Here is a 72,089-nt window from a genome sequence, read left to right as displayed (position 1 = left end):
CAACAACACAGTGGTCACAGCCCCCGGCTCAGCACCACTGTCCCGCCATGTGCAGCCCACGGCGGCAACGACGGCATCGTTTGCCAACGGCAGCCACACACTCCCGCCACCCAAGACTCTGGTGGTCACGACAAACTCGGCCCCGTCCCCTCCCGCCATGGTGCGCAGCAACGGCTCAGTGAGCCTCAAACCGGTGGTGGCGTCCACGCACGGGCAGCACACACACTCCTACGCCGTGAGTCAGGCCACGCTGGAGCGGATGGGGGCGGTGCCGGTCATGGTGCCCGCCCAGAGCAGAGCGGGATCGCTGGTGTAAAATCTGATTTTGCAAAAACAAAACGGAACAAGTTTTTGGTTTTTTTGATGTTTTGAAATCCACTGATGAAAAACAGACTGAATACGGGCTGAAGCAGCCCACTGCCCTTTACAACTGTGTCTTTCTGTATGTCCTCACCTTTTTATCTCAAATCAAACTGGGATTTTAAAGCACAGAGTTCATTTGATGCCAATTCCTTCATGTACAGGAACCTCCATTTTGTGGACAAGCACTACATGGAATTTATTCATCCCTTTATTGGATGGATTGTTCTGTTGGCTGCAGTGGGAACTACTTTTTAACCACATGGATGATTTCACAAAGCTGGAGTGAATTTTCCTGCAGAGCCTGAATTCCCAGATCTTATTCAGGGCTGGATCATTGTGATGATTGTGGGGGGGTTCTTTCTTTTTTAGGACTCAAACACAAGGCATTTTCATCTCAGTGTGTCCACACAGCATGGTCAGAGTGAAGAGAGCTCCGATTCTCACATAAATGCATGTGTCCCTTTGATTTAGGATGACAAAATTAATCATTAATTACTTCTAATCATTTCTTCTCAGTTGTTATTTTGATTGACAAAAATGATAGTGAATGAAAGTGAATGTTCAAATGTGTGTCAGGAGAAACGAACAGGATGAAAGTATACAAATGAAACGATGGTTATTAAAATGGCCTTAGAAGCTTGGAGAGGGGGGGTTTATTGGGTGCAATACATCACATGCTATACTTTACTTCGGTGAATGCAAACATTTTCATTTTTGCACTTTTCAGAGTAATTTAATATCAAAACTGCTGTCTTATGAGTTTCAAGCAATTAGTCTTACTCAAGTAACGCTTACACAACACTGAACGCTACTGCCCCCTGGTTTCAACTTGAACCTGCGGATGGATTTTGCATTCGTCCTCGCTGTCGTCCCGATCTGGTTCATGTCACATCAGGGCTGCTTTGAGAAGACGTGGATAAGAGGGTGAGTTCTTTCATAATGGCTTTATAAAGAGATCAGATATATATTTAAAAGGTTCCCCCCCCCCCTTTGAAAGAGGCTAACATCTACTGTTTTATACTGTACATATGTAACTACAATGTAACTACAACAGTAGGCTAGATTGTGAATCAAAGGAAATACATTACATGTCTGACTGATACATATTTTACAAATCATGTGTCTTAATTTTAACGGTTCTTTGTTCGGTTCGGGGGTTTGTTAGAGAAGTGTTGTTGGTTTCAGTGAAGGGATTTTCTTTTTCATTTTTCTAATGAGTTTTGCCATTTCATTTCCAGTTCTGGGATAAATAATACATTACGGTTTAACACTGATGATCAGATGTTTAACTATTGATAATAGATACCAATGCTGTACATGGTAGAAAGTGTCATTGTGTTTCTGACCTACTGTTTTTATCTTTTAACCAAATTTCCCAACTGGAAAAAAAACTACTATGAGCTGTAAAAGTGTTATTATGATTAGAAAGAGAGTAATAAAAACGTTATTCCTCTATAGTTTCTTTTTGGCATTTTAAATGGTCAAACATTAACAAATACAATGTGATGATTTAGGAATAGTGAAAATGTTTTTCATTATTGCTATTATTTCATCCACACTTTAGTTTTTAAGTTGGAATAACATTCATGCCATTTAAGCAATTTCCTAGTTGGTGTATCATACAATCATGTGTTAACTTAATTGAATTTGAAATAAAGAAAAAACAAGCTGTTAAATTAGAGTGAGATGAGTTACACTTCTAGATGGTCCAAACATCATTAAACCCAACAAATATTTGGATCGCAATAAATACCAGCCAAGGCTAAATTAAAAAATGGTTGAATTTTTATTTCCACATCAATGGAGGCAAAGATATTGAACTGAGAACCAGTCACCTCTGATCTTCAATAACAGACTGTTGTCAGATGTGAAGGCCTGTAAATCTGCATTATGTATTCACTATTACATTAGTTACAGCAATATGTACCAGTTAAGATCAACTTCAAACATACATCTTCATGACCCAGGTCGGACCGTAGCAGCGAACCCACACTTTTACAGATATATTTATCTATATTTTAACTTTCACTTTTTTCCCCTCAAGGCTGACTCCAAATCATACATACAAACACACATTGATTCATAAACACAGGCTGATAGAGATCAAAAGATCAAATATCAAAAATTCTCTACTGGTGTTTTCAGAATAAAGTTGTCTGTCCGTGTCGATTTCTCTCAATGTTTCACCCAGTGACCCTGCGCTGAGTACTGGATGATGAAGTGGAGGAATAACTATTCTTAAATTAATTCTTTCTTCCTAGAGAGAATGATTCTCTGGAAAAAAGATGAACAGAGATTATATTACACCAAGTCTTTACCCCCCATTTGCGACGGAGAACAGACAGCACAATCAGTAGAAAGGTCTGCTGAGATTTTAAACCCAGATTTAGTTAACATCTCATCTTCTACCCCGGCCATAGGTTGGCATGTGGTACACAAGGTGGTATATTGGTTGTATATATAGATACACAATGACCTGTGGTATATTGCCAATAGTAAAAAAAAGATAACAATATGTAAATATGTATATAAACACATCTTGTTCTTACTGTTGGGTTGAAAAGAAATAGGAACAATAACACTGGAACTTGTAGTGAATAAATATTGTTAATACATTCTAGTTGGCATCCAGCGTATTTATTTATTTGTGTGTGTGTGTTTTTTGTGTACTACTGGTGATATGGGGACTTATCTTCGTTATGGGGAAAAACACCCACACCCTCACAACATTCATTTAATTTAAAGGTCAAGACCACAAACTGTATAAAGATGGATGATGCGTCACCACTTCCTCCCATTATGAAGACATGAAGCCAAAATATACCGGACACAAAGGGAGCCATCCAACACGCTTGACCAATCATGATTCACTCTGCTTCCATCGCATCAAATAACTAATCAAAGCCAAAGTTACCAGAAACAAGGAGCAGCACAGGAAAAACTTGAACTTCAGAGTGATAGGAACTACCCGAAATCACACAAATCATCTTTGAGATAAATGTATTTGATGTGTACTTTGTAGGGCTGTCAAACAATTAACATTTAATCAGATTAATCCCAGGGTAGCTGTGATTAATTATGATTAATCACCATTTGTAAATACCTAAAAAATTCCCATTTTCTCAGATTATTGTTGTGGGAACGGAAACATAAACCACAGAAGGTGTATATAAACATTTATCATTTGTTTTTTATATTGATGACAAGTCCAAATGATAGAGTTATTAAGACTGAACAAAATAATAAAATCAAACTCAAACATACCACACCATAATTAAATGTGTCTCTTTGCTATGCATCTGAGCAAACATAGTATGTTATTTAGAAGAAAAATAAATCTATCAAACTCAAAGAAACCTTCATCCTAAACAATTGGGGCATATCAGCCTTTGCTCTTTTTTTTTTTTTTTTTTTTGTTTAGCATATATAGGATGGTCGAATAAAACTTTTTTCATTTCTTTTTTAAATCAAACAAACAACCAAACCTTTACACAATTACATGTGAATGTGAAATCTAAATCTGAGCCCATCTGTAGCCTACAAGCAGATTGAGCTGGTTCATGCTTAAAAAGAACGAGTTCCAAGTTCAGTTCATGCAGATGGGGATGATTTAAGTGACAAACGTTCAGTCATGTGTTTGGTTCTGAATCGATGGTGTCGGATCATGTCTGCGTGTCGTTCCACTCATTTTAACACTGAGTCCTGACTGTGAGCGTCACGTCTCGTGTTGTACTGAACACATGTTGACGAGTCATTTTCATGATGTTTAAATGCAGCCTCATAAACTCTGGAGCGAATCAAACAAACACCTTCATGTACTGATCAGGTCCTGATAACTAATGATGAGTGTTTATTAGTTCCAGGGAAAGCAACAGGAGGAGGACACAGAAACTCCAGCTTGGTACAAACCAGATGCAGCTGATCACTGAGCAGCTGAGACCAGAGAAACACTGGGTTTCACTGTTGTTCTACTGAGTCACTGACCGGCTGCTTCAAGTGAACGAGCTCTGATCTCACTGCCTGTGTCTCTGAGCAAGTGAGTGGGGGCGGGTATGGGTGCATGGAGCGGCTCATTCTTCGCATGCGTTAAACAATAAATGCGTTAATTCCAAAACTTAATCATCCCACGTGAACGGGTTAATTTTGACAGCCCCAGTACTTTGATGTCTATGTCAATGGTTTTTTTACCTGTACTGCAGTGAGCCACCAGGTGGTATTCGATATGCTTTGGCGAGCAGTCATATATCCATATCTAAATCCTCCATGGTCAAGGTTAAGTTTAAGTTACATCTTAGGGTAGGGTTAGGTTAATTTACCATGCCCTGAAGATAGGGAGGCACAAGTATGTATGCGTGTGTGTACGTGTGTGTACGTGTGTGCGCGTGTGTACTTGTGTTTGCGTGCACATTTGTCATTTGTTGGGGGGAAAACTAAAAGTACCAAAGAGCTTAAACTCAAACAACATGTAATGTTAATTGAGCTCCATTTAAAAATAACTGCTTGTGAATTGCTTAATGTGTGTTGTGCCCAGAAGGAGCTGCTGGGTCCCGCTGTGCAGTTATGATATGAATAACCAACTTCAGGCTCTGTTCAGTGAGCTCTCTATGAAACTCATCTATTGTGCCTGTGGTGCTGCTGCAGGCTCTAAAGGCAGCTTTAAAGAAAAGGGGCCGTGCAGAATAATAACAGAAAAATATGCAAGTGTGCTAGTTTCTTCATGGACTTGTGGTTTCTATTCCCAAGGCAAACTGTGTAATACTGCACAAAGGAAATGCCCTCAAAGTAAAGTACAGAATCTGATGTGGGCGATGATACATGAACAGAGGTGTTATTTCAGTTTAAGGTAGAAAATGTTTTTCCCCGATTTTTACCTCCACACGCGAGGTAAAGTTTTCATCGCAGTTTGTTTGCTTGTCTGTTGATTTGTAGGGTTGCCAAAAACTTCTGAAGATACCTCGAAATATGGAGAAAGGATGTTAAATGCGGGTCGGGGGAGAACACATTACTTTTGGTGTGGAGCTGGATCAGGAGAGCAGATCTAGGAATTTAACTTCTCAACTTTCTTAAACATTGTGTGAATATATTTAGTTGATTTCTCTGACAATATTTCATGATTCCTGTTTTGAAAAACTGATATTTATGAGTCAGGATAGAGTGAATTTAAACTTGATTTCATAACAGGTGGATGCATGCATTCTCCTGAGGGCCATTCTAGTTCTATTTAGGTCAGTTTTATATGTTTTTTAATGCGGCCTGGTCTGTGAGCCCTCGCAGACCTAAACCGAGAACATGCCTCAAAGTCTATGAGACATTGGCAGCAGGTCAGTTTGTCTGTTCCTGCTTCAGTTAGGTTGATCTTTTTGTTTCCCCACATGTTTGTTTCCTGCTCTGTTTTGATACTCTTGTCTCATCTCGTTTCAGGTGTCTTCACGTCCTGCTCCTCCTGTGTCTCCTTCTTACCTGCACATGCTCCAAAGTGCCACACACGTGTCCAGCTGTCTCCTTTCCTCTGAGTATTTTAGTCTGTGTTACTCTCTAGCTGGGTCTAAATTCAAGACATATCCCTGAGAAACAAAGCTTCCAACGGGTGGATGCTTTCTCAGCCCAACCTATCCCAGCATTCATTGACGAATTGTTTTCGAGGGGTAATGTTTCAACTCAAACAAACAGTTAAGGCTAAAAATATATATTTTTTTTAACACGGGGCATTAAAACTTTCTTTTTGTGTCAAACTTTACCTCTGTTGCTGGGCAACAGCAAACAGGGCGGGGTGAGCCGCTGAACACAGATAGCATTGATAGAGCAGACAATCTCATTTCGGTTTGGATCGCATCCTCCAAGAATGCAGCCTTCCTAGTTTATTCTTAGTTTCTCTCGGTATGACCAGTTTAGACTGACAGCTATGCTGATTAGACTGAATGCCAGTGTATCAAACCTTATTACCTTTATTGACTGTGTTTGGAGTCTTATCCTGCCCTGGAGTCCTTTTGTCCCTTGCAGTATATGTCATTAACTCTGCCTCCTCCATGTTGGCAAATAGGACATGGACAAATCATTTTTCTCAAAGATGGTGTCTGTCATTTTAAGAAGTTATTTTCACACTGATTGTTGTCCCGAACTTTCACAGTGTAGTTGATTTATTTCACAACAAATGACTGAGGGCGTGTTAGTGTGCATAAATATCAAGATGCTTGGCTCATTACCAGCAGCACTACTGGATACAGCTCCTTATTATTTTCTCTTGCATTCCGGGGCCATAGTGTCGCATGGTTGTGTATGTATGATTGCTCACGTTGGCTGATTTATACAGCAATTATCATTTCAACCAGCTCAGCAACTTCCTGTAAGCGTGGGGACTGGGACTACTCAGAAACTGCAGTTCTCGAATCCACCACTGGGGGGCAGTATGTACACAGTCATGCAGCCTGGAACAGCTGTAACACGTTGTTCAATACAATCACACATCCCATTTCAAGCGTTAAGTTCGGTAGAGTCTGCAATTGTCATTATAAAAGTCAAAGGGGCCGTTAATGCACTTATTTAAATTCAGTAGAATAGGAGGGAAAGGGCTGCCGACAGAAGACTTGTCTTAATGCGATCTTAATTGATGCATTTAATCCTCATGATTTAATTTCTATCGTCAATCAGCATCAGTATTCATTTGTTCTTCCACTCTGACCCATTAAAGCTTTAGGAATCAACAGGAGTGACCTCTGATAAGGCAGCAGTAAAAGGACCAGCGGGTCAGAGCTCTGAGGATTTTTCACATTATTGAGACCAGAAGTCTGGTATACAGGTGTCTGTTGAAGCATGAATATTATGCATATGTGCTGGAACTCCTAAAAAGAGCCTTGATTACAGTGTTTGATTAATCAAATGACTCTTTCTTCTAATAGGTCTCCTTTTCTCTCTTGCACCATAACTGAGTTTCATTTGTCATTCCATTATCATCCTCTACTTCTCCTCAGCACTTAATCTGAGCTTTATTGCAGATGACGCCCAACTTCAATGTTTTGCAGCTCCTTGTGTTTAAAAAGTGCTACCTCAGTATTAGTGCAATTATTTTCTATTTTGGTCTAATACATTTCTTTACACGTGACCGTGGCCGTCTAGACAACAGCGTTTGCCTCCTTTCACGGCTGACTGCAGCAGAAAGCTTTGAACTTCACTGAGCTGTCGGGATGATACTGTGTGCATAATGGTGGCTGTAAAACATCTGTGAATCATTAGTTAGAGTACAGAGAGCCTCAGACTTTATGAGACTATTTTCTTTTATGAGTCCAACGCTCTCTGTGTTTTTATCTCTCTCTAGCTCATTAATTTAGATAGTTTGATATGTAAAGTGGGTGGGACGGTGTGCCAGTGGTTAGCACTGTTTGTGCTTCACAGCAGGAGGATTTGAATCCCAATTCAATTGGGTAAAGGTTAATTGGAGACTTTAAATTTGCTCTAGGTGTAAATGTGTGTGTGCATGTTTGCTGTGATAGGTTAGGTAACCAGCCTCTCACAGGGCCAACATACAGAGGGTCTTTCACCCTGACATTTCATCCATTTTGTTTGTTTGCTCATTCATTTCTGCATCTGTCGTCCGTCCCCCCCCCCCCCCCCCCACACACACACACACACACACTCGTTCCCAGTGAATCCTGTGTAGAATCTCCTGTGTACACATCTGCTCCTTTGGACTCTCTAATGACTTTTTACCTGGGCGCTGCAGGAGAAACTCTGCAGAAAGTCCAGAGGCTCGGTGCTTTTCTAAAAGCTGCTTTGGTCTCTTTCTCTTTTTCTTTGCCTTGATTCCCTATGTTCAGCACCTCTGGTTTTGCCTTTGCCTGCTGATTATTGTAGACCTAATGATAGGACTGACTGCCAGACCACTGAACCTTTTTACCTCAAAGAAACTGTTTGATTTGATTGATTGGACATGGAGCAAACTAAAAAGTCAAAGTCAAATGTTCTCGCAAGTTTCTGTCATTTTGGCTCATTTTGTATTTCCCCGTAAAGTTGGTTTAGATTGTTATTTGATGCTATAAAAATGGGCTGAAATATTAGCTTTCAATAGCTGAGACCACTCCAGATTTGTTCTCGATCTGCATCTCTACATGTATGGCAACCATGTTGAATTTGGGAGAAATGTTGTCTGTAGTTTAAAGAATAGAACAAAAAATGTGTTTTATTTCAGCACAAACCTATTAATAGTAGCACTGATAGTTTTCTAGTGGTATCAGCAGGACCTAGCCACTCTGGCTCCAAATGTACTATGGCAACATTGGTATCCAGGATAGTTTTTGGATGTGGGAGGAAGTGGTGGCACGTCATCCATCTTTATAGACAGTCTGGTTTTCACAGTGTTTCTGCTTCCAGCATGTGTTTCTTGCCCAACTGTGTTCACACCCATCATTCTCACTTATAAGACCCAACGTGCATAAACCTCAACAACTAAACATTAAAAACATATCAAATCACCACTAATTCTAGCACAGAAGATAAAAAATAGCAAATGCGTTATGGCTTTTAAAATCAGTGCAAATTATTTCATAGTTTAATTTGATTCAAGCCCAACCTAGACATAATGATCAGGAATTGATGTTTGTCTGCTGTGCATGTGAAGCAGGAACAAGATGAAGTAAGACTGGCATGTGCAAGTGCACATTAATCTTTGTGATGGTTCATTCATTCAATGATCTGTGATTCACCAACTGAAGCTAAAGTGAATACATAGATCGATGAGATGCAGAACAAATGAGACAGAGAGAGAGAGAGAGAGAGAGAGAGAGAGAGAGAGAGAGAGAGAGAGAGAGAGAGAGAGAGAGAGAGAGAGAGAGAGAGAGAGAGAGAGAGAGAGAGAGGGAAAAAAAGCAGAAAGCCATTTCCCAGCAGGGCAGACAGGTGGCCAACTACAGAGCTGAATAGAGCCGATTGGGCCCCCGTGGTTTCCAAGCTGAATGCACAATGCTGCTTCTGAGAAATCACTTCGGACATCCATTACTCCGAAATGTTCTCTCCTCCCTTGTGTTGGCTGTGGAGCAGCAATCTTATAATGGCATTGATCTGCCTCTATCCAGTTCTTCCTGTGCCGGGCCTCGGTTTATTGCTCAGGGCAGAAGAAGTCGTGCACCTCTTCCTGTCATTAAACCAGCAAAACAAGCAATCAAGTGGAGACCAAAAATGTCCTGATCTGATAGGACCCAAGCAGTGCAAGGAGGGGAGATATGTGATATCTCCCTCTCAGTTTTAATCATTTCCTCAACAAGAATGATAAGATTTTGTGATGTGTATACCGTTCCATATTATATAGGCTGTGATGAAAAGTATGTGTTGAGTTAGAGTAAAAAAGAATAATATCTTATATGGTTGAAACGAAGAAAGTAGAAGTCTATGTTCAAACTCTTTAACCTTAAAGGGATAGTTCACCCAAAAACCCAAATTCACTCATTATCTACCCACAAGTTTCAGAGGTAAGCAGCATTGCAGCCAAATCAATACAATTAAATTAAATTAAACTAAATCAAATGACCGATTCTTTAAACGTAAGGCTAAAAACATGGTGTTCATGATGCATGATAGTCAAATTTGAATGTTGGGGCTTACGGACACTTGGATGACACCACAGAAGCAGTATGGAGACATTTTATGTTTAAATTGTTACGGCCTTGTCAAGTCAAGTCAAAATGTGAATGGCTGTTGATACCTGTAAGTCATAGATCCACCCTACCTGTAGGTGCGTTACATTTAATATGGCTCCTCACAGCGCTGCAGAACATCATCAAGTCAAGTGAACTTGTCTTCTGACAGTTAGTGAAAGTACATGATGTATGTACACATATGGCTAAATCATTTGGCAGAGATTAGAGATCATTAGGACCAAAGGCTTTGAAGACATAAACCATAACAGTAGGAAAAGAGAAATATAGTTTCTATATTGTTGTGCATATGACACTTTAAGCATGACAACATGTAATGGTGTGCCTTTGGGCATTCAATTAATACCAGAAAAAACATATTGAATATTCATATACAATATATGAATATTAAATAATAACTTTAATTAGAGTAAAGTTAGCTCGGGGCACCACCGTTCAATTGAAAGGAAACGATAGACAATTTATTGATTAAGTCTCATGAAAGTACTAACTACAAATTTTGAACTCTGATCAATAATTAAATTAATAACTATAACCAAAATTACCATATAGATAGTTAGAAAAGTTGAGGGATATGGAGTTCTTCACCAAATTCACACTCATGCAACATAACATTGAAAAACATTTACAATGAAGATAATAAAAGTATAAAAACACAATCTACTAAAGGTGAACTTACTAAATACAGATATGCCTCCTCTTCACATCTTTCCTTGACCCTGTGACTTTTTCCATTAGGGTGAAGGAATAGTGGTTATGAAAGGAGATTATATTGACTCTTCGGCCGCAACCAGGGACCAAACAATGTGTTGTAGAAGTCTACATTTGTCTTGTCACTGAAACAGTTCTTTATGACTCTGGCCATATGCTTGGGATCATTATTATGCAGAATCCATTTGGGATGAATCGGATGCCGCTCTGATGGTACTGTGTGATGGATGAGACAAAATGTTTGCATAGTGCTGTAAAATAGTTGCTAAATGAACCATAGAAGCGTCCTTGTATGTTTGTTTGGCTATGATATGCAGGCCTTCCACGAATACAATACATTGAATACATATTAAAGCAATCTATCACTGTGAACATTACTTTCCCATTTTTGCCACAGATGACAACTGAGGGAGGAAAGGAAGCAGCAGCTGTTTGACAACTGTGTTGTTCTCTGGTCTGATAGAGTTGCAGGACTTCTATAGATGTTGTTAACCCCCCCGAGAGGGAGGTCAGAGCATTTCATCTGGAAGAACATCTGTGGAGAATTGAGGGGGGGAGAAAGAAAGAAGAGAGAGAATCAGTTGAGGAAAACAGATTTAGTGCTGCGATGGTCGGGGCCAGAGATTAAATTGCTCAGAAAAACAATTTAAACTTGAAATCAAGATAAAGTTAAGATAAGTTCCCTCAGGAAGAGTTTTTGAAGTAAATACAATGTAGCACCTGTTTTTGTAAATAAAAAGGCCTTTGTTGTTCCTTCAGCTTCGATGTTTAGGTGATATAGCTTCAAACACACATTTATTTACCAATATGCTATCTAACAGTATCATATATATACTGTGTACATACATCTACTGATGCCTAATCTGGACACATCTTCAGTGATGTTCCTGGAATCATTGGACGTTTCGGGTCTTTCAACATCATACGCCCTCCTCCAGGTGACCCTGCCGGGGCTGATCAGACCCCAGCTTGTGTCCAGATGGCTAGCTAGCTACCATGACTCCATGGCTCCCCTCTTTTGAGCCACAGCCATCTTGAGGCTCTCTCTGCCGCATCGGTGGTACTGCGGATGGCTCTCCTCTTTCTCTCACCCTCGATGCCTAAACTACTGAAGGCTCTGGCCAAGGAACAGGCTGCAAATCCTCTGCATCCAACCTCCACAGGGAAACACCTTGTTCTGCAGCCAGCCTGCTGGCAGTCACTGACCAGTCCTGCGTATTTGGAGAGCTTCCTCTCAAAGGCTTCTTCCAAGTTTCCAATCTTCCCACGGGACTGTCAGCTCCAGCAGCACTGCTTGCTTGGTGGATTCAGACACAAGGACAATGTCTGGTCGCAGGGTGGTGACTGCAATATGGCTGGGGAACTTCAGCTGATGTTCAAGGTCCACCAACAACTGCCAGTCTCTTGCAGACGTCAGGATGCCTGCAGATGATGTTCTTCTGGCAGGAGTTGGCTTGTCCCCAGCTCTGACAAAGGCGATGGTTATCTTGGAGGGTCGGAATTGCTTTGCCCACGCCAGTCCTGCGCTGATGGCTTCAGCAATGGTCTTGAGGACTTGGTCATGCCTCCACCTGTACCGACCATCTCCAAGTGCCCTTGTACAGCAACTGAGGATGTGTTCCAGGGTTCCTCGCTTGGAACACAGTGGGCATGCTGGTGTCTCTGCTATGCCCCATATGTGCAGATTTGACGGGCTTGGAAGCACGTCATACACTGCCTGGATGAGGAATTTCTTGCGGTGAGGCTCGGCTTTCCAAAGCTCAGCCCAGGTCACTTTCCTTTCAACCGCATTCTCCCACCTCGTCCAAGCTCCCTGTTGCTTCATTCCCACTGCCTTGCAGGTTCTCGTCTCCTCCATTGCTGCTCTCACCTCCTCCTGAACAAGTTGTCGCCTTTCCTTCCCCCTGGTGTTCATTTGGGGAGTTGGAAAGGATCCTAGCCCTGCTCGACTTCGTGTGACCACTCCCACCAGGCTCCTGTGACGCAGCCTTGCATCTGCCTCTTGAACCGCATCCTCTGCCCTCCATTTCCTGCCAGTCCTCACTTGGATCCCTGCTTTAGCCACCTTCGGATCACTTGAATCCCTGTACTGAACCACTTCTCTGGCTCTAGTTACCTTGAATTCCTCCTCCAAGGATTTAAAAGGCAGTCGCAGTTTGTTGGTGTTCCCGCAGAGTGCAATGCTGCTCAGGCTCCTTGGTAATCCAAGCCATCTCCGGAGGTGTTTGCTGACTTTCCTCTCCAAGGTCTCAACTGTTGAGATAGGGACCGCATAGACAAGGAGGGGCCACAGGATCCTGGGAAGAATGCCATGTTGGTAGACCCAGGCTTTAAACTTCCCAAGTAGGCCTGACTTGTCCACGGATTTCAGCCAGCCATCCAACTCAGTGCAGGTCGACTGGATAGATGTTGTGTCTCTCAGAGAGCAGTCAAAAACCTTGCCCAAGCTCTTGACTGGCTTCTCTGTGATAGTTGGAATGGCTGTGCCTGTGATGTTAAACCGGAACTTGTCCTCCACCTTCCCTTTCCTCAACACCATTGATCTGGATTTGGCGGGTTTGAAACGCATCCGGGCCCACTCCACCAGCTTTTCAAGTCCCTTCAGAATCCACCGGCAGCCTGGGACTGATTCTGTCATGACTGTGAGGTCATCCATGAATTCCCTGATGGGTGGTTGCCGTTGTCCGGAATTCGTGCGGGGCCCTCTGCACTCTGGCTCAGCAGACTTAGTGAGCATGTTCATGGCTAGGGAGAACAATGTCACAGAGATAGTACACCCTGTGATGATACCGATCTCCACTTTGTGCCAACTGGATGTTATTGCTCCTGAAGAGACCCTCATCCTGAAATTGCTGTAATAATCAGCAATGAGGTCTCTACACCTGCTGGGTACATGATGTTTTCTCAAGGTGAGCTGAACGTAAGTTATGACCATAACTATGGATCTATGAGACCGACCGATGACCGTCACCACGGTCTTAACACGAATGATGTCCTCATCTCCCTATCCTCGAGACCAAATATCAACAATGTCACGTGAGTGACCTTAAGGGGGCTGGGCTCACCGCCCATAAAGCTCCCCGGTGAGCGCGGCCGCCTCCTCCTTGTCTGAACGCCTCAGCCCGTTCTGAGTGACAAAAGAGGGTGACGGTCATCGGTCGGTCTCATAGATCCATAGTTATGGTCATAACTTACGATCTATTTCGACCTCCCTCAGACCGTCACCACGGTCTTAACACGGATGACTAGTATCATCAGGGTCGCGAAGAACGGAGGACTCTATCGCCTCACATCCTCGCCCAGCAGCTGAGAGCAGCACTGCGGAAGCCAATGGTGTGGGAAGCCACATTGACCCTGTAGAATCTAGAGAATGTGCAGGGGGCACTCCATGTTGCTGCTGCACATATTTCTGAAAGAGGGACCCCCTTTAAAGCAGCCCAGGAAGTGGCCATACTCCTGGTGGAATGAGCTACCAAGGAATCTGGGACTGGTATGTTCTGTCCAGAATAGGCCTCAGCGATAGTATTAACGATCCAATGGGACAAACACTGTTTAGACACAGGGTGGCCGACTTTTTTACCCCCAAAACAGACAAATAACTGAGAGTATGAGCCCCTCAGAGACTTTGTGCGTGCAATATAAGCCTTCAGTGCCCTTACTGGGCACAACATAGGCAGGTCGGCTTCCTCCTGTAGTAGAGCCGGATCAGGTTGAAAAGTGCTGATCTCGATCACCTGATTTACCGTCTGATGGTTTATGACCTTAGGCAAAAACGAGGGGTTTGGCCAGAGAGACACACCTGAGTCACCTGCATGGAGCATATAGCCAGGAGGAAAGCTGTTTTGTAAGATAGAGACTTAAGGCTGGATTGCCCTATGGGTTCAAAGGGAGACTGCATCAGGGACCGTAATACCAAGGGGAGTTACCATGATGGAGCCCTGCTTGGTCGCAGGCGGTGTGCTCCCTTAATGAACTGAGACACTAGAGGGTGTCTACCAACTGTAACATCTCCCTCTGTCTCATGGAAGAAAGAGATTGCGGCAGTGTATACCTTAATGGTGCTAGGTGCCCTGTTAGAGTCCAAAAGTGACTGAAGGAAACGGAGAATCAGCTCAATAGGACAAGCGGCTGGATTTTCCTGTCTGTTGCGACACCATGTAGAAAACACACTCCATTTATGGCCATAGTTAGCCCGAGTGGAGGGAGCCCGGGCATTGTCTATGGTCCTCAGGACAGCCTCATCTAACCTTTGAGAGAGGTACTGAGAAGGGGCCAAGCCCAAAGCTGCAGGATGTCTGATCTGGGGTGCCATATCTGAGCTTCTGCCTGTGAGAGGAGGTCTGCCCTGACTGGCAGGGCCCATGGTTGACCGTGAACCAGGCGAAGGAGCGTTGGGAACCAATGCCTCCCTGGCCACCTGGGGGCTATTAACAGCACCTCGTAGTGGCCCGAGGTAACCCGGTTGAGTACCTGGGGAATCAGAGGGAATGGAGGAAAAGCGTACAACAACCCTTCCGGCCATTCTTGAGATAGTGCATCTAGGCCTAGGGGACCTCCCTGGTTTTCCAGAGAGAACCACATCCTGCAGTGGGTTGTCTCTGCTGATGCGAATAGATCGGCCTGAGCCGTGCCAAACCGACTCCATAGGAGGGATACAACCTCTGGATGAAGTCTCCATTCTCCTGGGAGAGGACCAGTCCTGGACAAGAGGTCTGCTGCTCGATTTACAATCCCTGGGATAAAGATTGCTTTGAGTGAAGCCAGATGCTGAAAAGCCCAAAACAGAAGTTTCTGTGCCACCTGGAGGCAACGCAGGGACCTTGTGCCTCCCTGGTGATTTATATGATACACAGTTGAAGTGCTGTCTGTCCTTATCAAGACATGCCTGCCCTGGATGGAGGAAAGGAGAGCCTTCAGAGCAAGGTGAACCGCTCTCAACTCCAGAACATTGATGTTTTCGCCACCCCAAGGGGGTATCCACGGGCCACGCACCATTCTGCCTTCCCAGACTGCTCCCCAACCTGTGAGGGAAGCATCTGTCGTCACCACTGTCCTCCTCGAGGGAATGTTCCCAAGGGGGACTCCTTGGAGCAAGAGCACCCGGTCTGCCCATGGGCGTAAGGCTTGGAGACATGTGCGTGTCACACGAAGTTTCACGTGTCTGTCCAGCTTCGGGTTGAGCTTGAAGGCATTCAGCCACCTCTGAATTGGCCTGGCCCTGAGGAGGCCCAGAGGAACAACAGCTGCTGCGGCTGAAATCATCCCCAGCATCCTCTGAAAGCTGATAAATTGTAGCTGCCTGCCGAGACGGAATCGTTTCCGGAAGACTAGAATCTTCCTCACCCTCTGAGATGTGAGGGATGCAGACATTGTAAGGGAATTCAAGCAAAGTCCCAGAAAAATCACCTGCTGCCTTGGCTCGAGGTTGCTTTTCGTCACATTTACCTTGAAACCCAAGGACCGTACATGCGACAACACCCTCTGGGTATCCTCTACAACTTGGCCAAGAGATGGAGCACAAATCAGCCAGTCGTCCAGGTAGGGAAGGATTTTTACTCCTGACAACTGGAGAGGAGACAAGGCCGCCCCAACCACTCTGGTGAACACCCTTGGTGAGAGGGAAAGGCCAAATGGCAGGACCTTGAACTGATAGGCTTGCCCCTGGAATGCAAACCGAAGAAAAGGTCTGTGGTTTGGACAGATGGGCACATGGAAGTACGCGTCTTCCAGGTCTATCGAGGTGAACCACTCTCCTCTTTCGATAGATTCTAAGATCTGACCCGTGGTCAGCATCTTGAAAGGAAGTACCTTTATGAAGGCGTTTAATCGCCTTAGGTCCAAGATGGGACGTATTCCGCCATCTTTTTTCGGCACGAGGAAATACGTGGAGTAGAAGCCAGTGAGCTGTTCGTCTGGATCTACTTTCATAATTGCATCCTTCTGCAGAAGGGTTAAAATTTCCTGTGCCAGGATTTGAGCCTGGACTGGGTCCGTGACAATCGTCATGCGGATCCTGGAGTAAGGGGGGGGCCGCCGCCGAAACTGAATTCTGTACCCCTTTGATACTGTAGCAAGCACCCATGGGTCTGACACAGTTTCTTCCCAGCTGTCCAGGCATAGCCGAGAATGAAGTTCGGCGGGTGTCCCCCCACCCCTAGGCTGTACCGCCCCGAGGTCCTTGACCTCTGGGGGGGCGCCTCCTCTGGGGAGCACCTCTAGTCGAAAAACGGGGATAGAACCCACGTCGACTTTGTGAAGGCTGTTTGGAGTCACCAGAGGCTGTGAATCCTGTAGCCTGTCGCCTGTCATTCACCCATGGCTCCTTACGGGCCCAGGATGATGATCGGTGGGGAGGCTGGGAGCCCCTAAGTTTATACCTGGTAGACGCAGCCCCTCTGAAAGTGCGCTGTACTGACTCTCTGGTACGCCGAGACTGTTCAGCCTTATCTAACACACCCTGGGAGTCAGGATGAAAAACATGTGCCGGCACGACTGGCATATTGGTCAGTTCTTTCCTGATATTCTCGGGAAGAGTTGTCTGTGCCAACCAGATCTGCCTCCGAGCTACCATGGCAGATGACATAGCTGCACCAATGTCCCTTGTTAACTGGGAATGAGTGACCAGGGCAGAGTCTATCAGGCTCATGGTGTCCTGGTCCTCTGAGTTGGCTGTTCTCCTAAGAGCTGCCAATAAAATGGCGAGTGCATTGCCCGAGCGGGCTGCTCGTGTGGCTGCATTATAAGTCCGAGACACCAGTCGGTCTGACTTATCACACTCTTTCAGGGGACAGCGTGGATTGGTGGTTACCCGCTCTGGACCCAGAGATGTTAAGACTGCCATCTCCCGCTCAACTGGAGGCATATCCCCCATACCTGTTTCAGGAGCATACTGATTCTTAGTCAGTCTCCGGCAACCTGCATTGAACTGAGGTGCCCCACTTGGGATGTTCCATGCTTTCCTGAGCATGTGCAAATAGTCACCAGCCACAGGTACAGTAACTGATTGCTGGGTCTGAGTGATGCCGGCCCAAATCCCATCCATTGGAGCAGGAGCCTCAGTTGGAACATTGAGCCCCACAATTTTTGCCGCACTTGAAACCCTTGAGATGACGTCCATGGGTGAAGGCTCACTTTCACCCATGTTGCTGAGGTTGGACGCCCCCTCACATTGTGTGGATTTAGGCTGTTTTAGCCCAGCAGCACCCTCAGACTGCCCATCACTTTCAAAAAGGGAATTTTGAGCATAGAGAGAGAGAATGTCAGGGTGAACCACATTCTCCTCCTCGATGCCCTAGCTGTTGTGGCCGGGTACTGGGCCTCAACTCTACCCAACCTGTCTGACAGACCACGTATGGCCGATAGGATTTGCAGCTGAGTGTCATCATGCTGACCAGCTGGGTTCTGTGAAGGTTTTGGAGCCTGTGTCTCGCTTGAGTCCCGCCTGCGAACAGGGGTGTGCTCATGCCCACGTTTTCGGGGGGCTTTCCTTGAGGTGTGTCCCCTTTCATTTAGTTTGGCTGGTAGAGGCTGCACGGCCCCAGCACGAACAGACTGCTCCACCCATCTGGCTCTTTTAACACGCTCCTCCACAGGCAGTTCCACTGCTGCCACACAGGGGTTCTCAATATCATCCATTAAATGTGCCATGCCCAAACAAGTCGGGCATTCACGGTGGCCATCTCGGGGATCCATGATACCCCGGCAATAATGGCACAAATGTGAGGACATTTCTGTGTTACTTTTGTGATTTAAGAATAAATATATAAACAATAGCGCCCAGCAGCTACGGATAGCTGGTAAAGGGGATCTTATAAACAGGCTAATCACAGCTGGCCAATATCACATAAAACGAAGGAAGGGGTGAAATAACTAATTCACCTGAAAATGCCCACTGTATGCCTGCAATGGCAGAAAACAAGGGGGGTGGGGGGGTGGAGAGAGAACAACATCCCAGCCACTGCGAACAGGGCTTTAAGGGAAACAAAATAGCACCTACAAAGGGTGATAACCAATAACCAACTGTATTTTATACAGGGAACACAGGCAAACAATCCCACCTGCTGCGCACAGAGGCGAAAAGGGGACACTACCTGGCCTCAAACACGGTTTATTTATTCATTTTTGAAAGGCAAATAAACGTGAAAAGGTTGGCTTTAACTCACCTCCACTCATTGTGCGCGAACGCACGAGGGGGAGTTGGAGAAACCCCACTCCCTGCGGACAGCGAGTTACGGGGTGCCTTTTTCAAGGGGGGTGGGGGGGTGGAGAGAGAACAACATCCCAGCCACTGCGAACAGGGCTTTAAGGGAAACAAAATAGCACCTACAAAGGGTGATAACCAATAACCAACTGTATTTTATACAGGGAACACAGGCAAACAATCCCACCTGCTGCGCACAGAGGTGAAAAGGGGACACTACCTGGCCTCAAACACGGTTTATTTATTCATTTTTGAAAGGCAAATAAACGTGAAAAGGTTGGCTTTAACTCACCTCCACTCACTGTGCGCGAACGCACGAGGGGGAGTTGGAGAAACCCCACTCACTGCGGACAGCGAGTTACCGGGTGAGGAGGGGGGGGCACCCCCGATCCAAATCAGTTTTAAGGGATAGATTATTTATTGATTAAGCTTCCCAACTTTTCTACTCACTCCTGTAAGAGAACAAACTCTGTATGGACACAAACAGCACGAGATAAACAATACTTACCCAAAGCTGTGAACATGAGTAGTTAGTGCCAGGTGCAGCTAATTAAGCTGCCTGAAACAAAGAGCAGAGCTTAACACATGCAGTGTAACCCTCTGCCTCACTATTAGAGAAGGGGAAAACCACAAACAATCCTCAGGGACACAAGGCGCCTGCACAAAAGTGTCGGATTGATAAAAGTGGAGTCCCAAAATATCTTACTTACCTGTCGGTCTCGGATGAGGCGAGTGAAGAAAAGAGGAGGCGGCCGCGCTCACCGGGGAGCTTTATGGGCGGTGAGCCCAGCCCCCTTAAGGTCACTCACGTGACATTGTTGATATTTGGTCTCGAGGATAGGGAGATGAGGACATCATTCGTGTTAAGACCGTGGTGACGGTCTGAGGGAGGTCGAAATAGATCCAGCTTGTGTGGAATGGAACCGAAAGCATTTGCCAGGTCAAGCCACAACACTGACAGGTTGCCCTTGTTCTCTCTGGCCTCCCGAATGTTTCGGAGTTACAGGCCAAGACACAAAGGTTGCTTTCGATGTTTAGGTGATATAGCTTCAAACACACATTTATTTACCACTATGCTATCTAACAGTATCATATATATACATATATATACATTATGTATTCTGTATCAACCGAATCTTCATTAAGGCAACATCTCATCCAATGACAACGTCTTTAGCGTCATTTAAAGCATATTATCTAATTTGATGTTATCCAAAACAAAGGAGGAATTTTAACTTAATTCTTTATGTTTGAACGGAAGCCTGGACAAACAACCCATATTTGTATGTTCTGCAGGTCGATATGATACGAAACCAGGATAAGCAGATATTTGCATTTGATGTGAGTGTATATTTGCACAACTTGGAAAAATATACAGAAATTGACTGCATAAGAAAATATATACAATGCAGGGAGAGGCAGAAAGCCCAGTGGGCATTGTGTGCATCCTTGACTGTAAACAAAAGTGTTGAATAAAAAATATGAGTAAAATCGATTTTTATTTTTAAACCTGTGTTGGATACATCCATGTTAACTATCCAGCAGTCCTCATTTTCGTGACACATTGCTGATCATTTGTTGAGTGTGTAGTAGAAAATTAACTAAGCAAGGTTGAAAAAGTATTTTGTATTTGGACAGTAAGTGTTTGAAGCCTTCTCAAGAGACTTTTATGACTTGTATTACATACAACAGATGTTTGATGACTTGAGCTGTTTTCTGGTCTGAACTGTTTATGACGTCAATACAGTGAGACCTTTTGCGACTTAATTACCCATCAGAGGAAGGAGTGTGTGTCTTCTTATCACCTTAGGAAACACATGTGAATCAGCTGTTATGTTTAGTTTCCTGTCCTTCCCCCACCTATGGGAACCTGTCTGGATTGGTTCAAAGAGACAGCCCTCAGCCCTCCTATATAAGACCCTTGTATTTGACTGTTCTTCATCTTCACTCTAATCCTTGCGGTTTCCCTGTGTTGATCCTTTCTGCAGAAAGCCCCTTATTAAATACACGTAGATAACTTTGTTGTTTCAAGCCTCTTGTATCTCCAGAATTCTACCACAATTGTCACAGCCTCCTGATTGCACCAGCAGCAACGATGCCTGTGTGCACGTGTAGATGTATACTAATGCTCCCGAAGACGCCTGCACTGTCCTCTCATTTGATTTTAATGTCTTCTTGTGTGGGCCTGCCTCCTGGTTGGGTCTCTTTGCTCTTTTAACTCATCGTCTTTGTGTTTGTTTACCTTCTATTTTAATCGTTTAATGAACCCACCAAATGTATCTGTGCTGCAGTGTGATGCTGGAGCCATCACTGTTTATCCCCCTTTGAAGCAGCTACCGTGCACACACAGACTGACACACATAACAAACACCACAGTGATTTCACTTAATCTATTGCTTTTAGTTGTTAATTGTGAGAGACATGAAAATTATGTGTATTCTATATTTAGTCCGCATGTCGGTCAAAAATCGAGGTCACAGTGGCCTCAACAAAGAATGTTTATGTTTTTCTTGATCTAAATATCTTAAGATCAACATGAGGGACTTTCTTTGAATTTGGAACAAACATTCACTCAGACTCAAAGATGAACTGATTGTTCTGGATCAAAAGTCAACATAAGGTGACCTTACAAAGCAGTCTGCCTTGTGAACGTGATATCTCAGGAACACATGAAGGAAATTCTTTCAAATTTTGCAGATATGTTCATTTGGACTCCCGGATAAATTGATCATATTTCGGTTGTCAAAGTTTATGGTAACCTCACAAAAGATGTCTTTGGCCTCTCAAATGTTATATCTCAATAAAGCCTTGAGGTCTTAAACTTCATTTCTTCAACTTTTGATCAGTTGTCACATGGACTCAAAGATAAATTGATGAGATTTCAGTGTTTAAAGATAAAAGTCAGAGTGACTTCATATGAATCTGGGAAAACAATTTATATTGACGTTAACTGCACTGGTCAACAGTCAGGTGTTGTGTTACCATACCATAATGTATCCTTGACGACACATGCATACAACTGTTTTCCCTTTTCAATGGTTCGCCAATTTGATTATATATGGTCTTAATCTTACTGTGCAAAGTGCCCTTAGATAATTAGGATAATATCTGTTTTAATTTGGATTGGTTTATCTGTTGGTGTGGAGACAAACTGTGGGAAGCAAGAACTTTTTTAATCTGTACCAGCACTCTGAAATAGAAACAATATACGATACTTTGAAAAAATGTAAGGAGATGATGTGGTAGGTATACACACCATTCTACACACACACACACACACACACAAACACAGACATATACACACACACACACACACACACGATTCAAAAACATGATGATGTTAGACACGTTGCTTTTAGTTAATTTAGCTTGAGGCACTACGTTAAAATTTAAGGAGAGATTTTGGGGAAGAAGAAACTGATGGCTCCACCCTTGAGAGAAGCTGGTATATACTTGAATACATTGAACACTCAGATTTATAAATGAGCTTCATGTGAACTTATTGAGGCTAAAATTATGCAATGTTCTCATAAAATAGTAACGAGGAGAGAGATTTTATAAAGTCAGGGTGACTTTACTGTACAACACACTTTTGGTACGATCCTCCATGGACCATCTCTCTGTTGTCTGAATAGAAACATGGTGTTGGATCTGACAGAGTGGAAATGAGATGCGGGGGGGGCTTTCTGAAATGAGTGCAATGACACTACCTCAATGTTTAGAATCAAACAAATCACCTTTCATGCCTCAGTGGTGTGCTGGGATTAAAACTGATATGGGGCCAATATGCTTGTGTGGACAGAGATAATACTAGAGAATGCGTATCAGTGGCTGTAGCCTGATTGTAACACGTGAGATGACCAGTGTGACTGCATCTCTAGATGCATAATAAAGAATATCTGAATATGACAAGCACATTCTATATAATGTAGAAGTTTTTAGGGTCATATTTTCTTCTGTCAGACACTTTTGTTTAATGAAATACATTTAGAAAGACAGTGAAGTCGTGTGGAGGACCATCACTTGCTCCATCTTGACCCCTATACCTGGAAGTGACAGAGCCCTAATATTATTTCTCTGCATGTTGCCTCCATGCAAGACACTTCCAGTTACACTTAAATAGAAGCAGGAAAGTACGATTACATTGAAAGCAAGAGAGGATATTGTATCTACGTGATGGATTCAAATTTAAAGCTGGTGTCAAGGCCTTGCCACATGTCAACATAATCATTCTCCTAGCTGCTGGCAAGGACCGTTCAGCTTTCCCCTCTGTGTAATTTTCAATCTATTCCCTGATTTTTCTTCCTCCTCTTTCTCCACCCCTCGTCACCTTATCATTATTCCCGCGGCAAGAATTTATTTGCCCAGAGTGGCGGATCAAGACAGGTTTTATCGGATATGTCAAGACAGCTGTTAGCTCGTGGAAAGTTTTTGTCAGTCTGGTACAAATAATAATGGATGGAGTGAATATGTGGCGGACGACAGAGTGACAGGATAATTTGACTAAAGCAACATTACTATTTATGCCAGTGCATAGACCTGATATGGAATAATTTATACAATTTGGATTCTCATATCTGCCTTTGTTTACTCAGCCATATAAATCCAAATATTTTCGGCCTCCTCCTGCTCACACAACTCTTTCCTGAGGCCGTCTGTGAGATCTGTGCTGCTTTGCAGTCTTCACGTTTTCTTTTCCACTCTCTCTATCGCTCACTCTTTGTTTTATTATATTTGTCAGTCTTTGCCTTGGACCAAAGTTTGCAGATGGTCTTCTCTTTAGGCCATTATTTTGTTCCTGAAACTGGTGATCAGCTTGTCCCTTTTCCTGATTGCCATTGTCAGCTCTCTCTTTTTTTAGCTCAGTAACAATTCCCTCCCCTCTAAGGCTTCATCAGCCGTCCCGATCTAACTTGATTTCCCTCCAGCTTCTCTCATCTGGCAGGAGGGCTGCTCTGATTCTTTCATTCACCTTCTTCCAGGCTTTCGTTTGGTCCTACCAGAAATATCAATCAATCAATCAATCAATCAATCAATCAATCAATCAATCAATCAATCCATATTCACAAATCACTTCTGTGCTTAATCCTCAACAAGACTGAGGAAAAACTACATAAAAAAAAATACCTTTTAGCAGGGAAAACAAAAGCGTAGAAACCTCAGAGAGAGCAGCATGGGACTGATCCCTCTCCCTGGACGGACGGAAGGGCTATAGATGCCCCATGTAACCGAGCAAATCCACTAAATATTTGCATATTGACGAGAAAAGACAGTGTCCAACATAAAAGGAAAGGTCTATCTATGTTTGGTATTTAGCATTTATATGAAAGAAAAAGTCTCAAAGTGATGAAGGAAGCAGTGAGATCTAATCATACTCAAAGATCAGCTGCCACCATGATCACCATCCACGATCCATGATGTGGTCCCATATATCAACATGAATTGATGAGACATGAATGTGATGAAGAGGAAGAGGAGGAAAGAGAAGCTCCATGTGTCCCCTGACTATCTACAGCTATAGCAGCATCACAAAGAGGTGGTCCAAGACAGACCTGAACCTGCGATAAGTACCTTGAAATACAAATGTTTTAAGCCGACTCTTATATGTAGAGAGTGTCTGCCTCCCGAGTTGAAACACCTTCTCCTCTTTCATCTAAACTCAGACTCTTCACAACAAAAATTGCTCCATTTTAATTCTTGATTAAATATGTAAAACTACCTTTCTATTATCCATGTGTCTTAGCGAAACATCGTTAAAACCCCATAATGACTCTGATGGTCAGCCCCACTCACTGAAACTCTCAGCTTGAGTCTTAAGAAGTGAGAAGATCCATTCAAGACAACCAGCTGGGCAGGAAACGTCAGGCTCCCCAACTCGGACAAGTCCAGCATGTGTCAAAGTGTCACTAAATTCTCTCCATGCACTGAAAACATTAATACAATGCAGAGCAGCTGTACTGGCAGGTGGCATGTGGCCCAGTCAATAAGGTTACATTAGTGGAGTTTTCTGGAACCATATTGAGCCTAGATCGACTAAGAGTGCACAGAGAAACCCAAAAGACAGACCGAGGCAGAAGTGAAGGAGGAAGGCAGAGGGTTCAGGCATTACTGTGATATTAATGCAGCGGTTCCATTTCCCAGGGGGAGGTTTGTGGATGAACTGGCTGGATGAGCGAGCAGGGTCAGTGTGCTGCTATTTTTTCGAAGGGTATAGTTGACAGCCAATCACTTGCTCAGCAGACTGGACAATATACTGGCGGATGTCCTTGGAAAAAGGGGAGGAAGTTGTGGAAAGCCAGACTGCAATAAATTTGCCAAAATGGTTACAGTTACCAACCACCAGAGCTGAGAAAGAATTTGATAAGACACAGGTGATTTGTTCAGCTGTATATTAATGGGCTCTGAGCAGAAAATATTTATTATAATGAAAACAAAAGAAGTAGAGACTAGCATTCTACATTTATCAGATCCTGTGGGATTTTCTTCAGACCTCATGCTCGGATATCAGCCTTTTGTCTCAAAGCACTTTCTTCCACCAAGTTTCAAGGGAATCTGTTCAGTTGTTTTTGTGTTATCTTGCTTAAAAATCCACCAACCAACAAACCAAACTGGTGAAAACAACCCCCACGGCAATCATCATCATCAGGATGCGGAGAAACTCTCCAACTTATCCTATCTGATACTTTTTAGTTTCTCTTATTCCATCAGGGAACTGGGGACACTGTTTAGATAACATGACAAAATGTGGCGCAGTGAGAATGCAAGGAAGCAGACAATTTCACTTTAGATGATATATTATGTTTTCCTGGCTTCATTTATTAGAATTCAAATATACTCCATCAGCTTGATAGATAAACTCTGTCATCCAGTGGGATCCCACCGGCTGTGACACTCATCAGCATGTTGACATTCTGATCTATTATTCCGCTTTAATTATCAGCCGTACCCATGGGTCGGACCACAAGCTCAGATTTGGCTACACTCCTGTAAACCTCTTTGACAGACAGAGAGACATTCAGACGACTCTGGTGTCACCAGTGGTGTCTGAGCATGTCCTCGGCAGCACAGTAGTCTCTGTCCATGGTGCTGAACTCGTGGCTCCATCAAGTCTCTTCTGTCCACAGACGTATCACATTACTGTGTGTGCAGTACACACAGTAGTTATTTATTCACAATCCAAGGACTGTGGTGCTGAATGAGCAGCAACATTAATCAATTAGTGAAGTTCAGCTCGGTTCAGCGTCTCCGGATTTTAATGTTCTCCTTGGCACTGACTTCACAGACCTACTTCATCTCTCTGAATAAACAGCAAAAACACATCTCAGTAGAGTTCACCCGAGCCGAACACACGGAGAATGATGATATCTGGGTAATGAAAAGAGTGGACCTGACAGAATTAAATAATTTCACCAACACTCACCGTACGACTCAGAGTGTTTTGATTCGTATGAATCTGTGAAACTGAATGGATTGCCAGAGTCACAGTGTGATTAAAAGGATAAACACTTTTCTTGGTTGTTGATGGGTTTGTGAGAATAATTTCACACACAGAGATGATGAATTCCATTCTGCAATTTCTTGAGGTTACTGTGGGTTCACAATACATTTATATTCATGAATTTATGCCCTCATGAACAAGGCATTTGTTAAAATCTTTGAGACTGTAGTTTTAGCTTTAAGATAAAATGCACATGCATAAAGACACAAACACCAGAGAATAGTGTTTTGTCATGAATAATGCATCAAACAATATCACCCGTCTGATCTTTTATTGACTTCAACATGAAACGATGCTTCATGGCAATTATCTAGTGCATGAACATTTAGTTTGTGTAGAAAACTATGGCTTGCTCAGCACAGTTGCCGAGTCAATTACTGGTAAAAATTGGTCAGACGAAAAGATGCTAAATCTAAATGATACAAAAATGACATTACACCGCGTTCCACATTATTATGCAGATAACACTTTGCTCAGATTTTCCTAAATATTAATGCACAGCCAGTCAGTATAATTTTCAAGTCATCAACTGTAAGAGTATAATTCAAATTTTATTGAACAAACCTCCCAATGATAACAGTATTTTTATCAAATATAAAAAACTCAAAATGCAGTGTTCCAAATTATTATGCAGAGTTTCTGAGTTTCAGAGTTTCAAGATATTTTATAGGTTGTTAAGAACTAAAAATTGTCATTTGTTGAATTTGCAGCATTAAGAGGTAATATTTACTGAAATCAAAAAAAGTTTTAATCAAAAACATCTTAACAGGTCAAGTTACATGTCAACATAGGACCCCTTCTTTGATATCACCTTCACAATTCTTGCATCCATTGAACTTGTGAGTTCTTTGATAGTTTCTGCTTTAATGTCTTTGCAGGATGCCATAATAGCCTCCCAGAGCACCTGCTTGGATGTGAACTGCCTTCCACCCACATAGATATTTTGCTTGATGATGCTCCAAAGGTTCTCAGTAGGGTTAAGGTCAGGGGAAGATGGGGGCCACACCATGAGTTTCTCTCCTTTTATGCCCATAGCAGCCAATGCCCCAGAGGTAGTCTTTGCAGCATGACATGGTGCATTGTCATGCATGAATATGATTTTGCTTCGGAAGGTACGGTTCTTCTTTTTGTACCACGGAAGAAAGTGGTCAGTCAGAAACTCTACGGACTTTGCCGAGGTCATTTTCACACCGTCAGGGACCCTGAAGGGGCCGACCAGCTCTCTCCCCATTGATTCCGGCCCAAAACATGACTCTGCCACCTCCTTGTTGACGTCTCAGCCTTGTTGGGACATGGTGGCCATTCACCAACCATCCTCTACTCCATCCATCAGGACCATTAAGAGTTGCACGGCACTCATCCGTAAACAAAACAGTTTGGAACTTAGTCTTCATGTAGTCCTGAGCCCAGTACAACCTTTTTTGCTTGTGAGCTTGGTTTAGAGGAACGAATAACAGGTTTAAGGACACTTGCAAACCTCTTGAGCATCTTTCATCTTGAAGTTCGCGAGACTCCAGAGGCACCAGCGGCTTCAAACACCTGTTTGCTGCTATTCAATGGCATTTTAGTGTCTGCTCTCTTAACCCTACGCATTTGTTTGGCAGAAATCTTCCTTATTTTGCCTTTGTCTGAACGAACCCGCTTGTGCTGTGAATCAGTGACAAATTTCTTCATCGTCCGATGATCATGCGTAATTCTTTCGGAAATATGCAATGTTGTGATACCTTGACCAAGGTATTGCACTATTTGCTGCTTTTCAGCAGCAGAGAGATCCTTTTTCTTCCCCATTTTGCCTGAAACATGTAGCTTGCTTAATAATGTGGAACATCCTTCTTAAGTAGTTTTCCTTTGATTGGGCTCACCTGGCAAACTAATTATCACAGGTGTCTGAGATTTATTTCAATCATCCAAGTGGCCCTGAGACACAATACCATCCATGAGTATAATATAAAAACTAAAAAATGAATGTTTATGACCCTTAAATCCAATTTGCATAATAATGTGGAACGCGGTGTAAACGAGGCAAAAAAACAACAAACATAGAAACATTCAGTATTTTAATCTTCTGAAAATAACTTTAATAACTACGATTTAGAAAATCATGGAAATGTTCATTGCAAATGTGTGTTGTGATTCTTAAGCTGTAACATGTTAAAACACATTATTGTCCTGGAAACCTGCGAAACACCAAATCCATCCATCCATCCTAGAATAGAATAGAGCAGAATAGAATCGAAAGCTTCTATTGTAATTGCACAAAAGAAAGCAGTAATACAAAATTAAAGGTATGACTTCTGAATAACAGTGCAAAATAATAAAAGATAAATAGTTAGAAATTTGACAAAAGACACAAACCAATAAATACAAGACTTATAAATACTTTGCAACATAAGCGCGGCTACATATGTGATAACAAATGTAACGGTGTCTCAAAGTGTCTTCATCAGGCTGCAAGAGAATTAGCGGAGTGAACATACAACCCAAGTGTGTCTCTCACAGCAGGAGAAGAAGCCAGAAGAACTCAAAAACAACTTGTTTGTTCCTCCTCCTCACACTGAAACATTAATTCTGCTCTCTGTTTGATATCTGCTGCTGAAAAAACTAAACCCTTTTTGCACAGATACCAATCATCAGTCTGTGATTTTCTAGACCACTACAGTTTGAGTGTTCATGACTTTAAGGACCACTCTGATCCAGCAGCGAGTAGAAAAAACTCATATTAAACCCCGTCTTGAAACACTTTGTGCTTCAGAAGGACAGTAACATGTTGGAAATGTCAGAGCTGATAATTACACTAAAGCTCTCTTGTAGCTGGTAGAGTGTCACTATTTCGCTCGAGGGCTGCAGAGCCGCATGCATAATGACTTGGCATCTGAAGATGACTGAAAATCCTGTGAAATTACTCGGTTTAAATAAAGATTTGCAGATATTCTGGAGGCTCTGTGTAGAGCAGAGCAGATAAATTAGCTCCCCGACAGCCCACATGTTAAATCACATATCTCACCACCAGCAAGACTAATGTTGGCCTCTAATGATTTAGCCTCCAATTTGATGGTTATACTCTACATGAAAGGGAATCAAAGGTGCGCTCAGGGGCAGTGCATTGTCATGAAATCTTGAATTCTCATATTAACATTTCATCATTTAAGGGGGCACATTTTCTTTAGGTTAGGGTTAGGTATATTTATTGGAATTTAAAAAAGAAGAAGGGAACAATTATCTTGGGCAGACCTCTGGGTGTTCCTTGGTTTGCACCAACATTGAATACCAGATATATGGATGGTTGGTATAGAGTAACCAAAATGCTTCTGTGCTGCAGTGGAGCAGGGAGATCAGCAACATGAAGCAGATGAAGCTGTTTGAGTCCCTGACAACCCCCCAAGGCTTTCTCATACAATGGTGAACAGTGATTAACGACAAGGGCCTGTTTGAATTATTTATGGGCTACAAATCATTTTGAAGTCATAAATATTTGATTTTGTTTGCTACTTGAAAATGTATGATTTGCCTATGCAAAACATGAACAAAAGGAATGGCCTGGTGCTGCCTCACCTAGCAGACCTCCTCCAGACTCCCATCTACAGAACAAACCAGCTGTTACTCTCAGTGCCCAGGGACACACCTGACAAAGACTTGCTTTTAACTGCATGGCTGCCTCGCGTATCCTACGTCTGTCTGGAACGTAGCTGCCATTGGTTTGTATGATGCACTTTATATTTTTTACGTATGTTAAATGAAAATAAATAAAAAATGATAGATGAATTATGTTTATCACCATATATAAATGACCCGCATATAATCGTCACCTTAAATAATCATGTTAACACACTTGTCCAGTTGATTTTCTGCAGTTCAGGAAACTTTCAAAGATCAGTCTGTTTTATCCAGTAGAAACCTAGAGATTAGCATTCATGCCTTCATTTCATCTAGTTTGGATTTTGGCAATTCTCTCTTCACCTGCCTGAGCCAACAGAGTCAATTTAAATTACAATGTGTCCAAAACGCAGGAGTCAGACTCCTCACCAAATTGCTATAAGAGAACATGTTATTCCAATTTGAGTTTCTCTCCATAGGCTTACTTTTAAATTTGATTTCAAGATTTGATTTCTGATTCAAGTCTTGTTCTGGACTTGCACCAATGTACATTTCAAATCTTTTAACACCATATTATGCCTGGTAATAACCTGAAGTCCTCAATGAAGGCCCTGCTCAACATTCCATTGTCCAGCCTGAGGACCAAAGGTGAGCGAGCCATTTCTTTCAGGGTTCCCTGCCTTTGGAACAATTCCTCCCTGAGGAGATCTGTCTGGGAAAATCCTTATCCTCTTTGAAATCTCTTTTAAATAAACTTTTTTATAGGTTGGCTTCCTCCTAGTTCTTCAATAGTGTAGTTATTTTCTCATCTATAAAAATGTAAGTGATAAAGCAGCTTATAATTGTGTTTTGAAAGGTACCATAGAAATAATGTTTATTATCATTATTGTTGATAAAAAGTGGATTTGTTAGTTGCCAGATGTGCTTTCTTATAGCTATTTTCTGCAATAAGAAAATGTTGTTAGTTTTGTAGGCATTTCCCCAAACCTCCAAACAATAAGTCATGTATATGGAGCCCCTGAAGCCCAGGATGATTCCTTTTTAATCCTGTGCCCACACGTTATTTATTTTAAGAAGATGTCGGTGTTTCAATGAATCAGATGAACACAGCCACCTAATTTGCACCATAACACAGCTAATCAAGTTTTATTTTCACCTGATGCCATACAATGAAATCCTAGTTGCTCTTGCACAGTATTATCAGGAATCAGTTCTTGTTCTACCTTTTATTTTATAAAGCACTTCGGTCAACCAAGTTGATTTAAATCTGCTCTATAGATATTTATCCCTTGACAGATATCTCCATGACACGTTTGATTAACATGGATTTATTCAAGACAACTGAGACAACACCTCGGGTTAAAATCATCAATCTTTCAGTATGACCACTAGGTGGCAGGCCAGGCCCAACTATGCGCCGCACGGAGGGGTCCAGTGTTTGCTTCTCCAGCACCTGGTGCGTGTCCTCGTTGTCTGCTGCTGCTGCTGAGACGAGTCACTTTGAGACATTATTTCCGGAGGAGAGGTCTTTAACTGCGAGGTCAAGGTTTTACCTGGAGACAGACAGAGACCCCCGTCAGGAGACCACCCAGCTTCCACCCGGATCAGCGCTGAACTATTCAAACCAAGGACAGCCATGCATTACTTCTGGATTTACAGCGTGTGGATCCCCAGCGTCGCTCTCCTCTTCGGATTGCAAGGCAAGGATCGACTACTTTCATCAATGTATTAGAGATGCCAGGGCGATTTAAACAGAGATGAGGATGCATGTGTTGCATAATGCATCTAGAAGTCCGTGTGATTTTGTTTGTGGGGAGTATTGATCACCTGATTACCTGGCAGTTGCTATGGATCAGGCTCGGGTCAATGATTGGCTCCACGAGTTCAGGCTGTTGCGCATCGTGCCTGAAATGTCAAAATGTTTCAACAGAGCTCAGCTGAGGTGCAACATTAAAAACTTCATGTGTGTGTGTGAGGAGCAGTGCAGGAATGGTGCATGCACACAGACACTGATGAAGAGTGCCACTGAGCAGTTCAGATTACATTCAGTCACTGTTTGAATGTGAAGAGCAAGTAAGTAACAGCCAGACAATAATCTGTTGCATTTGGTAAGAGCCTCATTTAGCAGCAGTCTGTCATCCTGTGGAGAGGAGAGCTGTGGAGGCTGAAGGCTCCTCTGGCAGCCGGCTGCTTTGTCATTTCATTAGCACGGGCTGACATTTAGTTGTCATATTAAACCTAACTTGCTGTTCTGTTGCTGTGCTTTGGGGGGAGGGGCTCCGGGTCAACCACCTCACCTGAGTTGGTCAAGTGCAAGTCATCAGCTGGGTCATGTTATCTGCTCCAGCTTTTGCTTAAACTGGTTGAGATGGTGTCATGTTCAGGTTTCGGCGTCTGTCTTGTTTGGTTCACCAACATATAGGATTGGGTTTCGTTTGGGTTTTTTGGGATAACTTTGCAAAATCGATACTTTGAAAGTAGTAACCGAGCCATATTGTGCCAGAACCGGTACATTATTCTTAATAATAGCACTAAACAAAGGCCAACAATAAGAAAAGCTTTTTATTCAGGCTTGGGAGATGAAATTAAACACATTATCTGATAACAGTTTAAAGTATAAAGTCATTATTACTATAAAATGAATATACAAGTACAAATGTAAAAAAAATCACATTATACGTAACACCTAACCCAACTACTATAATTTAACACTAAATAACAGTTTCAGTGCTTATTCCAGCAAAGTACTCCAGCTCCAAACTTGTCACCAATTGTGTCCGCACCGCCAGGGACTGGGACACCCACGCTGCTGGTTGATGATCTGTCATGAGGTCACGCAAAAGGTCAAACACAGAGCACCTGTCTGCTTTAAAATGAGAGTGTGGATCCCTGTCCCAAGTCAAGTTTGGACAGAAGGTTTGAATGCCTGTTGGGTTCGGGCAGGGGCTCGGTTACGTTTCTCTCAGGTTCAGACGGGTCCAGACAGAAAAATGAGTCCCAAGCCGCACTCTATTTCAAATGCATCCTGCACCACACAGCTTCATTAAGTTTGTCGAGTTCCTCCGTTCAGAAGCAAATGCATTCAAACATTTGCTGCTCCTCCAAGCATTGGAATCCCTCTGTTTGAAATGCAGCCAACTGTAGGCTAATGTTCCTGATACCAGAGTTCAGGACACAGCTCAGGCACCAAAATGAGACCCAGACAATCTGTGTTATGATTTGGACGGAGGGCCACGTGCCTGATTGGCACTATAGTCTGGTACCCAAACCCTTGTCATAAACCTCACATGCTATGAAAACAAGTCTGCTGGTCAACAACCTCAAATCTGCCAACAACATAGGAGGCTCAGGCATATTTCACCTGCTTTGGTCAAGTGCTAGTCATCAGCTGGTGCATCAGTTTTTTCTTCTAATAAGGTTAAGATGGTGACCAGGGTTTACCTAGCCTCTCGCCCAATGTCAGCTGAGACTGGCTGCGACCCCACATGATGTGCTTAAGAGAATGGATTGGATGGGTAAGATGGTGAGTCTATACATACTAGACTTGTTTGGTCCACTGGCATCAAACAAGCTCAATAAAAACAGAAACAGAAAATTTTACGAAACTCCCAGTTAACTGTAGTGTCAGAGTGTAAAGGATTCACCGATTTCAATCTTCTTACAGCATCGTAGATAACACTAATGTTATGTGGATAAGCACAGAAAAACTCCATTCACCAAAACAAGAAAATCAAGTAATTGCTTGATTTTCCTGGAGCCTGTCAGTCTTATTTAGCCTGGGCTGAATCTTGTCTGCTTTCCATTGACACGGTCTGACCTCACAGATCCTTTCACTCGACTAATAGAGCTGATTTGGTCCATTCCAGGGAGCTGAGAGTTGAATCAATTGTCTCTCAGGAACACACCATACCTGGGACCCGTGTACGCCGTGACCGAGCATATTGGATTCACTTTAACGCTGCTCTGATGCTGGCAGGCTGCCTGGGTGGTGTGAGGTGCCAGATGGGGAGGAGGAGAGGGAGTGAGGGAGGCAGTGTGAGAGGGGGAAGGATGTGAAGAGAGAGACAGGATGCAGGAAGAGGTGAAAACTGATGAGTGAGATGAGTTGAAATTAGGTTCATGTGGGCAAAACCTCATCTGTTTTTCTTCCATTTGTTGTTAGACATCGGTAAATGATGCTCTCCAGCCTCCGCCCACAACCACAACTGGTGTTTCATTAAAAAGCAGATGGTGATAAATTGTCTGCTTAGCTCTCCTCTCACAATGACTTAGTACTGTAAACTTTCCTCACTCTCTTCCCTGAGCTTCCCTCGCCCACGCGTCTTATTTTCATTCAGCTCACGTTCAGCTCGCTGCCTGTTCTGAATTTTAAATTGAAGTTTAAACAAGATTTCTCGTCTGACTGCCTCCATTCTCTGATCCCGGGGAACTCCTGGAAACAGAACACTCCCATCCTTCCGTCTGATCACCGCACAGTCTTCCTGGTCAGTAAACATGAGTTGACTTAGGTCATGTGATCAGTGGGAGAACGGAGGCAGTTAGATGATGAGCCTCGATCCAGAGAGGATGAGAGCTGTCACTCAGAGCTCTAACACATCTGGGATTCAGCAGCTGCTTCTGCTTCCTCCATCTGGCTGCAGTCTTCTCCATCTTCTACAGCTCAGCAGCTCATGTGTGTGTCTGACGGTTTGTCACAGTGAATAACACGTTTTTTTATAAAACCAATTAACTTGTAAGATGGGAATCTTCGACCCTGCTACTTTTCAGGTTGTTTTCCATAGGCCGGACCATGGCATGGTATGTTGTTGTAACATTAGTGTGTTAGTGATCAGCATGTATTTCTATCAAAGCGCTCCTCAGAGGTGAAGTACTTTATATCTACACATAAGGGCTTTAAAATCATTTTAAGGTACTCATACTTACAATATGGAGAATTGAATCTGTGTCATTACCACGTTACTCCAGCAACACCTGGAATTACACCGGTTACACTGTGTTGGAGTATTAAAATTCGCTCAGTGTTTCATGTGAACGCACTATAAGAAACTGGACTTTAGTGCATATTCGGACCAGCTTTTGCCCGTTTGCAAAAAGAGGCAAGTTAGATGTTGACCTGGTAAATAATCTGGAAGCTTTTTTCTGGATGAATAACATCTGGAGCTGATTGGTCATTGAGGCAGGAAGAAGAAGTGCACATTCAGAATCCTGCCTTCATGCAGAGGACAGTGAAACCATGATGGTTTTAACAAGCGACAGGGACAGCAGACTATTAACAGCTCTACACTAAAGCATTGCACAAATATGATATACCTATATAGTGTTTATACTTATATATCATATACCATGCCTGTGTAGGGTGTGTATCGTGCCTCCGATGCTCTTCCTCTTTTTTAGGTTTTGTGTATCTCTGACGTCAGTACAAATAAAAGTATGCATCATATTGTGTAAGATCCTGTAACATTTTCAGTCTACATGAGTTTGCCGGTTTCTTTTTTTTCAGCTTGTAAACAAATGCACGTATGTACCACAGTCCAAGGAGAGGATCAAAGAATTAAGTTTATGACACCGATAGAAACTTGAATTATCCCTTTTGTGGACCTGAAAGCTATATTTCCATTGTGTCCCTGTCTGCCTTCTTCTGGCTGCAGCTTTAACCAGCTGATGTGCTGTAGAGGCTGTGCTTCAGTGAGTCTCACGTCTTGTAGCTGTCATAGAAACAGACTCAGGAGCTGGAGAGTAACTGAAAACCTCCAGATGTCAATGAGGCTGTACTGCGAGTTATATTAGGATGTGTTGGTGGATCATAACTTTTCTTGTCTTATACCTAACTTTAAATCAATTGTACCTAAACCTTGTCTGCTCATTAAATTGTATACGTTGGTTCTGTAATCTTTCTGGTGCACCTCAGTTCATTTCTGTCAGTAGATTGACACTAACAACAGAGAGTTTCCTGTTATTAAAAGAAAAAAAAAATCATCTCCTCTGCAACTGAAACCTGTTTTTTTTATGAGATTTCACAGGAACTCTACTCTTCAAAGAGTTGCCTCCAAACTTTGATCTTCATATTTCCTCCTCATCGGGGAACAAGACTTCCTCCTCTGAGGGTTTAAATTCACTTAATAAGGACAAATGACACTGTGTAGTTTTCATTAGTAACTGCTTCGCACATTTCCTTCACTGGGACTGTGAGAAAGATGGACACAGTTAATAAAGATACTATTCGAGAAAACTGATCTTCAATTGACTGTCTCTCTGCTGAAATAGTTTCATCATATTAGTCTTGACTTTTGAAAAGATACAGGCATCTCTGGTTTAGTGACGGTCCGCAGCATCTTTCAGCCATTTCAAACAATGAAACATTCAAATGCTCCTCCTAACATCAAGCCTCTCTCCAGGCAACGAAGACGGTCTTTATTGTCCAGCTCCCACTGTTTATCTGTGAAAACACCAACAGCACACGGGAGCAAAGCATTGTCCTGATGTGGGTCACCAAAGAGAGTGAGGATCTGGAAATTGGCCATAAATTTGCTGCGTATTTTGTTGAGTTTACGGATTCAGTACAGGAGGAAGAAAGAGCGGAGATGAATACACGGCTGAGGTTGAAGAAAAGATCCAGCCTGTGGAGGTCTGTTCGCTTTGGATAGAGTTGTATTCAGAGGCAGCCGGTTGGGAAGCTTGTAACTACATGAGGGCAAAGAGACATATTAAAGGAACAAAATTCATGATCTGTGTTTATGTGTGCAGAATATTGTTATATCTGTGGTAAATAATACTGCTGAAAAGCCACAATCTTCCTCCAGGATGATCTGAAAAATAATAAAATAGTTAATATTAATAATTAAAAAAAATTGTTTCTTTATCTCTAAAAAACAAATCTTTTTTCTATATAATTTTTCAGTTTTTTGAAACCCTAGTGTAAATCGCAGTCTGATCTGGATCACTATCTGTTATTTGACATCTTCTAGTTGCTGCTGCTGTTTCTGTGGGGGTACATACTACATCCTTTCCTCTCAGCGATTTGATAGTTTAAATAGAACAAGTCAAGGGTTTGGTTTACAGCAACACAGAGAAGCTGAAGGTTCAGGGCAGAGAAACTGACACTCCGATTCTGAGAGAGCTGCCTCCAAACAAAAGACAAAGGTTTGGTCTCAGAGCTTTGGGTCAAGTGCCCCAGTACTTTGTGAAAGATCCTGAGTCACGCTCATTTGTGAGCAAACAAGTTAGTTTTTGTAAAGTCAGCACATCCTGCAGATATATAGGGGAGAACAGAGGGTGGTTAATATGTGTGACAGCTCAGCCAATTTAAAAGCCCTTAATGGTGCTATGTAAAACCTTAACTAATATGAATACTAAGAAGATGAGAACAATTTCAAAGCTGACAACGCCACCTAAAGAAAAAGAAAAGGAAATGCAGGAAATCAGGGATGAGCAATCTGAACAGACAATGGCTGCTGAGCTTCAGACACCGGTGCTGGCTCGTCCTCTGGTCTCAGTGTCCTGCTGAGTGTCTCTCCACAGCTCAGTTTTCTCTCTGTGTTTCGCTGCTGTGTCTGTGCTTACGCTGTCAGTCCCTCACGGTCTCTCACTTTTTACCTGTGTCTCAATTCTAGAGGCCACATCCCTCTGAAGCTGCATTCGAATGCTCCCGAAATATCCAACCCCGAGCAACAGAAGCTCCACCGGCCCAGCATATCCCATAATTCATTGCACTTCAGTGACAAACAGTTTTTTAGAGAGGCAATGGCTGCAAAAAACAAAAGAACTGAACCAAACAGCTTGAAAGAAAAACAAAAAACACTTCAACTTTTCATTCAACAGCAGAACGTTTTTGGTCTGTAGCTTTGTTTCTAGGCGACAGCTGTAAGGCCGGGACAAGATGGTGATGCAATAGGAAGACCAGACCGTCTGATGTAGTTTGGCTGACGCAGTCTTTACGGCCGTTGGAGGATGCAGCTAACGTAGGCTGCTCAGACCGGGTCCTTTAAAGGATGCGGTCACTGAATTTAGAGACAGCCTAGTCCTCTTGTCTTGCCTGTTGCTCTTCATTCATCTTTCGCTTTATGCCAAACCTGTTGCCACTGTGTTGATTGGAGCCTGGGGTTGTCCGTGCCTGTGTCATTCAGGGGCAGTAGGGAAACTTTGAATGCAGTATAATACAAAAGGCAAATAACTTTTATGTAAATATATAATTGGTGCGGATTGTTTTGGACATCAAGTCATCATCTGAGCAGGAAAAATCATCCACGGCCCAGAAGAGAAAAAACAAAATCAATCAACAGTCAACATTTCTGTATTTCCTTTCCTCACAGTTAAATACAAACCATTATCACAGTGGGAGATCTGTACTGGAAATAAAAAGGAAAAACAGATTTTGAGTTTTCACATTGTAACAGTCGTTACAATATGACAACCACTGTACATTTTAAATGGACTGTATTTGCTTTTCTAGTCTTGATGGCCACATAAAGCAGAATGGGGTAGACAGTAATTGAACCGCCGGCCCTCTGTTTAAAGAATAACCCGCCCACCTCCTGAGCCACAGCCGCCTCAAACTCTACATCCCTGTGTTGACAGCTGTCACCGTGAGGGGCCTTTAGAGCCAAAGGGGATGGTGAAACTCCTGTAACATGTTTCATGATTAAAATCAAACTTTATTGTATAAATTCAGCTCTTTACTCTTTATTTATAATTTGAGGCAAAGGACAGAGCCACTCTATTGCCATGGAACACGGACAATAACTAGAGGGGATCTCAGAGAAAACAATTTGCATAATCCTGCAAACATCCGGATAATATTTAACCGTTGAAGACAAAGAATTATACAATGGCTCAATGTTGAAATATGATATTTAGTTCATCATGTGCGGTTTGTGAGAAGAGGAGTGTTTACAATCAGATCTCACTGAGTTCTGACAGAAGGCACAAATTTATAGAATGGCTTCGGATGTGATACACACCATCTTGTAGTATTAGGTCAATTGTGTGCACGCATTGTGAGTATGTTGTGTATCTGAAAGTGTGTCATGTGTACATCTCAGTTTGCCTTCAGCGCACCTAATGGTGTGAGGTGCTTCAGTGAAATCCTTGTGTTTTTGTGTTTTTGCAACCGAATGACTGAACAATCTGCTGCGTTTGGATATTGTTCAGTGTTTCTGAGGTTTTTGTGTGCCTATATCATTTCTTTTGGCTAAATCCTCTCCCACATTCAGATGACAACACTATGAATTTAAAGAGAAGTTTTAAAATTGGAATAGAAAGGCAGAGTTATGTAACCCAGCTGTCTTCAAAGAAGCGAATGCACTGCCTTTATTTCCAGCTTGAAGCAGCCATTACATCGATGCTTGCTTTTTATTAAATTGCTGTGGAATTGATTATTTCCCTCATTTATTTTTTTATAAACCACAAACTGCGGGGGAGGAAAATACAGCAAAGACCATATGTTAGAAAAAAGTTGCTCTTTATATTGGATTTAAATATCTATTTTGTACATACAATCAAATGAATAATGGAGATAAACACTGGTATTAAATGACTTTTAACATATCTACAGCCAAGCAATACTCTCAAACTTACTTGACTGGATTCTGGAAATTTGAGCTGCGACTTCAGGTCAGTTTCACAGTGCACAGAGGTGAGGATCCCCATTCTCCCACTCCCCCAAGTGGGTGTACTACCAAGGTTATTGTGAAGCTGCTATTTTAAAGTAGTTAAAGTTATGGTAGTTTTAAATTGCCTAGTAATTAAAACATGTATATCTTTGACACACAACAACAAAACCACCACAGGTAATATGTGTTGCCACTGGCCGTAGTGTTGTTTAGTGGTGTTTTTTTTCTTTTTGGTTTTGTTTGGTCTCCTCTGGTTTCTGTCTCGATGGTGTGAGCAAATATGAGATGCCACATTCACTCTTCAGCCAAACACCATGGAGACACACAGCTGGAGTCCTGCAGTTTAGAGACGCTCTTCCTCGCTCTCACTCCATCTTTTCCTCCTTCGTGCACGACATAATATGTTTCCTCTCGTCTAGTTAATTTCTCTATGGGAATAGTTTTGTATCTGACAATGTAAAATTTACTTCAAATGCAGTCCAATCAGAGCAAGGGTATAGTCAACTCTATAGGATTTAACTGAATCCTCTCTCAATGCAAACTGATGGGAGGCTGATGATTTTAATAACTTTTATTGACTGTAGCTCTTGATTTGTCTCCTCTAGGATCACTGTGATTGTGATGAGGAGTATTAAACCACACTTGGTGTGTTTGAGTGTACTGAGTGCGAAGCCATAGTTTGAATTTCTCAGTCTGCTTTCTCCCATAAAAAATTTAGATTAGCTACATTAGCCACTTTGGAGATATGCGCTCTGTGTATGAGTCAGTGCATTATCCTCTGTGGGAATCTATTCATCTCCTCATTAGATTTCTACCCATGCATCTTGGATTAGAGTGGCTTTAGAAACCAGAGTCCACCCAGACAAACGCTCCCATGAACACAAACATGTACACACTTGCCAAACTCAGTGAATCTGTTTCTCTGTAACGATGGGTCGCCGTTAGGATACATTCACTTATGAATGAACATTAATATTCCGAATTTTTTGAGGGATTGATGGTTGTGTTCACAGCGGGACGTTTCACAGCTTGGACACTAGTGGGCTGCTCCACCTTTACTGATAGTCATTTTTTGAGACGGGAACATTTAAAAACATTTAATCAAAGTCCATGAAGGGATTTATTGTGCAGGGAGACAAGAGCCCACACATTGAGATGTGTTGTGTAAGGACATCAGGGAAGTGCTTTACATAATGTTCAGAAAAAAAACTTTCACTAAAATCTCTTATAACAGCCACATTCTGATCTGACATTAATTAAACGAATATCTCGTAAGGACAACACCAGGTCAGCCACAACTTAAAAAGAAAATAAATCCAAGCCCTTGTTTATTGGGACTGATTAAGTGAGAGAAAAATGCTGCTTCAGTGGAGCAGGCTTGTTATATAATATACACTCATACGATGAGGTAAAAAAGTTTTGATTTACATATTATTTCTGTTGGAATCTCTTGCAGGCCTGTTTATGTAGAGAATCTAGACTGCTAATGCCATTAGTTGTTGGTTTCATTTTGATTTGACATATTTTTGCTTGAAGATAAGTATTTATATTTATTTGCATGGAGCTGTGTTTCATAGGTTTTAGTTTTTCATTTAATGCAAACCTGATCCTACATTGAGAGATGTTAAGTATTATGTGTTTTAACTGTTTAGTGGAGTCCAGGTTTTATTATTCATATTTTTTTTATTTTATCCGACACTTTGCCTTCATGTGGTTGAGTTTAATCTTTGTTTCAGATTTAGCAATGTGGCTGATTTCAGGACGTACACATACTACATCCAAATTCACAGTCCACTACCACTTGTATGGAGTTATAACAATTGCCTCTCACAGTAAATCTAAATCTATAAAAGGATGTCACCGTGAAAACCTCACGTAGTCTTTTATTGACATGATCCAAATGGAGATGTAGTCTGTCTGTCCAATAGGTGCAGAGTGTGTGAAGAAAATCTGGGAAAGAAATCCTGCATTTATCTGAAGATGGTAATGGGACAAAGTTATTCTCCAACTGGAGGACACGTTTATCTGATTTCTGATGAATAAATTCTCAACTCATTTTAATTAAAGAAAGAGCTTCATTTTCTAACAGCTCAGTTTCTACTCACACTAATGTGCTGCTGAACATGAACGTGACTACAAATCAATGTTGTCTGAGTTCAGTCCATTGAGCCTCCACAACTAAGTGAACATGTGGCTCAGCTACTGCTGCACTAATCTGATGAGAAAGAATGGCCGTCAGTAAATGAGGTATAGTCTGGAATAGAAACGCTGATTAATATACCAATCAACAAAAGTTCAATAAAGTGACATGGTGCATATTTATATATAAGAAAGACACAATGATAATGACTTAAGAGATTTGATATTCTCCTCCTAAAAAGTTTTTATCATTATGTAAATAAATTATGAAACTTGTGTGTTTTAAGATATTTTTGTCATTTAAATTATTTAAAGTCCTCCCTGAGTAGATCCAGTGCAAGTGGATGATTAAAGTGTGCAGTGATGTTTCTCTATGAGACCTGTCCTGTGGACTGAGCACTAATAAGATTATAGAGGTTCCACAGAGAGCCCGTTCACTCCCCAGTAATCCAGAGCCACATCAGTGCTCAGTCCTCTCTACATCTTTTATCCGCGCTCTCTTTTGAAATATAAACCAGTTTAATCAATCTCTATTTATTAATCATCTTTCGTAGATCAAATTTTGTGCAGGGCAGTTCAGAGATATTCAGGGAGCAAAGAAGATGAAGAGGACTATGAAATGCCTCTATAATCAGCCTGAGTGAGAGCTGTGTCCGAGCTGCTCGTCACAATCATCCACTCCACTGGGTTGTGGAAAGCTGCACTGAGCTCCACTTTATACTCACTGACACCAGCACCAGCCTCTGCTTATCTATTCATACATTTATTATATCATTAATATTCTGACATTGACTAACAGTTTATAGTGTTAACACGCAATCCAGACAAGTGTTGTTTTGATATTGCAAATGTTGTCGGTGTTTGAAAAATTAAATCACGTTGATGTTCTCAGTGAAGACATTTAATGTCCCTGGTAAATCTTCCCCCTCTCTGCCTGGAGAGAAGGTCAAATTCTGCACTGAGCCACATAAAATACACATCTTGAGTTTCGGTGGACCAGAGGCATCAAATCTGAGAGATGTGGTGTGACTGCCACTGTAGAGATCGAGGCTGATAAGAACCAATACAACACTGCAGACTGATGTTCGGTGGCAGTAAACCTGTGAAGAGAGAATAATGAGACTTAATGAAGAGTCTGGTCACATTTCACAGATCAAGAGAGACCCGAAGTGTCTAAATTACCACTCGCTGAAGTGTAGATCATAAGTCCTCCTCCATGTAAGTGGATGAGACTATTACCAATCTAAAACGTACACGATAAAAAATATTTCTGACATTTTAGGGAGTTCTTTTCACAATTTGCAATAACAACAAATGGATTTTCTTTTATTTTGTATTTTATTGTATTTTTAAGCACCGGACATCTTATTCTATTTGCTGTAGTTTCTATAATATTTAATTGTATTCTGTATTTTACATCCACAGATATAAATCAATGATTTATATTATAGCTAAAATAGAGAACTGTTTTCCTGACATTTGTAAATACAAAGTTTACCACATTAGCTCACCTAGCTGAACATCCTAGCTCCCATGCCTCATTCTCATAAACATCATATCCCATGAATTTCTTCAAATTTGGCACAAGTATTTACGTTTCCTCATAGACTGTATATAAAAATAGACATAGATTTGAGAGCCGGTGAAAATTAAGCAGTGAACAGTTTGTGTAGATGAAAACAATAAAGTGGCTGAGGACAAAGTTTAAAGCAGATGTGTGGCTCAGAGGAGGAGAGGGATGCATTTACAAGACCAGGAAATGTTGATCACAGGGTGCAACAAGGACACAGTTGTTATTTTTCCTGCTTATCCTTATTAGTCCAAATCTTCCTTTTGTCTGAGTTGACTCCTGAAAGTCCTTCACCAGATTATTAAGTTTCATTAAAGTCTCCAGAGGAAAGTGAGAGATCAGGACAGAGGCAACACAACAGATACAGAAAAGATGTTTCCACCCTTAAATAAGAGCTCTCTTTCTCTTTCTCTTTTTCTGACCACAGGCCTTTTTAAAATGAAAGCTGATAAACAGTAGCAGCTTTTTATATGGTAATTCACCAAAGAAACACATGAGACAATCAAACACCTACAGTCATAGAATGGAAATGAGATGTTTTGTGTTAGTCAGGTGAATATTGGGTACTTTTTTCTACGTCTGTTTGAATAAATGGGTCGGATGTGTGATGATATTCGGGTAGGGTTTGATGTGTGGGACAACTTTAAACACCCCAGATTCTTCCTAGATATTAATAATCCTCATTTGATATTTAATGGTCTGTCAGTGTTCAAATCCATCGGTCACTCTGCACGTCCATTGGACTCATTTACGACACTTAACTTGTTTGTGATGGCGTTGTGTGAACTGCAAGCAGAACAGGTGCAGAGTGCAGCAATATGTAACTTCTTCCAGAATGAGTTTATCCATGCATGAAATGAACTACCTTATACTTTAGATGGAATCTCAACTGCTAAAGATGCCCAAGGAATACATTACTGTTTGCTATACAATAAGCTTTCAGGTCAGACAGGCTGAATGTTGAATATCACCTGACATCATATTATCCACATCCACCTTTTCTTTTGTGCCAGGCCATCAGCAATGCAATATTTATTTGATGGGAAGCCTTTGCAAACTGATTCCCTTTCTAACAGGTTTGAGTTGCTTTTAGTGTTTGTGCAGAGAACCATATCACACACATTTTGCCTGATGTACAATACAGAAGTACATTGGATTGAGATCAGCAGGCATCTTGGATTGAAGTGAAGTGATCTCAGGTCTGATATTTGGGATGTAGAAGACGTCGGAAAATATCAATTTATCATGCAGTATCCATGCTGATAATGTGCACGTTTAATTTCAACAGCAGGAGATAAGCAAACCTGATGGGCTGTGTCTCTCTTGAAATGTTTGATTTAACAGAGCTTTATGGTTCAGCCACACTTTCACCACGATTTGAAAACTTCTGTGGTTTGATTATTGGTATATGAATACCAGTGGACATGGAGACAAGGAGAAGGACTGAGGATCACAGGGGAACGGCAGGAGGACTGGACAGAGGCAATGAAATACAACTGTTAAAATCTTTACAGAAAACAGACACGTTGCAAAGAGTGACATTTGGACTTTTCAGTTTACCCAAAACCAAAATAACAGATGAGAAAGGTGCCTCAGACCAGGTCTGGACCAATGGACCAAAATCTGATTCCTCCAAAAGAGGTGGTCTCAATGCAGAACTGAAACACTATTTGGTTTGTTTACAGTGTGACTTCTTGTTTTGTTTTATGTGATAGTTTTTCTCTTCTGGCTGTGGCTTCAGTTCAGTATTTTAGCAGCTATCAGTGTGAATTGAAAACACATTTCTCTCTTGTTACATTATCACTGTTAAGGTGTCCATCAAACAGAGCATCCTAACAGAGATAAAGTCAGGGGGTAGAACACACACTCTTATCTTTACAGTTTGAAGCTAATCTACGGCAGAACACTGGTCTGACCATAAGCTCCAATAAAACCATTAACTTGCAGCGAGCTGATGAAGTGTAGCCATTGATTCCCTCAGGAAATGAGTCAAGTTGTCTGATTAGAGCTGTGGCTCTTCATTTGTGGATTGATGAACTGGTGGAAAATCTATAGTTATTGTCTTAGCAACAACTGATGAAGTGTTTATTAACAGCTATTTCTTTATGTAAATGTCCTATATCCACTTTTCTTTTTCACTGCAATGAAACATTACCCTTCTTTTCATTGGACAGTGAATTCTGATGAAGCATTAGTAACAGGTCTCTAGCCACTGACTCACGGTTGAGTCTCCACAGGTTGTGTGACCTCAGGCTCTGTTGTTTTAATGTCATGTGTCGTGCTGGCAGAGTCAGGAGACGCTCCAGGAGTGGATGTGACCCACAAAGAGGTTAAGAGAGACACAGCAGGTAGGAGGCCAAGAGAGAGCAACACAACACAGTCCACTGCCAAGGTTACACACCTACATGCTACACACTCTGCTACACTGCCAGAGGTTACTCAACTGGTTGGTGAAGAGATTCCCATGGAAGTAGCTGACTGGTTGTAACCACCTCTGGCTCTGACAAAGAACAAGGAGAAGCCTGCCACAGCAGGAGAGGCCAGGATGAGAATAGTGAGGGAGCAGAGAGCCACTGTCTGTCCCACAGGTAAAATACAAGACTGGAGCAGGCGGTGATGGAGCGTTAAAGTGAACATAATATGCTTTTAAAGTATTTTACTTTCCTTCAGTGTGACATATATAGCTTTCTATGTGCATGTAAAAGGACTGATAACGCAGGAAGAATCTGGAGCAAAGGGAGTTCTTCACACCCTGAGAAAACTCTCCTTGTTCTTGAGTAGCAGAAATGTTTTTTGATGTTTTTTTTTCAGAAAAGCATCTTTGTCATTAAGCAACATGTTAGCCTAGAGAGATATCAAACAATTATTATCAAATACAAGCAACAAATCAAATAGATTGGTTCTTTACGATTTTCAATAACAGACTCAGCCTAGAATTGATATGGTATGACCACTGTTACCATAGCTACAGCGCTGTTCACAGGTCAGCATGAAGCCTAAGGCTGAAAATTGACATTGCTGAAGTATGTTCAAATTTTCTTGCCTGTAATAAAAAAGTAGACCAGCTGACCTATCAGAGCAATGAGATGTCAAATGCTCAAGTAGAACGCATGAACTCAGCCGATCCGCTGATGGTACAAATGGGAACAAATCAATGGGCATTAAAACAGCAAAATGGGCGGTACGAGCTGGTGATGCATGGAAATTCTCTGGAGACCAGACTGTCTTATTTGGGTTCGGTTTTCGGAGACCAGCCTACTGTATCACATTTGTGATACATCGGCAGAGTGGTGAGTAGATAATGAGTGAACGCATGTGGTGATCGGATCTTGAAATGGTTTGCATCGATCGAATCACAAAAATCTTAGCTCTCCAAAGATATGTCCCATCAGTACCTATAGCTGTAAGAAGCAGTTTTGTAAATAACCACGGCACCCACTTAACGCTCTGACGGCCAGCCTGCTACCTCTGTTGGTTTTATGTCTAATAACTTCAGTTGAATTGGATTCGGCTGCTTCACTGTTTACCCCTGAAACTCCAGCAGTGTTTTGTGGACTCAAACACTTCCCCCAGCCCTATATCAATTTTTTTTCCCTGGTAAACTATCCCTTTAAGTTAAATGTATGAACCCTTTAAATGGCCAAAATGTGACACTTTAACAAGACAACCTGACGCAGTGGATGTGATTCAGTCCCAGAAGAGAGAGACTGGTGAGACGGGGAAAGAGAGAGAGTGCGTCACATGTTTTATTCAGCACTGTAGTGACCTTACAGATAACTCAGTTGTGTGTTGAAAATTTTGACATATATTTTAAATTGAAAACCAACCCTGAAGCTGACTTTGTCCTCAATGTATTCTAGGAAGCAAAGACACCTTTCGTCGGGTTTTCATCCTCTGATTGATCCTAAAGTCTCACTGTGACTTTTGACTGACAGCAGACGTGTGCATATTTAACTAGGTGTACATGTCAAAATAAAATTACTCAAATCATCTGCACAGTTCTGCATCTTTGTTCGGTCCGTGTGCAAGACATGAACAGAGAAACAGATCCATCTCTACAGAGCAACATTTCTCTTAATCCTGACATCATCCAGTGTTTTTTTCTGTAAACCAGTGTAATCCTCTCCGTCACTTCCATCTTTCTCTCGTTGAGCCTTTCAGGAGGAAACACTGACAAACTGACTGATTCACTGACTCCAGCTTTACCAATGACACAAGCCCGTGCTGCTTTTCTTTTCACAGAACAATGACCGTGTTTGTGATGTGTCACAGTCAGTGCAGCTCTCTTCACTGAAAGTGAATCAGTCTGTGCTGGATCATAGAAACTGCACTGCTCAATTTCCTCTGGTAGACAAATAGAAGAAAACAATGAACTGATAGAAGAAAGAAAATAAAAATAGTTGTTAGTTTTAGTCCAGTTGGCTTCGTCAAAGAAGAAAGATCTCACAGTAACTGCACGTCGACGGCAGTGCAGTGCAATCCGTGAGATGGGGAGAACAAGCCCAGACTTGGCAGTTATCATGATTAGGTCAATACAAAAGAACCAAACTGTCGCGGGGTCCCTCTTGAAAACTGCTCAAAAAGTGTGTAAACACAGGCGTAGTCGAAAATTTTGGTTTCAAATTTATTACAGCTGCTCCAAAAGTCTCTCGTTGACATTAACAAACATTTACTCAAAAAAAAATACTTTAAATCAAATCGACAGGCAAATCTTCTGTCTTCTGCTCTCATGAGCCCTCACGTTACCTTCTGCTGTAACTGGGTTCAGAGACTCAGCCTCAAAGACTTGAAGCTCCCTTTTAAACCTTTAGCCCCTCCCATCGGGCTTGATTATCAATTCAAACACATTTATCTGTAAATACAGTGTTTGAACCAAACATAAGAATTTTCAATGACCTATTTACATTTCAACAAATAAATCATCTTTACACAAATCAAATAACTTTCATATACAAAACGGTATCAACCACAAACAGAACAACTCTTGTTAATTATCCCAAACCCAAAAACAACCGGAAGCTATTTAACCGGACAGGAAGTTGTGTCCGTGTTGTTCCATCCAGCTTTACGCTGCCAGCGAGCTGAATGCGCTGCTTCCTTAAGTGCCGGTAAGTGTGTGTGTGTGTGTGTGTGTGTGTGTGTGTGTATGTGTATGTGTATGTGTACCAGATGCCGAGCTGAACGAGTGTGCACCCTCGGTCGGCCCAGCGCTAAACAGAGGAGATGATGGTTAGATTGTGATCACTAGGACCTTTAACAGTAATAGTTGAAATGTTTGTAGGCGCGTGTGGCTGTATGTGCGCGTGTGAAGACCGCTGGCGGTCAGTGACGGAGCCGCTCCGTCACACAAACACTTGAACCCTGTTAACTTCCCTTTCTGCAGGAAGCTGTTGGAATCATAGCTTCAGGATCCAGAAATGTTGGAGCTTTAGTTCCCTGTGAAGACACATATGCTCTTACTGCATGTGAGTTATGAGATATTTTCTTCACATTAGACGTCTACATCGAAATAAGTTTGACTCATGACTTGTTATATCCATAAGTCAGGACTGAACACAGTTATTGTTTGTTTTTCAACCGATTCAAAATGCATTTTTAAATCCAGACTGCAGGGGTTTTCTGAACAGAACAAAAACGACAGTGATCTACCTCCTCTCTTTTATTAGATGATATCAGCCTGACAGAAAGAGAAAGGAGAGGGAACGCTGGCTGCCGCTCCTCCTGACACTTTTACCGCTTTTGTGATTGAAGTGACTTTTTGGAGCTATTTTGTTCGGCGGTTCTTGGATACATAGAGCCTACCTGCTCTGTGGTGACTGTGGAGCTGGGGCTCGCCAGCCTGTGGTCGCGGCCGGACGGCGCGGCTTGTTTTTGTGTTCTGTTTTTTACCTCGGTGCCGGCGATGATCTCATACACCGCCCCGCAGCTACGGCGCTGGTGCAGCTTCATGGCTCCGTCCGATAGAGTGTTTAAAGCCCTCTGTCAAGACTGTGGGATTTTGAAAACCAGACCTTCCTACATTCATAGAGGCTCGCGCCGCGGCTTCAGCGTGGAAACAGGAAGCAATGCAAACCTCGGAGTCATCGTTGGAAACATCGCGAGACTACCCAACAACAGGTACAACATAAGACACGGAGTGGATCGCAGTGTGCTACGGAGCTTTCAGGGATCTCCCGAGCTCTATCTCCTACCACCATGGAGCTGCTAAACACACAATCCCTCACAAACAAATCCCTCCTCATATACCACCATATTCTGGACAAAGGGCTTGACTTCATGTGCCTAACTGAAACCTGGCATAGACCAGGGGACTACTCCGTGCTTAATGAAGCATGCCCCCCTGGCTATAAATACATGGAGAAGGCCCGCAGCTCGGGTCGTGGTGGTGGACTAGCCGTCATGCACCGGGCTGAGCTAAAACTGTCTCCTCTGCCAATGCCTGATCTTTCCTCTATGGAATGCCTGGCTTTCAAATGCAAATCTCCATATTCCATGACAGTGCTTCTCATATACCGTCCTCCAAAACCAAACCCATCTTTTCTACCTGAGATAAGTGATCTCCTTACCTCTCTCTGCACTTTGTCAACTAACATTGTCATTGTTGGTGATTTAAATATCCATGTCGACAACCCCTCCTGTCAGTTTGCAGCAGATTTCCTGAGTGTGCTTGAGTGTCTTGGGCTGCAGCAGCATGTTGAGGTTCCTACTCACACCAAGGGGCACACTCTGGATCTGGTTATCACTGACTCTGCTTCCATCAGTAACCTACAGGTCTATGATCTTGGTGTGTCTGACCACAAAGTGGTCTCAATGGCCTTAACTTTTATGCTGCCTACTAATAGACCTAGGCGTCAAATGTCTTTCCGGAACTGGAAAAGCATTGACTCGGCCACTATGACCACGGATCTCCAGCTCATCACCTGCCCAGCCTCTGCATCAATGGATGAATTAGTGGAACTCTACAATACATCCCTGAGAAGTGTTTTTGATCTCCATGTCCCTGTCAAGTCACGTGAGGTCAATTTCTCACGCTCCGCTCCCTGGTTCACACATGAGTTAAGGAAAATAAAAACAGCTGGACGTGCCCTGGAACGACGCTGCAGACACTCTGGGCTCACTGTCCATAAACTGGCCTATCGTGAGCATCAAAGGGCCTACTCCAACTCCCTTAAAGATGCTCGCTCACAGTTCTATTCCGGGTTAATCAATAAAAACCCTGGCAACTCCAAACAGCTTTTTTCCACCATAAGCCATCTCCTGAAACCACAACCACCCTCTTCAACTGAGGCTACAGAGGAGCAATGCAACAGCTTCATTGACTTTTTTAGATCAAAGGTCAACACCATTCGCTCTCTAATGTCCAGCTCTCCATCTCTGCTTCCCTCTGACACCAACTCCTTAACTACGAGTATGCTGTCTCCTCTACATCTCGCTGAGGTTCAGGAGAGCCATGTTGAGGCAATCCTCAAAAAATGAAATCCTGTACCTGTACTCTGGACCCGATTCCCACTGCTCTGCTCAAGGCACATATCCCCACTCTCAGTCCTTTCATCACCAAGGTTGTTAACCTTTCCCTTCAGTCTGGCTGTGTCCCACCTACTCTCAAGGTTGCTGTCATCCGTCCCCTTCTCAAGAAACCCACCCTGGACCCGGAGGTTCTAGCCAATTACAGGCCTATCTCCAACCTTGCCTTCCTGTCCAAGGTGTTCGAGAAGGTAGTCGCTTCTCAACTTCAGGACCACCTCAAACATAACAGCTTGTTTGAAAAGTTTCAGTCAGGATTTCGTTCAGCCCACAGCACTGAAACGGCTTTGCTCAAGGTTACAAATGACCTGCTGATGACAGCCGATGCAGGATCACCCTCACTCCTCATCCTCCTTGACCTGACAGCTGCATTTGACACAGTGGATCACACTCTCCTCCTAGAGCGCCTCTACAAAGCTGTTGGACTATCAGACTCTGCACTCAAGTGGTTTCAGTCCTACCTCTCTGGCAGAACTGAATATGTCTCACTGGGAAGATGCAAGTCCAGACTGCTCCCTGTCTCCTGTGGTGTTCCGCAAGGGTCGGTCCTCGGCCCCATCCTCTTCATTATTTACATGCTCCCCCTCGGTCGTGTCATCAGCAAACATAGGATGTCCTTCCACTGTTATGCTGACAACACACAGCTTTACATCAAAACTGCCCCAAACCCCTCTGCAGCCATTTCATGTCTCACCGCCTGTCTTGGGGAGATTAAGACATGGATGAGCAGCAACTTTCTCAAGTTAAACAGTAGCAAAACTGAAGCCCTCCTTGTTGGAACTCCACACCAGGTTCAGTCATCCGCCATAACTCAACTCACCTTCGACGGTCAGGTCATACCCCTCTCCTCCACAGTCACTAATCTGGGAGTTAGGTTTGATTCTCACCTGACCTTTAATGACCATATAAAAAACCTGTGCAAAACCTCCTTCTACCATCTCAAAAACATCTCCAAACTCCGCCCCACTTTAACCCTGTCAGATGCAGAGAAGCTCGTCCACGCATTCATCTCCTCTAGACTGGACTACTGCAGTTCCCTTTTCACTGGGATCACTGGCAAGAACATCCAAAAACTGCAATTCATTCAAAACAGCGCTGCCAGGATCCTGATGAGAGTCCGTAAATATGAGCACATAACACCAATTCTCCACTCACTCCACTGGCTCCTTGTCTCAACCCGGATTGAATACAAAGTCCTACTCCTCACCTATATCTGCATAAATGGACATGCACCTCCCTACCTACAAGAACTCATCACTCCCCAAACCTCCACCCGCACCCTCAGATCTACAAGTAGCTCGCTCCTTCGGGTTCCCAACACCAAGCTCCGCACCATGGGCGACCGGGCCTTTTGCTCAGCAGCGCCCCGCTTATGGAATGGTCTCCCTGACCACCTGAGGGCAACACAGACCCTGGACTCTTTTAAGACTGGCCTAAAAACCTTTTTATTCAAGAAGGCGTTTTTACTTTGAGTTGAGTTTTTTTAGGACTTTGTTTTTAACTATGTACTTGTGGCACTCTGAGATCCTCGGATGAAGAGTGCCTTACAAATAAAATGAATTATTATTATTATTATTAGAATGAACGCTCCATCATACACTCAGAAAAATCAACTAGGGCATGTGTTTGATTAGTTAACTACAATTATGTTTACATTAAATGAATTAATCGGTTTTATGTTAATTAAATGATTTGTTCTTGTTTGATGTACAAGAGCAAGTAGATCAGCTCAGGAAGGATGTAGCCAGCGGCCTGGAGAACATCAACAGAACCGCACTACCTGGCAAGTTGAAGCTCTGGTGTATGCAGTTTGGGCTCCTTCCACGCCTCTTATGGCCACTTACCATGTATGAAGTCCCGATCTCAAAGGTGGAAAAGCTGGAGAGGCTGGTCAGCTCATATGCAAGGAAGTGGCTTGGGCTTCCCAGGTGCCTCAGCAGTATAGGGCTGTATGGCAAAGGAGTAGTGGAACTGCCCATTTCCAGTCTAGCAGAGGAGTATAAATGCGCCAAAGTTAGACTGGAGATGATGCTATTGGATTCGAGTGATCCATTTGTAGCCCAAGCTGCACCCATCCTGGCTACTGGGAGGAAGTGGACCCCACTGGAAGCAACCAAGCAGGCAAAGGCAGCACTCAAGCATAGGGACATCGTGGGCCGAGTGCAGCACGGGAGGAGTGGTCTTTGAGCCGGAGCCAGTACACCGGCCTGGAACAAGGCTACTCCGTTCCAGAGACGCAAGCTGGTGGTCCAGGAGGTACGTCAGCAAGAGGAGGCAGCAAGGTGCGCAAAAGCTGTTTCACAGGCAAGGCAGGGGCAGTGGATGACTTGGGAGGGAGTGGAGAAGAGGAAGATCTCCTGGCAGGAGCTGTGGGAGATGGAGGCATTTAAGGCTAGCTTCACCATCAGGGCCGCTTATGATGTACTGCCGTCTCCCAAGAATCTTAACCAGTGGTACGGAGAAGACCCGACATGCTCCCTCCGCCCGACTCCAGCTACACTAAAGCACATCCTGGTGGGCTGCAAGACCGGCCTCACTCAAGGCCGGTACACCTGTCGGCACAACCAGGTGCTACAGTGTCTTGCGGCAGTGCTGGAGAGTCGACGGATGAGTGTCAATGCCCTTCCTCCACCATCTCGTAGGCCGGCAACAACATTTGTCCGGGAGGGCGGGGGCCAAGCCACTCTCACCACCACAAGACCAGAAACTGGACAGCTAGGTGGGGCACGGAACTGGAAGATGCTGGCAGACCTAGGCCAGAAGCTCCGATTTCCAGCAGAAATAGCAACTTCAAATCTGCGACCAGACCTTGTGCTTTGGTCGGCCTCACTCAAGCAGGTCTATATCGTCGAGCTCACGGTGCCCTGGGAGAGTGCGAGGAGGAGGCCTACGAGCGCAAGAAGCTAAGGTATGCGGACCTTGCAGCAGACGCACAACAACGAGGCTGGAAAGCTTAGGTCTGCCCAGTTGAAGTAGGCTGCAGAGGATTTGTAGCCACCTCAACATCCAGGCTTCTTCGAGAGATGGGAGTGCGGGGGAAGGCCCACAGGCAGGCAGTCAAAGACCTTTCCAGGGCTGCTGAAAAGGGAAGTCAGTGGCTGTGGATAAAGAGGAAGGACTCCGCCTGGGCTGTCGGATGAGTGATGGCATCTAGGGAGTGAGCCCGGGACGCCGGATCTCACTGCTGAACCCTCTGGAGGTGTCGTGGCTCAATCAACGAAACATCGAAGAAGGAGGGCGCCCACTTGACAACCCATAGGATGCCATCAATCATTCGACCAGCCCACGGAGTCTCGAGTATGCAGAAAGGGATATGAACACCTTGTCCTACATAACAGATCTGATGTACAAGACTCAAACAAATTTTTGATGAATAGAATTCATTCATGTCAACCTAATGAGAATGAGGTTCTTCGAAACAATGAATCCGAAATTAGTTCAGCTACGCGCATGCGGTGCGCCAACCAAAAAATTTGAATAGGCGGAAGTGGAACGTTACATGGATGTTAACCAACTGACCAGCACCTGCAACTCTCACCTGCTCATTTGGCATCCTTGATATTAAGGTGAGTTATTCAGATATATTAATCTATTTAGTTACACAGGGTGAGTAATACATCGTAGTTAATCGACATGTGTGAGACATATCTCAGTTAGTCCCTCGTGTTCCTCACCGTAAGCGCTAGCTTAACTTTGCTATAGCTAGGTTTTATTTAAGTGTGTGTCTGTGTTCGACACAAGCGAGTCCGGGGGGTGCCAGGATGGAGTCACGGTAAACGGTTGTGTTTGGAGCAGGTTTGGAGTGGTGAAGTTACTTTCAGTCATTAGTCAGTGTCCAGAGAAGCTGAAGTTATAGCGCAACACTTATCGCCGGACCCGTGTAATGTGAGGGGAGGACGGGGACGGCGTGTCTATACGGGAGGGGGGGGGCGCAGCCCCCGCCTCACAGGGACACGGAGCCGGGAGCAGAGCAGCGCGACCATCAGAGACAGCGAGACGCAGGAGAAGCTCCCACACGGAGCTGAATGAACTAAGTTCACGTACATTAGGGCAATAGCATATATAGGATCGACGTGTGTTCTGCTGTCCCGTGTGGTCGCTTTAGTTTCTTGTCTCTTCTCCTCTTCACTCCGTGTCATCGCGGTTGGGGCTCAGCCCCCCCCCACACACACACACACGCGGAGGAGAGAAGACAGCGCTGGAGAGTTGATGACAACTTCACTATTTATATGTTACTGTAAGTTACTGTAAAAGCCGTCACGATTAAACAGCAAATAAGAGTAATGTATGAATATAACCCGCAAATAAAATAAACTTCAATTGATAAAAAATAGACTGACTTGTGACACTACAAAATAAACAATGGCACCTAGTATGAAAAACCTTAAGTAACATTTGTCACATTTCAGTGTGTGTAATTATAGCTATTGTAAGACTTAGCCCATTCACGATAGAAATATTACTAATGTTTTAACTTTTTTAAACAATTTCTCTTTTTACCAGAAGTACGTACATCACAACATAAAGCAGTGTCCCCATGCCTTGAGATGTGTATGAACCTCCTCAACAATACATGGTAAGTTAATATTTTTGTCACATTATTGTTTATCTGTTAACTATTTGGCATGCAGCATTGTCCACCCTGTTTGTCCCCCCAGCCTGTATTTGGATCTTTTGTATTTGAGAAATATGGTATATTTATTTTTATCAGTTGCTAATTCATTTTTTTTTTTTATTTTCTTACAGTGACCTATGTGGCAGTGCAAACATTGTGTTGCTAGGGAGTGTAGTAGGTACAAATTACTGAAACATAAACTACATCATCATTATGGAAGAGGCCAAGATTATCTGTGCATATATGTGAATTGTCCATGCACATTCAAGACGTGGAGTGGACTCAACACCCATGTCTATAAAGCACATTCATCTCAGTTTAGACGGACAGCTTCCAGTTCTGTAATTTTTGAATGCGAGTTATGTGAATGTAGTGACCTCTCCATAGAGAGAGATTTTTTTGTTCATATTGGAACACATCTTCGAAGTAACGAGACTGTTAGTTGTGTGTTTCTTGGTTGCCTTTTCAAGACAAATATTTACAGCACATTTTATACACACAAAAAGAGAAAGCATCATCCACACACACTAAAAGATTTAAAACCCATTGTAGTTGCATTTGTGCACCTATTGCAAGTGTCAGATACCTCTGATAATGTGAGAGCTGGGTGTTCTGCTGATGTATCATATGGTGAAGTTGAATCTGAGTCAGTGACAGAAAAAATGGAGAAGACTCTCATATAGAAGGCAAGAAGTTCTTCAAGGACAGCCCTTGGTTGCCCGCTTCAAAAGCAGATGGCCAGCTCTGTTCACTCAGAACGAGGTACATGTCGTGTGGTTTTTACATATGCCCCCAGACTGCGCGCACACACGGAGTACAGAAAGATAATGACAAATAAAATATAATAGTATTGAACAGTTGTTTTTCTCCTCACTGACATTGATATAATATTGTGATCAAACAGCTAGTAATTAATTGTTCATTCTTCCTATGTTGTATATTGTTGTAATTTTTGAATTAGGTGAGTGACAAGTGCATTGTTGATGTTTTTCAGATCACTCAAGAGTTCATGCGCATATCAACTGTACCTCTGCTATCTACATTATTTGCTGAGCTTGACCGGCACTCTTTACGCATGATGGAGATCTTTAAATGCAAAGGTGGGGCAGCTGGAAGAAAAATTCGACACCTCATGGTGGCCATCTCCAAGGTTTGTATTAAAAATGGATAGACCTATGCTTATAAAATACTTTTTATGCCCCTGTCATGAAAATTGCATGAGCATAGTTCTCTATATATATGTTAGGCAAAAGTGCCAAGAGTGCGCATCTTTTTACTTTATCAAAACACTTAATCATGTTATTTTCACTGATTACATCAGCTTCAGCCAAAGATTGTGAAAAAATTGGTAAAATCACATAATTAACTTTTTGGAAAAAACACCATGTGCGTGTGTTTGTGTGTGTGCCTGCCTCATTTCGTGTCTGTTTTGGTTGAGATTTTGTATATACTGTATGTGCCTTTGGGGCTCCTGAGACCAAAGTATTGTCAACCACACAAATACCATGCTCAAAATGTGCAGGTTGCTATTAAGCCTGCAGAATTGGTTTTTTTTAAACTTCTGCCTAAAATTCAGAATATTGTCAGAATTGTTTCCATTTTTTTCCTCAGGATGATTCATTACATACAAGACGAGCCTGCATCCTGAAGTCCTTGTGCACCTACCTGAATGAAGACCATGAGAAACTTGTGAAGGAATATATGGTGAGTTTCATACAGCAGGTGTTAAAAAGTAGCCAGAGACCAATCTGAGAGAGCACATATTTACTCAATTACGTTTAAAAGGACCTAAAACAATATTACTAACCATTTTAATGCATTTTATGCAGTGTTCTTGATGTAGTTGATCCATATTCTCTCATAGCAGCTGAAGTCTGTAGCTCTTTATAGTGATTGTTGGTCTCTGTCTTACTCTTTCCCTAGTTCTCAAATGAATGCTTTTAGTGCTCACTGGAGTGTCCAACCTTAGATTTCACTGTGTACCATTTTTGTAATGTATGCATCTGTATTACTTCTGTACCTCATCCTCATAAAACTGTAAATGTTTGTTTTACAATAGAACATTTTATGATCAGCATAATTAACTTTGTCTAGGTTCAGATCAAATATATTTATTGTCCTATTTCACTTCACAGAACATAGACACTGAGGCCAACACTTGCATCGGGCAAACTCTGATGGGAGTGTACATCATACAGAAGTTGGGTGCGGAGCCTGAACATGAGCCAGAGGACATTGGTGTCCTGATTGATTGACTGAAGACTGATAGAAGCCTGGTATGTGTACATATATCTGATTTCTTTCTTTGTTTTTCGTTCTGCAATTAAAAAATTGGAAGTAAAAAATTTTCTAAAAGATTTATTAATTTAGTTTTGGACTGAGACTGATAAGTCTCCTACGTTTGTGTGTGGGTGGAGCAAACACAAACGGTGTCAAAATGCATATGGTTGTAGTCATGCACACATCTTGCTGGATTATTTTGTAAATGTTTTTATTATGGGCCAAGAATATTTTGGTGGTTCCAATGTGAAATTTATTGCATTTTTGCATGTGTTAAAAAAGTTGAATTGTTGCACTCAGAGTTTTAAAACTTGTAATGACAGAGGTCATGCACGAATCCTGAAATATGTTATACGGCTGTTTTGTTAATGAGTCAACCATTTTTTTGGCAAAATATTGTACATACTTTTGTTACAAAGGTTGGAAAAGATTCTAATCCTCTTGTTGCAGTTAGGACTGTTGTTTTTTGCTTTCTAAGGTGGAATGCAGGTTATTTGAGGCCTGTGGGTCAGTTGTAATATGATAACCAAAGGGAAGTTTAGCATGAGATGGTTAAAGGGGGAAAACTGAGACGAACACGATCTTGACAGTTGTAAAAGTTAAATGTTTAATAAAATGTCCAATGGCTTTGCATGTTGTCCTTTATGTGTGTTAGTGAATATTTGGTAATTTAATTAAAATTAATGCTTACACTAGCAATGAAAACAACACTTGTTGGAGCTATTTATTTAGTTGTAGTACTTAGTGCTGTTTAGTTTATTATTTTGTTTAGTGAGTATTTAGTTTTTGGTTATTCTCACTCAATTTGCTTGATTTCATTATGATTAGATTTCTATTAGTATTCTAGTTTATTATTTGTTTACTTTAGGTGTTTCTTGTTTATTATTTGTGTTTTGTTTCATTTGGGCACGGTAGGGGGGCACCTGAAGTTATATAGGTAGGCTGTCGGTAAGGGACCAGCATGCACCTGGGTGGGCAAATGGTTTTTTACCGGAGCGGGAGAGGCACAGGAATTTTCTTTGTTCTTTGTTTGCTCGCTGTGTGGTTAAATAAACCACGCTTTTTGTTGAAACTGGACATCTGTTTGGACATTAAGTTTTTCCCATCCGCGTACACCACAACCCATGGTGCAACAGTGGCCCTTTGATTAGTATAATTTGAAGTTTGATTTGATACTTTTATCTGTTTGACAATCGGCTGCTACAACACTAATTAAACCAACAAGATTGACATGAGTATAGAAGACAAAACCTACATTAGTTCATTCAACAATACTGAATTGTGTTGCACTAAAGTGTTTGACCAATGTACACTAAACCTAAATGAATTAGACTAGACTAAGTAGCTTCAAACATTTTAATTCAATTAAAAGCACATTAGTTGAATGAACATATTCAAATTACATTCCACCCACAAATCTATGTGGTGTTCAAGTAAACCAATCGAGATAGACTGATATAAATTGATTTGTTTAGATGGAATATAAGTGGCAAGATAAAATTGCGTTCATCCAATGAATTATTTTGAGTGTATGCTCTAACTGTTGGACTTTAGTATAATAGTGTGAACATTGGTTTCCTTCTGGCTACTGTTCTGCCTTCATGCGCTCACACTGACTTATTTCAGGAACAAGCACTGGTTCTATCTCCCTGCTCTAGAAAGAATAAATCAATAGGTGGTGGTGGTGGGGCAGAACCATGGATTGCCGCAGCTGAACTCCACATGCCTCCCTCACGACTCAGCAATGAATAGTTCTAAAGACATTTGAATAATATGATTTGAAAAAATATCCTGTAGAAAAGAATGATTGTTGGTGCAGAATACATTTTTCCAGATTCACAAGTAGAGAGTACGCATGTCCTGCAACTGAACAAGCATTATCACTGTCATTTATCATTGTCGCTAAACTCTCTATTTAAGTAAAATCTGATTTGTAAATAGACTTAGCAGTTTGGTGTGTTGAAGCTGGCTTCATTGTGAAATCATTGGTTCCTTGCAGGAAAGCAGCATCTTCAATGTCACACCATTTCTTGCAACTGATCTAGAAACTGATCCTGTCTTCTCAGTCTAAAAGAGCTGGAGCTACTCCATCCTTCATCCACCCAAGTCACGTCTCACAGCAGAATAAGTCTCCATAGGAACATTGGTTTTCTTTAAACGGTCTTTTTCAAATTTTGTTCAACGTAAGGGTTGGCGATATATTGAATATGCTCGATAAATCCTGGCTTGTTCCATGTGAGATTAACTAAATGACTTTATCGTGACCATCGAGTCAAAAGTGTCACGTGAATGTTTTAAGCAGCATGATATTCTCTTTGGAGCCTGCAACACCACGGTCACAAACCCCCTAATGAGGCCCCATGCCTCTAACTTCCTACCAAAATATTTGTAATGTTAAAGTTTTGCTTGAAGAGTTGATTTGTTTTGATGCAGGACCCCCAAGGTCCCTTTTGGTTGAGGCCCCTGAAGTCCCTCTTCTGCCTGTCCCACCTGTTTACATATACAGTGAATCTTTGTCCCCAGGAGAAGCAGAAGCAAACAGAGAGACGAGTCCGTCGGCCTCCTGTGTGTCCACTGCAGACGGAGTCTCCACATATGAGCTGGGCTCCGAGCCCCACGATGATGAGCAGTGAAGGAGAAGCAGCAGTGAGAGTAAAGGAAGACAGAAAGGAGCGTGATAATTATATGTGTTTGATATACCGTCTAGAATCAACAGAGACCCATCTGCTTCAGTATTTCACTCTTGTGAATTTTGTTCATGAGGCCTGTTGGGTCCAAGGGGCTCTGACACTTGTTTCCGTAGCAGGATTGAATTAGGAGACAACAGCATGTGTTTGTTCAGAGCCACAGACAGTATCACATGAAGGAATCCAGCCAATAAAAGAGGCCGCTCCGCTCTGTCATCTTGTCTGTGTGTGTCGGCATCATGACATTCAGCATCTCTGTTTATCCTGCAGCATGTTTGAATGTGTCCGTGCACAGAAGTGACATCTTCCCTAATCTGTTTTCTACTGTAAATGGTAAACATGTGCAGCTTCTAGCTCTGGTTGCTGTCAGTGACAGATCTGCTGCTGTGACTGTGATCAGGGCCCAGTAGGTTACAAGGCCGACTCAACGTGCTGCATCAGTCCGGATCAATGATAAAAGTGCCGACGTTTTAAAAGAGACAAACCCACAGAGAGAATCTGAGAAAAAGAGCGATACGGAGTCGTTCCCCACTAATGAACTAAGTCATTTGTTTCCACTGGAGATGATTCTCAGTGAAATCTCTGCTTCTCTCCTCCGTTGTTCAGGATGGCTCACAGATGATCACGTCACGCTGTGTGTTCACCACTTTGTGTTCATGGACTTTTACTGTACCTTACATTTTTTACTTTTTTGCCAAGGAGGTACTGTATGTTCGTTTATTTGTCTGTTAGTAGGGGTTTGTGTAGGCGCATGTGCACAAATATTCTGAGCGACAGGCACATAGAGTAAAGAAAAGTTCTCGTGTGAGAGAGAAAACTGAATGAGATGCCACTTGATAACAGTTGTGACTGTCTGAATGGATGGTAAAAATAGTAATAGACATTTGCATGAGCCTGACACATTGCTTTACAAGTGAGTGAGGAAGTCATTAGTACTGGCATAGGTTTCCACACTCAGAGCGCCCTTCATATTATTCTATTGGCTTTTGTGTCCTGTTCTTTGCTCTGTTAGTGTAGTTTTCTTCTGTTCTTGCAAATCCAGTTATTTTCCTATTTTATATAGTTACTTATCCTTGTGTTTCATTTCAGTTTACTTTACCTTCTGTCTTCGTATGCTGTCACTTCTTCACTGATCACATGCCCCACCTTGGTTCTTTCCTCCTGTGTCTCATTAATTCGTATTTAAACCCTTGTCCCCACTTCATCGTGTCAGTTTCATGTTTTTTTGACCTCGCCTTTTTGTCTTACGTGTTTTTTTGGATACCTTTACCTTACAGTGTACTGAACCATTTAAGTCTTATTTAAGAATGTGTTTTGAATCTTTCCTCAAGTGTCCTCATCTGCATTTGGGTCCTCACCTAGCTCTTGTCATAACTAGGGTTGGGTACCGAGAACCGGTTCCATATTGGAACCGGTTCCAATACAACCGGTACCTACCCGGACCGAAACGCAACGGAGATTTCGGTGCCTCATTTCGGTGCCTGAGCCAATGGAAGACTGAGGTCTCCGCTCGTCCCGCCTCCTCACACTTCCGCTCCTTCCTTCACGGGAAGCGGCGGCTCCCGCCGGGCCCCGCGGCTGCCGGTGGACAGACTCTTGTCCCCGCGCTGCCCGCACCCCGCGTGCGTCAGGGCTCCCGTGCAGGTGTGTGGGGGGGGGGATCTCCTCGTGAGACCTCTCCCCCGCGCATTTCCTCCGTGGCGGTGCGCCGCGACCGGGCTCCGGGACCGGGGACCGGGCTCCGGGACCGGGCTCCGGGACCGGGAGGAACGAAGACCACGCCGAGAAATGTTTCATAAAAGCGACCGCATTTTGGGGGGACGAAGGCGGGGGGCCGAAGCCTGCCTGCGACAGCCCCAGCCGCGGAGACACGGGGGTCTCTGAGTGATGGAAAAGCGACCCTCAGTCTTCATTTGGCTCAGGCACGGAAGGCAGAGTCACGAGTCAGAGTGTGTGTGTTTTGTATTTATTTTTATTTATTTAAGTATAGTGTAAACTTTTGTTAACAGTTCGTATGTTATTCATAGTTTTGAGTTAAAAAGGGTTTTGTATTTATTTATATTTATAATCTACTTTAAACAGTTAATATATTTGGCAATAAAAAAAGCCTTTCTTAGTCAAGCATCGTTTTGTGCACTTTTTTGAAAAAAGTATCGGTTCAGGCACCGTTTAGGCACCGGTATCGTTTTAAAAGTATCGGTTAGGAACCGGTATCGGATAAAAACCAAACGATACCCATCCCTAGTCATAACTATGTGTGTGTGTCTCTGTATGCCCCCTGCATGCATAATTTTCTATGAGTTTTGAATCAAAATTAGAGCTTGTGAGTTTTCTTCCTAAAAAACACATTTACTATTTCAGTTGAGTTTGATAGAAACATAATTTCGATAGGACACAGATGTGACTGTTGATTTCATTAGTTGTTGGACTCAGGAGCCTTGATTCTCTGTTCCAACACTGAAAATCTGAAGTTTGAAATCACATTAACGTCCTTTTACAAAGCAGTTTTATGTAAATGTAATGTATGTAGGCCAGAGCCCTGCCGTGCTCAGTTGAAATGAAGGACACATCCTCATATGATGTGAAGTGTTTGTTCTCTCTGTGAGGCAGAGGGATGCTGTGTGTCCCCTCAGTGTCCAGTCCTTGGTCCTGTCCTCTCATATGTCTCCATGTTGTCCTTAAGCTGATCTAAAGCTGGACAGATGCCCCCCCTTCCAGTCTGTCCTCTGTCACAGCCAGAGGGCTGGAGCTGCTCTCTCGTATCCTGTCACTTGTCTTCTCGGTCTCTTCTCCATCAGACTCCCCAGACAGAGCAACCACACACAAACTGACCTCCATCTTGTGTCCTTCAAACCACCGTGAAACTTCACGTCTCTTTTAGTCATGTCATTGTATCCGTCCTGATATCTGCGTCTGCAGATTAATAGAGTTTTAAATCAGACCAGTCTCCCTTTGTTGATGAGATTTATAGAGGGTGTTCAGAGCTGTCATAGATTTAATATAATAATTTAACCATTGCCTACAGATCGAACATTTCTATAAAAACATACTTTTTTCTCTACTAATAATTGTTATTGTTGTATTTTGACTATCAATAATCTGTTGAGTTTATATGGAAACAGGTTACAGCCCGTTAAGTTGACAGTCAATCAAGAAAAAAATGTCGGGTTATTGATAAAGTCACCACCAGTGTCTTGTTACCATGGTGATGATGACGGTTGTCTTCACTAGTTGGTCCCACCCTATTACCGTCGCCAATCAACAGTTGCACATCAACATAAGAAAGTTTTACTGCCCCTTATTTTAAAATTGTTAGCATGTCTGTTAGCTCTTTAGTTGAGTTGAGCGTGATCCTCTCGTCACTCGCGTTACCTCTTCCATTCATCACTGAAGCACAATCCATCCTAGGATTGGCTGGGCCAGGAAGGATCAACCTGTTGGAGCCTTCATTTCACGATATGGAAGACGTATTTGTCAGCCGCAATTGTCGGAGCCTTTGAAATGGGACAGTCATGTCGCGCCGTTGAGGTTCTTCTTGGAATGTATCCTCTGAAAGACGCGGCGCCTGAATTGAGACACAGCTTGTGACTGTGCTGATGGACTATCTGACTTTGATAGAGTTTATACTTCACATTTCACTTGCTGGAGGAAAACTCCGATTTTTTTACAATAGAATGGTGGGGGTTTTTTCTGCCTGAGACAAGATAGTCGGCTTAAATGACACATGCACCCTCTATTCACCACATTAATAACAGCATATGCTCTCTATGAAACACTGTGACCAGAGGAAACTGCATAATCTCACAAAGCTTGACAGTGGTGGGTGTGGTTGTTCCAGTTATTTGTCTCAGTGCCGCCATCTCTCTTTAACACCACTTTTGCTGTCGCTGCCTAGATGGAGGCTCAGGTTTACAGAGATAGCAGTGACAAACAGAGTGTATGTTTGTATTAGAAATGTGGCTGACACAATGAGGAGACGGGCAACAAACAAGCTGAAAAGTCTGCAGAGACTCTAAAGGAGAATCCTCTGGAGAGCAGCTGAGCTCTCTGCTTTTCTGCCTGCTGATGCTGCTGCAGAGCGAGAGAGAGACGTCTGTGAGATTCTGTCTGTGAAGATGTTCATCAAACAACACAAGAACAACAGAGAGAAGGTCAGAGGTCAGAGTTTCCCCTTTTTGTTGAGGCCTCAGTGACTCTATCCTGACAGATCCACACTCATATCAGACAGGATGCGTGTCAGTGATTCTGTAGAGATCATGGACAGAAACATTTAATAACTGAGAAAAAGTTTTGTGTCAAATGTCAGATCTTCTCTGGACTAGTTGTCTGTTTGAACAGAAGCTAGAGTCAGGGTTTTTTTTTCTCTTTGTACGTGTGTGTTGGTTTTCAGCCCCAGAGAACCAGGAGCTTTTTAATCTTGCTTTGCTCAGAGATGTTCTACTCTGTGGCATGGAGACAGACTCATCAAAGATTGCCTTGATCTCTCCTCTCTCGCTCACACACACGCATAAAATAAATATATAGTGGAATAATAAGAGAATGGCTGTATGCTGAAAAATGAGACATTTCACAGTTAAATGTACTAAAAACCTTTTTTTTTATCCAGACTTCATCTCTTGACTTGAACATTTAATGATTGTCCAGGGGTGGGTAAATTAAAAGGTCATGTGTCGTCACTGTCAGTCTTGTCTGTAGAGCAGCTCCTGAGCTGTAGGACTGACTCCTCTGTGTGTGTCTCTCACTGCTCTTCTCTATTTTTATTCAGAACAAACATGAGCAGCTTAATGTCACGATTCTCTGTCGGGAGGCCGTGTTTTGTTATGTTTTTTTTTTACTCATTGTGTGTTTGGACTTAGACCTTGTTATTTTCGCTCTGTTTGTTTTGTGTTTCTATCTTTGCACTTATTCACTTATTTTTGTACACTTTTTTGCTTGTGTGTCTGACTCCCCTTTTGTTTATTACCTAATGCAAAATATACATCTATTATATTTTGCATGTAATCTCATTGCCCAAAGAATGTGCCTAACATTTGTTGTGATTGCAAGTGCAACACTGTTCAGTATACAACAGTTTAATTCAACCAAATTCTTATTACCTTCCCTGACGTTTTCTATACTTCTAATTACTGTCTATGAGACAGGTTATTGTATTTGACACTTTTATCCATGTGTGCAGTCTACCCATCTTAAATAATGCAGTTGCAGGCAGGTAGTTAATTAAATAGTAACACACAGCTCAACCAATGATTACACAAACGTTTCTATGTCCATCACAAACTGTACATCTGTACATCTACAGACTTTGCCTATCTATTATAAATTGCCTGAGGTAGTACATTGTCGAGTTTTGTACATTTCGACACACAACTGAGTTGAATGTCTTCTCCATCCTAGGATTGTTAAGGTTTAGATGAAGGAGATGAACCCAGAAGCAGATATTTTACAATAAAAAGGTAATTTAATTAAAGAAGTTCTTTTAACAAAACGAACGTGAACACTAAAGGGGAAAAAACAAAACACAACGAAGCTTACGCAGGGATTCAAAGGAGAAGAAGCTCAGGAGATCAGGACAGCACCATGGAAGACAGCAGGTAGAAGAACAAACGATCCGACAGAGGACAAAGGGAAACACAGAGGCTTAAATACACAGAGGGAAGGCAGGGGCAATTAAACACAGGTGTTACACATGAGGACTGAGGAAGACAATCACTGACAGGAAGTGAAGACAGAAACAACACACAAGGAACAGAGACTACAAAATAAAACAGAAAACACAAAGAGACTGAAATCAATAAAACCAAAATGACAGAACATGACAATGATAAATTGCAACAGCAGCCAGCAACTGGGTCAAAATCACTGACACATTGGACTGACAGAGATTCAGGGGTGTTGGGAGGGGCGGGCGGGGGGGGGGGGTGATGCTAAATGTTTATTTTGTTGTTGTTTGTTTTATATCGATCTAAATTACAGAACTTTTAATTTGAAAAGTTGTGAACTTGAGTCTGAAGATTGTGTCAGTTGTTGAACAGACATCTGAAATTGCTGACATGCAGTTAAGTAAATCAATAAGTTATATATAAACCGCACATGTGAATAGGAGCAAAGCAAAATAAGTTTCACTTCATGAGAAACATAAAATCTTCACTGCAGATATGCCAGCTAGGATGAACACAAAGTGTTCTTACTTCACTCTGCACCATAGACTGAAAAAAGCTCTGCACAAAAAGGTCCAGTGTACAAACAGTAAAAAGTGACAGTATATTGTTTGAGGAGGACTCACTGATGACAAGGAGTAATTCTGAAGTAGCTCCAGAGCTTTAGCACAGGACAAGAGAACAGCACTGCATGAAAAGAAGCGTTTGTGTCAATCTGTGTCGCAGAGAAGTGTTGGCACATCCTTCGGTTAACGACTTTCACACGTATCTGCAGGCAGCAAAGGAAACGCTCAGGGTTCCTGCAGTTGTCAAGCCTGTGAGCTGTTGAGATTTGCCCCCCCTGCTCTAACGCCAAGAGGACGCTTTCACATGCAAATGACAATGCTCTGAGCTTCACAAATGCAAATCAGTTTCCCTGAGAGCAGATAACACCAATGTGTAAGAGGCACCAACAAACTATCTGGCTGAGTAAACCAGGCTTAAAATAAATATTAAACCTGAAATTTTAAATTGTTCTTAAGTAAGTAAGTGTGCTATAATGAATTATATTGTATACCACGAACAAAGGTCAATGCAGTCAAAAGAAATGAAACAATGCACTTTATTTCAAATTTTTATTGTCATCCAAAACAATCCTAAATCTCAACAACTGTACAGAGTGGCATGATTACAGTCACTTTTTCAATTGTGCTGGTTAAATGCACAGAGGAAGTGTTAACCACACCTCTACCAGCAAATAAATGATGCTGGGTATGATCATCTGTGTCCTGTAAGCTCCAAACTTGTACTGGCTTTCCATAAAAATATCTGTCCTCCCAAAATACTGGCATCAAATTCACATGTCAATGGCAAACTAAGCTGTTCCATGAATTATTAATGGTACCTTTTCACCACTACTTTCAAAATTGCTATGAAACATTCATTGATTTAATGATTTATTTTTTCAGTGTAATATTTAATCCCCCATGGACTGCACAGTGACAAAACACAGCAGCCGGCTGTTTGGCTACAACATACATCTCCACTCAGTTTGATTATTATTTTAAATATAAAGAAGACACAATATAGAGCTTAAATTCCTTCATAATTTGAACTTAAATGGTCTAATTGTTGTTATTAAACTTTCTCAGTATTCCATTAAAACAGTCAACACTTTTATCCAAAGCGACTTACAATAAGTGCATTCAACTATAAGGTTACTAACACAGAACAGCGTGAATCATGTGTGTAAATGTACTAAACACCACAAAAAATAAACCTGGCCTCAGTCACATACTCATCCTACGTCACCCGCCTGCGTCATCAGCTAATGGACTCGTCCAATCACAGCCTCGTAAACACAGTGCAGCAGCGTCGAGTGTCCCGCAGACAGGAAGCGGGTCGTGTTTAGCTTGTCCCGTATGAGTTACTCTGTTTTCGGGGTAAATAACTTGCTGAAGTCGACACAACGCTTTACCCTGGAGGAGAAGATGAGTGCGTGTGGAGGCAGAGCCGCGGGGCCGGTGTGGACGAGTCGAGGCGGAGAAGACGGGCGCACAGTCCCTGAGTTACGGTAAGAGCTAAGCTAGAGACGCCATGCTAACCACTAAGCTAACCCTACATCTGAAAGCATGTCCGCCACTCTTTGGGATAGCGAGAAAGTTGCTAAAATACGAATACAGCATCGAGTGCTGGAGCAGATCTAGTGCATGTGTAAATATGTATGAATTACTTAGATGTAACAGTTTGTTCTCGTTAAGTTTTTTCATCAACGTGACTTTTCTGTGTATTTTCACAGCCTCAGCCCCCCCCCCCCCCCCCCCCACACACACACACACACACACACACACAAACAAAGAGGCGTTAGGCTGAGACGCTGAAAGTCCGGATTTAAAGTGCAGAAAATTAAGCCATTGAATGTAAGTAACTGTTTATGAATTGTTTTGGTGTTTTTTTGCTGTGGATCTTCCAACGGTGATGCAGCGCGGCTATTTCCGTTTATTAATAATAAACTCATGTTACTGGTGTTGTTTTCCAGCTGCCTGTCCATGACGTACAAAGACACACTATGAGCCAGTATGATCCGACCAGACCTTACATCAGCATTGAGGAGTTGTCGGAGAAGAAAGAGGGTAAGGTTATATTCATTAAATAATTTTCCAGTTACATGTAAAGGTGTATGTTGTCATTGAACTGTGCTAATTTTACTGAATGTGTTTACAGCTGATTGAAGCGGGACAAATGACATGGATCCATCCTTCCACAGCCAGGAGCGCACCGACCTGTGTGCCACACTTCATATAAGACTGGAAGCTACACTGATCTCACAGCTACACACCAAAGACGTCTACACACTGGAGAAGATTCAGACAGAGTCCCACAAAGAAGTCATGATCCAGAGGCTGCAGACAGACATTTCAAGCTTCATCTGAGTTTTTGTACAATATTTTTGCTGTATGTAAATAAAGCTTTCACTCCACATATACCTTGTTCACATTTGTTCCCTGTACAATATGTTCACCTATAGGCTCACATGAATGTTTAGTTTTAATTAACTGCAGTGCTTTTGGTAAAGGCTTACTTATAAATAATAATAAATATTAATATATACATTTTTATTATAAATATTGTGTAGGAGGGGCTTACCCCATGTGCGGAATGCTGTGACCCCACGTGTGCACTGCAATGACCCATAAGGTGACCAATAGCAACACTTCTACCAGCCAATCACGAGTGACATTAGTTTCAAGGGTCTGTGGTATCCTCCAATGGTGAGTAGAGAGAGGTTCTAGCCAGCGGCTGGACTCCGATTCATATGCTAATTAGATCACACGTCGCGATCGGTCCGCGAGGCTCAGAGCCCCCCCGCGGCTCTCTCCTTTGTTCTCCAAATCCCCCTTAAGGTCCGCAAATGCCGATAGACCCACCTTGTCTTCACTGGCAAACGCCGAGGTAACATCAGGGAAACAGTTGGTTACAGCAGGGGATTAGGCCTGTCCGTAGAGGTTCACTGTGACAATAATACTGCTTTTCGTCTAGTGCAGACCATTACAAACAGGCAGGTTTAGAGCAGGCGATGCACTAGTTACTTTAAATAGCTGAACCTGCTGCTTTTCTTCTCGTGTTCTTCCAGGCGACTGAGTATAAATCAGCTACTCTTGTTTTTTGTCTTGATCGTCATTTTTTGCTCCTTCCCTCCCTCGTTTAGGAATAGACACTGCTGATGCCTCTCTGGTGATAGCAGCAGTGTAATGGAAAAGCAGTGAGATGAAGCAAATGGTCTCAGTCCTTTTAACCCTGTAGCACCCCTTGTTGTAAAATTACGTTACCTTTAACCATCCTAAAAAACAATCTGGCTTTTTTTTTCTTGTTTTTTTACCACATTTACATAGTCATTGGGTCCTATTGTTCAGTCTCACAATGTTATTGGATCGTACATTTGTTTATAAGTCACGTCTTCTGGCCATGAACTCACACAACCTCTCAAGGTTTCCTTCGAACAACATCTATTGGTTTCATTGGACTGGATTCATCAGATGCATGTAAGTAAAATGTCTTTTATATTTTTTTTGGTTGTTAATATAATGTCTAGAGCATGTACATATGTAGTTAGTGTGGAATAGATGCATCAAATTTCTTTTCGAGCTTATTATATAATTGTTGCAATTATACAACACTGGGTGAATGTGGTAGTCAAAATAGCTGGCTTGTTGCAGTGGGCTCAAACAGGTTGTGTTCCCTCCACTACACCACTGCCTGAAACAGAGTATTTTCTTTATACATGGATAGTATACATTCTACCGATGTGTTGTGTTCTGGTCAAATTTGACTGATTTAAAAGTTTTATCTCTAAAAAATGTAGTTAATTTGATCAGCCTGACCTAAAATTCCATGACTTTGTCCATGGAACAATTCAGTTCTGGGGACAGGAATGTTCCTGAATGTGGGGTGTGGATGTAAGTGGGGGGGATGCATGTTTTCCTTTTAGTATGATAATTAGAGCCATTAAACCATTTACATTTACATTTACATTTAGGGAATTTAGCAGACGCTTTTGTACAAAGCGACTTACCAGGCAGACAGTATTGTCTGCATGGAAAACATTTCTACCCTGAGCACTTGGTCCACCACCCTATCTATTCCTTCAGGTTATGTACTACAATATATAAAACATATATTCATGTTAATTAATTGATATTTTATTTTCAGAATGCCACCAGCAAGGAGAGAGCCGCGATACACGATGCAGGATGTTATTGACCTGGTCCAAAATGGAGAGAGTGAGGTTGAGATTGAAATCAGTGACACATATGAGAGTGATGAAGACTCCGATGAAGATGTCTGTAAAGAAGTGGAGAAAGAAAACCAACCACCCATGGTCTGTCCAGCTGATAATTACGTGGACATCGAGCCAAAAACAAGGAAACACACCATGCCCCGTGGCAATCTCTGGCATGATGTGTGACTTCGATGTCTACCAAGGCAGTGTCAACGGAATACGAGCCAAATCTGAACTTGGATTGTCAGGTGAGGTTGTGATGAAACTTGCTTCCAAACTTCCAGAAGGTCAGAACTACAAACTGTATGCAGACAACTACTTCACCTGTGTTCCATTATTAGTGAAGCTCCTTGATCGGGGAATTCATTACGTGGGAACAGCCAGGCAGGTGCGCCTACCCAACTGTAACCTTGAAGACGAGAAGAGCTTGAAGAAAAAGGGGAGAGGAAGCTATGACGTCAGAGTGGAGGGGAATCACAACATCTGTGCTGTCAAATGGTATGACAGCAGGGCCGTCACACTTGTGTCATCCTTTGCTGGACCTGAACCTGTGCAGAAGATTCAACGCTGGGACAAAGCCAACAAAACCTTCATTGAAGTTGAGAGGCCTTACATTGTTGGTGCCTACAACAAGTACATGGGAGGTGGGGATTTTTTGGACTCATTTACAGCCAAATATAAGTTCCCCATCAAATCCCGTCGCTGGTACATGTACATCTTCTGGCACACCATCATCCTCGCTGTGATCAATGCCTGGCTGCTCTACAAGCGGGACTGTAAAGTGCTCAAGGTGTCTAGCAAAGAGACAATGAACAGGAGACAGTTTCAGGCACAGCTAGCATCCTCTCTTATCCTGGTAAACGCAACACTTCAAACTCCAAAGAGAGGACGGCCATCTTCAGGCAAAGGGAGCCCAGCAACACAGTCAGTGACATCAGGAAGCCCTCTGAATGCTCAGAAGAGGCCATCCAAGAGATGTGCAAACCTCCCATTGGATGTACGCAAGGACCTAGTTGGTCATTTCCCAAGGAAGACAGGGAGAGGACGCTGCAGACAGTGCAATAAAGGATACACCAACACGCAATGCAGAAAGTGTGATGTTCGCCTTTGCTTTTTAGACAACAGGGACTGTTTTTGGGACTTTCACCACCAATGAAAGTCTTCATGACCAATGTCATAAAAAGAGGGAAAAAACGCGCTTTTTAAGAGTTTTATCTTGTTTAATATTTTTAATAATTTT

The 72,089-nt window shown here is 42.5% G+C and overlaps 2 protein-coding genes, 1 long non-coding RNA gene and 1 pseudogene across 6 annotated transcripts in view; 3 read left to right on the top strand and 1 right to left on the bottom strand.

Moving 5' to 3' along the window:
• The window catches only part of igsf11 (immunoglobulin superfamily member 11), a 16,173-nt gene extending 15,857 nt beyond the window's left edge, over window positions 1-316 (top strand). For all 4 annotated transcript variants that reach the window (XM_061073686.1, XM_061073684.1, XM_061073683.1 and 1 more), the window contains exon 7: window positions 56-316. In XM_061073686.1, coding sequence (XP_060929669.1) covers window positions 56-316 — 261 coding nt within the window. The remainder of the gene's footprint in view (window positions 1-55) is intronic.
• An 11,322-nt stretch (window positions 317-11,638) lies between these two features.
• LOC133003647 (uncharacterized) lies at window positions 11,639-49,276 on the bottom strand (annotated as a pseudogene).
• LOC133003646 (uncharacterized) lies at window positions 49,275-53,758 on the top strand. Its single transcript, XM_061073434.1, has 6 exons — window positions 49,275-49,444; window positions 49,630-49,825; window positions 49,970-50,111; window positions 50,786-52,308; window positions 52,721-53,002; window positions 53,084-53,758. Exons 1-6 carry the CDS (start codon window positions 49,275-49,277, stop codon window positions 53,756-53,758), a joined length of 2,988 nt encoding a protein of 995 aa, XP_060929417.1.
• A 14,639-nt stretch (window positions 53,759-68,397) lies between these two features.
• On the top strand, window positions 68,398-69,042 carry LOC133003885 (uncharacterized). The gene is made up of 3 exons (XR_009678308.1): window positions 68,398-68,489; window positions 68,609-68,702; window positions 68,794-69,042. It is a non-coding gene; the product is annotated as an uncharacterized LOC133003885 (long non-coding RNA).
• Window positions 69,043-72,089: the final 3,047 nt, after the last annotated feature.

Source organism: Limanda limanda, chromosome 6 (genome assembly GCF_963576545.1).
Source record: "Limanda limanda chromosome 6, fLimLim1.1, whole genome shotgun sequence".
Classification (NCBI taxonomy): domain Eukaryota; kingdom Metazoa; phylum Chordata; class Actinopteri; order Pleuronectiformes; family Pleuronectidae; genus Limanda; species Limanda limanda.
Note: the sequence above shows the minus strand (reverse complement) of the source record. Positions and strands in the feature narration are given on the sequence as shown.

Excerpts from the sequence above, each read along its gene's own strand:
- LOC133003646 (XM_061073434.1), top strand. The coding sequence starts at position 49,275 with ATGGCTCCGTCCGATAGAGTGTTTAAAGCCCTCTGTCAAGACTGTGGG. Across the intron at positions 52,309-52,720 it reads AAACCTTTTTATTCAAGAAG|GTGGAAAAGCTGGAGAGGCT; the intron begins GCGTTTTTACTT and ends CCGATCTCAAAG. Across the intron at positions 53,003-53,083 it reads CACTCAAGCATAGGGACATC|AGACGCAAGCTGGTGGTCCA; the intron begins GTGGGCCGAGTG and ends ACTCCGTTCCAG.